Source organism: Hemitrygon akajei, unplaced genomic scaffold (assembly GCF_048418815.1).
Source record: "Hemitrygon akajei unplaced genomic scaffold, sHemAka1.3 Scf000056, whole genome shotgun sequence".
NCBI classification, from domain to species: domain Eukaryota; kingdom Metazoa; phylum Chordata; class Chondrichthyes; order Myliobatiformes; family Dasyatidae; genus Hemitrygon; species Hemitrygon akajei.
The window spans coordinates 526,365-596,590 of record NW_027331942.1 but is presented as its reverse complement, the minus strand read 5'-3'; the positions used below and the strand labels follow the sequence as shown (position 1 = coordinate 596,590).

General features: G+C 45.3%; 1 pseudogene; it reads right to left on the bottom strand.

Annotated features, from left to right (window-relative positions):
- Positions 1-19,976: 19,976 nt before the first annotated feature.
- LOC140721471 (lysozyme g-like) lies at positions 19,977-44,290 on the bottom strand (annotated as a pseudogene).
- Positions 44,291-70,226: the final 25,936 nt, after the last annotated feature.

Sequence of the window (70,226 nt, the reverse complement as noted above, 5' to 3'; positions counted from 1 at the left end):
TGCGTTTTATCAAAATGGATTTCGGAATGGTAGACTGACGATGGATTCTGCATCAGTGATAATATCTCCAGGATGGATAATAATCTGATCTGGAAGCACGTACTACGTTATGGAAAGAAGGGCGTTTGATTAAGTTAAGGACATAATGACTGAGGCAGAGATTGTGCTCTTTTTTCTGTTTTTTTAAAAAATTTGGACGGTCTATGCAAGTAACCGTGCTTTTATTTCTGTGGGATTTCTGTCAGCTTTTAATACCGTCATCCCCAGCAAGCTCATCTCCGAACTCCAGCAGCTCATCACTCTGCATCTGGGTCCTGAATTTATTGTCAGAGGGTTCGCAGGCATTGAGACGGGACGCTCGCCTGTTCTCCACTAATACCCTGAACACTGTTACACCACAGGGTTGTGGATTGAGTTACATACACTGCTCCCTTCTCACTGTACCTGCATTTAACTCCAACACCATTGTCAAATTCGCAGACGACACAATAGTAATCGGGTTGATCTCCAACAGAGACGAATTAGCGTACAGAGCGGATCTCGGACTTCCAGAATGAAGAATATCTTTTTCTGCAGACCTATAATTGCTCTGAACCAATTGATCAAGCATCATCCATAAATTAGTAATGTTCCTACTTTTAATACTGGTTTTATGGCTGTCATGCATCTGTGTTGCGCTTTTGTACTGCTGGATATTGATTGCCCTGGCTGTTTACTTGATTTTATTTATTGTTTATTTATTTTATTTGTTTATTATAGCATTGCGTACGAGTGTTGCAAACTCATTTTCTTAATACAACAAAGACTAAGGAGCGAATTATCAGCTTTGGAAAGTCACGGGATGAGAAGAACGCTCCAGTCTATGTTAACGGAGACATAGTGGAGGAAGTGCCCAGTTTCCGGTTTCTGGGAATACACATCTCAGAGGACCTTACATGGTCCACTAACACCACAACAATAGTTACGAAAGCACAGCAGCGCTTGTCTTTTCCCTCAGGACGCTGAAGAAAGCTGGTCTACCTGAACAGATGCTGGTGACCTTTTACCGCTGCACCATAGAGAGCATCTTAACGTACTGCATCTCTGTGTGGTATCTCAGTTCTACAGCAGCTGACAGGAAAGCACTTCAACGGGTCGTCTCTAGCGCACACAAGATCATCCGGGCACAGCTGCCAGCCCTGGAGGACACCTACAGCTTACGCTGCCTACGGAAAGCTACAAGCATTTGTAAGGACAATACACACTCATGCAATCATCTGTTTGAACTTCTTCAATCTGGCAGACGCTATAACAGTTTCTATGCTCGGACTTCCAGAATGAAAAATATATTTTTTTCCACAGAGCTATAATTGCACAAAACCAATTGATCAAGCATCATCCATAAATTAGTTATATTGCTACTTTTAATACTGGTTTTATGGCTGTCATGCATCTGAGTTGCGTTTTTGCACTGCTGGACATTGCTTGCACTGGCTGTTTACATGATTTTATTTATTGCTTATTTATTTTATTTGTTGTTTTATAGCATTGAGAACGAGGGTTGCAAACTCATTTCCGCTGTATCGGTGCATGACAAATTGTACTATGCAATGACAATAAAGATATTTCATTTCACCAGGAGACCTTAAGGGCAACGCAGAGATAGGGAGCCGAGTTTTCGAGATGAATCCTATTATTGTCTGCGAAAAGTGTATGGAGCAGATGAAATCCGTGTGTACAATTCACTGGGTTAATTCCGTGGCGGACAGGGATTCTCTCCCCAATAAAATTGAGCCTTTTATTTGCTCATCTTTGTTCTTCTTCTGATTTAGATGATAATAACTGTTATCGCCTTGGTAACCTTGACTTTTGCTCATCCAATCAACGTCGACTTACACTGCCGACTGTCGGAAACTGGAGGAATGTCGTGCTGAGCAGCACCCGTTCCTGTCCTTTGTCCTTCACGCCCCTGGTCTAACTTTTCTGAAGATTTTTTTTACCAGTCTGACTCTGTCACTTTCCTTTCCACTATTTCAGCTGCGGTCCATAGGTTTTCCAAGGCTTGCTTATTCATTCCACTAAACAATCTGCCATCATCCGGACAAACCGCAGAGCATCTTATGCACCGGGTTTTCCGTATCCACTTTCCTGCTGTCCAATTCAGTATCCTTAGAATTTTGACTCTTACCACAATGGTTACCTGTAGTCTTGCCACAAGTTGGGGATTTTAATTAGCTGAACACAGATTCCTTAGTACCCTGGGGGGTATTTAAAGTGGCAGTGCTGTCCCCTTGGGTCTCAGTCGACCTGGTCCTGACTAATGTCATTATGGCCAAGTTATTTCGAATTATACAAGAATGTATAATTTCTGTGTTTGTTGTTTTATTTCTGATAGTTTACTAAAATTTAAAGTTTAAAAAAAAATTCTTTCGTTGTTCAGCGTGTCAATGTCATGCATAAATTCCAAAACTCTAGCAGTTCGCATCTAAGCCTCCTCTGTTGTGATATAAGACTATTAGATCATAAGATATAGGAGCAGAAGTAAGCCATTCCGCCCGACAAGTCTGCTCCGCCATTCAATCATGGGCAGATCCACTTCATCCAGTAATCCCACTCCCCTGCTTTTAGCCCATACCCTTCAATACCCTGGCTCATCGAAAAACTACCTATCCGAACTTAAATGCACCCAATGATCAGACTGACACAGCCGTTCGTGGCAACAAATTCCACAGATTGACCACCCTCTGACTAAAGTAATTTCTCCGCATCTCAGTTCTAAAAGGACGTCCTTCAATCCTGAAGTCGTGCCCTCTTGTCCTAGAATCCCCTCGCATGGGAATTAACTTTGCCAAGTCTAATCTGTTCAGGCCTTTTAACATTTGGAATGTTTCTCTGAGATCCTCCCTCATTCTTCCGAACTCCAGGGAATGCAGCCCAAGAGCTGCCAGACGTTCCTCAAACGGTAACCCTCTCATTACTGGAATCATTCTCCTGAATCTTCTCTGAACCCTCCCCAACGTCAGTATATCGTTTATAATTTTAGGAGCCCAAAACTGCACACAATACTCCGTGTGGTCTCACGAGTGTCTTATAGATCCTCAACATCATATCACTGCACATATATTCGATATATCTAGAAATGAATGCCAACATTCGATTCGCCTTCTTCACAACCAATTCATCCCAGAGGTTAAACTTCAGTGTGTTTTATACAAGGACTCCCAAGTCTCTTTGCATCTCTGCATTGTGACTTCATTCCCCATCTAATACATTTCTCGTCTATTTCTTCCACCAAAGTGCATAACCATACACTTTCCAACATTTTATTTCATTTGCCAATTTTTTGCCCATTCTTCAAAACTATTTGTCTCTCTGCAGGCTCTCTGTTTCTTCAGCACCACCCGCTCCTCCACCTATCGTTGTTTCATCGGCATGTTCAGCTACAAATCCATTAATACCGTAGTCCAAATCATTGACATACATAATCAAAAGTAACTGTTCCAACACCGACCGTTGTGGAACACCACTGGTAACCTACAGCTAGCTAGCATAGAATCGCGTTATTCCTACTCTCTATTTTCTGCCGACCAGCCAACGCTCCATCCACGCTAATAACTTCCCTGTAAGTCATTGGGCTCTTAAACAGCTTCATGTGTGGCACCTTGACAAAGGCTTCCCGGAAATCCAAATACACCAAAATTACCGCATCTCGTTTTTCTACCCTATATGAAATTTCCTCAAAGAATTGCAGTTGGTTTTCCAGGCAGAATTTTCCTTTCGGAAAACCATGCTGGCTTCGGCCAATCTTGTCATGTGCCCCCAGGCTTTCCGTAATCTCATCCTCATCAATCAAATCCAACAACTTCCCAACTACTATTGTCAGGCTAACAGGTCTATAGTTTCCTTCCTGCTGCCTCCTTAAATAGCGGAGTAAGGCTTGCAATTTTACGGTCATCCAATATATTGCCAGAAACTATCGATTCTGTCGATAGGAAGCAGTGTCGTACGTTTAGGCCGCCAGAAAATTCACAGTCTCTATTTCAGATTTTGATTTAATGCCCTGGAACCATTTGCAAGTAATGCTTCCGTGGTGTTGATGTTGGTACCTATAATTCAGAACCTGTATAGCGATTTATCAAAGGCCCAACATCGATCATTTCGGCATATCACTGGTCACCGGCCTGCAATCCTAAATAACGGCATCCTCAGCCGTCCAGCACATTGTGTCACCGACCACGATGTCAATTTCTGGACACTATGTATTGTAACACCCTGGAGCAGGCCATCTCGCGGGAGCTTGCCAATGTTCAGGGATCCAATGCATGGCATCGTGCATTCCTCCAACTTCTTTTTGACCACCTCAAAAATTCAGATTAATTCGAGAGACATTATCGCCCAAATGCCAAGTCACCGGGTATATTTAAAGCAGAAATTGATAGGTTCCGGAGAAGTAAGGATATGAAAGGTATCAGGAGAGAAAACTCGTGATAGGGGTTAAGAGGGCTTATGACTCATCCATGGTGGGATTGTGGAGCGGACTCGATGTGGCCTGACTGGACTTCATTGTCTTATGGTCTTATGGTATGTAACAATTAGAATAAACTCAGCTCATTTTACTGCAAAGTGATCACGTTGGTCAGGATGCACCTGAACCGCAGTAATTACATGTTTGGGAGTCGAATGTTAAAGTGAAGTAATTGTTCTTGAGCCCGCTGGTGTGGGACTTCAGTTTGCTGTTGCCGGTCCTGATGAATGGCCTCGACTTGAAACATCCACTATTCACACTTTTCCATAGATGCTGCCTGTCCTGCTAAGTTACGACAGAATTTTGCGTGTGCTGCTTGGGTTTCCAGTATCTGCATATTTTCTCGTCATTGCAAATAATGTTGATTCAGGGGGGAGAAATACAATCAGAACCTTCTGACGGTGCAAAGTAATTGAGAAAAAAAAATGTTACTTGTCCCTCGCTCAATGATTAAAGGAGTAATGAAATGGAATCCTAATTTATGGAAAGCGAGCATGGTGTGATGGGGGATGATGCTGAGTTTAGATCCGAGTGTACAAGATAAAGTATAACCGGAGAATGCAATATTCTTGGTGGAGCATCACTATCCGCCATACGCTCTGTCGTGTTTCGACACCGAAATTTCCCAGGCACCTTGTTGTTTCCATGCTTTCTTGTTTTATAAGATGTGGCTTTTTATTGTGCATTTGGAAAGCTGAGGTTTTAATCCTGTCCTTGAGCATTAGAAAGTTTATCACCGATCGCTTATACAAGTGAACAACAGACCGTGTACGTAAAAAAAGAAAACCCAACAACAACAACAACAACAACTATCTAATGCGCCAGCCGTCTGGAGAAAATGTTCGGTAATAGTTTCTCTACCGCATGCTCTTGACAAATAAGTTTAATCCCCGCTCCTTACATGTTGTTCCCTCCACTCTATCCTTGCCGCTTTATTTCACTGTCAATGCAGGGGTTAACTGCACCTGTTCATCCACTGGGTTTAATTAAGCGAACACCCACGAGGTCTGATTAAGTCATTGGAGCGTGCTTCTGTATTACAAATAGGGTTTGCCTACAATGATTGTCAGTACGAGCATCGACCCCGGTAATGACATTGCTCAACAGACCTGGGAATCGGAGTTCCGACGCACAAGCTCTGGAGAGTGGAGTGGGACAGTTCCGGATTCCGTCTGAATCTGGGATCAGTTCAGTGGAAAGTTACACCAATGGATCAGAACGTTTCAATCGGGCTGTTCACTTCAAAACTCATTCGAATGAACTAACATTATCACAGAGGATCCAAATCGCGCTCTGGAACTTTGCTCCGATTTACTACCCAATTCTTGCTGTTGTTGCCATCTCTGGTAAGTCGATGTCTCATGCTTAAAATATTTCAAGCGGTAGCTATGCCATAGTCTTATTATCGCACACAACACGCATGTCACGTCCACTGCTCCCCATGTTACCCACAATTACACTCTGTCCTTTTTGATTGCTTGATAGATATTCTTAACTCCACGTTTATATTCGGTAAATGTTGAAAACGCCCGGTTAGACTGATGACTTACTCTCTTTTCCGACAGTTAGGGATGCTGTCAAATCTTTACATTAAATTTCTGTTTTATTTGCTCAAGAGCTGTGAATTTCTCAAGCTGACCCAGCATTTTATTGTCCATCCCTGCCTGTCTTTGCGAACGGATGTGTCAGTTGTCTTGTGGAACAGCTGATGTACTTGAGGACTGGGTATCCCACATAGCTGTTGGGGGACAGTACCAGGGTCTTGACTCAGAGACTGTAATGGAATTGCGATGTTCCTTTCCGCGTTACAATGGCGTATTTTAGAGGGAAATGTCCAGGCAGAGGAATCGCCATGCTTTGCTGCTCCGGAACTTCTAGATGGTTGCAGTCGTAGGTTAGGAAATTGTTCACGAGCCTTGTTGAGTTGCTCCAGTGTATCGTGCAGACGGCACCAATCACCGCGGATTCTCAAAGATATGCGCCGATATCTTTTCTGGTGTTGTTTTTTTTACCTATCGTGAATGTAAACTTAAATTTGCGCCGATTCCAAAATCTGTCCCTGCCCGCTGCACCAACCTTCCATCAATATCACACGGCAGCTGCAGTGGTCGTCTGCATCCGCCTGTTTGTTTTTGACTCTGAGCACAGTGCAAGCCTCTGTCCTCTCCATTACTCAATATTCAAAGTAAACACCACAGATCAGCGCCTCCTCTATAGAATCAAAGTTCTTCGGCTGATAAAGACTTTGACTCTCTCTGTCACCGGACATAATGTACCCGTAATTACCTGTTCAATCCTGGCTTAGTATGGGGAGAAAAGTCTCATTTACAAACCGTCCCCCTTCCGAAGCTCTAATCATTATCTGTGCTGCACCTCAGACTCTGCTGCTCACGAAGACTTGAACCATGTCTGACTTTCTCGCTAAAGGCCGGTTGGCACGCAATGTATTCAGCGCGGCCAAACAGTGATTCATGAAGAAAAAAAAAGTACCTTCTGCATTTTCCATGCACCCAAAACACTGCCCTTTCAAAGGGACCGATGTATGGTCAATTACTGATCAGATCCGTGCCTTTTTGTGAAATGTATGATTTGATAACGCAGGAGCAAAAGCAGTAGAGGATTTTAAGGCTACGGCATTTCCCCGAACCGCATCCAGCTGAAATGTTATGAGTTTTATTTAACTTAATTCCATATTGCATGCAGCCATGGTATTCGATCAGAACGGACCAGCTCGGCCTTATTGACTACGGCTCTTTGTTTCCAATGATGTACAGAGATCGGTGATACTACAGTGAACCGGGGCAAATATCAGCTTGATTTGTTCGAATGAATTTGGCTCATTGTTGAACTTAATATTTGCTGCTTCTCTCAGATTGTATTTTTATTTGGGGAGAGAAATGATGCAAACGACATTCGCTCATTTTTGTCCTCACTCGGATACAGGATTTCAAAGCGTCTTCTGTAAAGTTGGTGACGTCAGTTTCACTAATTAGCATTCGTATTGAATATTAATCCCTGACTGACCCAATATCCGTCGCCAATCAGCGAATCATTCGGCTACCTCTGAATTGTGCAATTATTTGATTTTGTCCTTAGTAAATTTTACAATGATGCTCTCAATCTGATAGATAATTTCTGTACTTCTGCTTTTCACAGTGAACGTGCTGACGATTGTCATACTATCACGGGGAAAGTGCGGACTCTCTAAAACAGTCACCCGCTATCTGATGGCCATGTCAGCGGCTGACCTAGCGGTCGTTTTCCTGGACGTTATATTGATGAAAATTCCGGTGGCTTTTCCGGATGACTTCTCCTTCCTGTTTTACGTCCGCGTGTGTAGAACCCACGTCTACTTATTGCAGGCCGCCACAGATTGCTCTGTTTGGTTCACCGTCGCCTTCACCTTTGATCGATTTGTGGCCATTTGCTTCCAGGATCTAAACGCTAAGTACTGCACTGGGAGAACGGCGGCTGTGGTTCTGAGCACAGTGACTGCACTGAGTTGTTTAAAGAACGTTTTCTGGTTCTTCATGGTCCAAGATGTATATGCTTTATCTAACCTAAAGTGGCCGTGCATGCAGAGATTCGGAGTACTAGGGTCATTCGTCTGGACAGTAATCGATGTCGCTCGTATTGCGTTTACGACTGTGATCCCGTTCCTCGTTGTTATCCTGCTCAATGCTTTCACCATCACGAACGTTTTACTGGCCAGTAGAGCCCGCGGCAGACTCCGGGCTTCCAGCCGTGGTCAGAGTTCCGGAGACACGGAGATGCAGAGCCGCAGAAAGTCCCTCGTTTTACTGCTGGTCGTCTCGGGAAATTTCATCCTGTTATGGGCGTTGTACGGGGTAATGGCAATATGGAACAGAATGATTCATGCAGTGCGCATCCCATATTGGGTTAGGATACCTACATTTGTCAACGAACTGTGCTACATGCTGCAACTTCTGAGCTGCTGCACGAACACCGCTCTTTACGCCGTCAGCCAGACTAAGTTCAGACAGCAGCTGAAACAGGTGCTGACTTCCCCTCTCACTCTCATTTGGAAACGGATCCGACACTGAGAGTCCATCTGACCGGCATACGTCTCCTCTACTTTGAAGAAGGAGGTCAGAATGTTGTCCATTGATTATCCGTGTTGCTCCAGGTTCTCCCTGGATGGACGGACACAGCTCTCTGGTTTCAACCCTTGCTGACACGCACACTGCCCTGATACAGTCTCATCTGTTCTCATCTGCAACTCTGTTCATTCGGTTTTAATACATTAAGCAGCCCAATTGTTTTAAACAGGTGCATCCTTTCCTTTCCGAGTCACAACCCGGAGCCGTAAAACTAATGTAATATTAGACACATGACCATCTCGAAATCACATAGTGAGAACAATGACAACCTGGTGTTCATAACAGTAACTAGTTCCAAATTGTTGTAGCTGCAAGAATGGGGGAAGTTCCTGTCCTCTGAAACTCATTACATGAGTGTGAATTTCCATAGTGATTAGAACCTGAACATAATAGGGAACAGCTTTTAACGCAAGTTCAACATTGAAATACAGCGAGCCATCACTGGCTCAAAAGGAACACTGCAATAACAAATTCGAATCGGAAGCTCCGGCACGATATCTCACCACCAAATATTAAAAGCAGCACACGCAAAATGCTGGAGGAACTCAGTTGTTTAGACAGTGTTCACGGAAGTAAACAAATAAAACAGTTGGTTCTTCTGTCCAATATCCTTCTTGAGAATTGTAAAGGAAGGGTGAAGCCGGCAGAATAGAAAAGCTGGTGGAGGGGAAGGAGAAGAGCAAGAAGGTGACAGGTGAAGCCAATAGGACAGGGAAGCTAAAGAGCTGGAGAGGAAGGACTCGGATGAGAGAGGAAAATGCACCATATGAGAAAGGGAAGAAGGAGGGGACCACGACGGGGTGATAGGAAAGTGAGAAGAGGACAGTGTGGGGAATAGAACAGAGCAGCAAAGGAGCATTTTTATGGGTAGGAGACTTGATATTCACGCCATTAGGTTGGAGGCTTCCCAGACAGGATTAAAAGGCGTTGCGCCTGAACCGTGCAGAAAGCGGAGAGTCGAGGGTGGGGAGAGATAAACATAAGTTTCTTGGTATGATGGTGGAATTTGCAGTGTAGAATATGTTGAACTCGGGGTGACATTGTGTGGTAGGTATGGACAAGGGGAACACTGTCGCTGTTAAGGCGGCGTGAAGAGTAGGTGAGCGCGGATAGCCCGACCATATTTTTAAAGGGATATCTCAAAGAAACAAATCACTACCTCCCATCCCCATCACTCCGCTGTCGGGAGGGATCGTTCAGGAGTGATTTCCCTTTGTCACCTCTCCCTCACGACTGATCTCTCTCACGGTACTTTTCCCTGCAAGAGGCCAGCCTACTACACCTGCCATTCACCTCCTCCTATTCAGCTCCCCCGGACAAGTCTTCAAGGTGAGGTAACAGTTCTCCTGATCTGTTGCGGCCGTCTCCACGTTGACGAGGCCCGTGATGAGCTGGGCTTCATTTCGTCGAACACCAGCGCTCCAGCGGCGAAAGGCGGAGCTTTCTGGTATCCAAACATTTGAATTTTGTTTCCCAATCCCGACCCGATATTTTCTGTCCATGGCTTTTTCTTGTGCCACGGTGAGCATAAACTCAAGACGTAGGAGCAACAACCTGATGTCTTTAATGTCAGTTAAAAACATCCCTCCACCTCTCCTCTACTTCTATTCACCGCTCTGTCCTCATGTTTATTCTCACCCGCCTATCACCTCACACGTCGTCCCCGTCCTGCTCCGTTTTCCCTGTGCTCCTCTGTCCTCTCTTAACAGAGGGCTTCCGCTTCAGCTATTTATCTTTTTACGCATTTCGCTTCTTCTTTTTCCTCCCCACGCCATTTAATCTGGCTTCTCCCCGCTTACTTGCCAGAGGTCTGTTCCTATCAAATTCTGAACGTACTTACACACTTATTTACTAAAATTAATTAATTTTAATAGTCTGTTTATTTTCATTCAACATATAAGCAGTTGTGTTGCCAAGCCATAGAAAGGTTCAGATCAGGCGCTGCTCACATGGCTCTATGTGTTTGAGCAACGAAGTCGGGCCGAATGGTCTGTTTGCCATATGACTCTATTACACAGGGCGTACGGCTCCGTAACACGTCATCATTCATAAGTGCATTGTCCATTTCACAGGTTTAACATAAACGATTTCAGAAGACGCTTGTCCTAACAAACAGTTCTGGGAATACAGAATCTATTTTACTTCTTTTTTTACTAGATTGAGTATATTTCATTGATTTGAGGAAGAGCGGGAAAGATGGAGAAAATTATCCGCCCACTCACACTGTATCAGATGTTCCCAGGTTCTGGACGGAGACTACACGCTTTCCGCTCGAGCACAGACAGAAAAACACAGAATGAAACCCACACTCTCACACTGTAGCAGAGACTGAAAGATACAGAGTGAACCTCACTCTCTCACACTGTAGCAGAGACTGACAGATACAGCATGAAACCCACACTCTTACACTGTAACAGAGGCTGACAGATAAAGAATGAAGCCCACACTCTCACACTGTAACAGAGACTGACAGATACAGAATAAAACCCACAATTTCACACTGTAACAGAGACTGACAGATAAAGAATGAACCCCACACTCTAACACTGTAACAGAGACTGACAGATACAGAATGAAACCCACACTCTCACACTGTAACAGAGGCTGACAGATAAAGAATGAAGCCCACACTCTCACACTGTAGCAGAGACTGACAGATACAGAATGAAACCCACAATCTCACACTGTAACAGAGACTGACAGATACAGAATGAAACACACACTCTCACACTGTAGCAACTGACAGACACAGAGTGAACCCCACTCTCTCACACTGCAGCAGACACTGACAGAAGCAGAATGAAACCAATACTTTCACACTGTAACAGAGACTGACAGACACAGCATGAAACCCACACTCCCACACTGTAACAGCGACTGACAGATACGGAATGAAACCCACACTCTCACACTGTAACAGAGACTTGTATTTACAGAATGAATTCACTGAACCAGAGAGTGACACCGGCAGAACCCCACACTCTCAGTTTATACCAGGGGCTGATATCTACAAAATGAACCGCACACTCTCACTTTGCACCGGAGACCGGTGGATATAGAATGAACCGCCCCTCTTAACACTCTACCCGCGACAGGCATGTGGAGAATGAAACACACACTCTCATATTATCAGACTGAAGGTCTCCCGTTTGTTGATTGTCGCTGCACTGCTGTCGTTCCCTCTCACTAATTCGTACTTCACGTGAATTGCAAATCACCCCGCTCTTCATTTCCGTATTGAAACGTACTCTCTGATCTCCCAACTCACTGTTTTCTTTCATTTATGCGGCTACCGTTGCATTCCATCTGCCACTTTTCCGCCCAGTTAACAGAAACAACTTTGACATTCGTCACAACCTCAAATCAACAGATATCCACAAATCCGTGTGCACCTACATGCACCAACAAACCCCTAAATCTGCACCTATTCCCAGTTCCACATGAACACCCGAATCCGTGTTCACCACCAAATCTTCATGCAGTATCAAATCTTCTGACACCTCTAATGCAAAATTGATTATCGCAGATCGAGAATCCTTTCAAACAGTTCAGAGCATAGTTGTCTCCACATTTAAAAGTACACGAAGAACAGAGTTCAATATTCAAAGTGTATTTATTACAAATGTATCTGTAAATAAAACATCCTTGAGTTTTCACATCTCTGAATCAACTTCCACACTGTTTTCCGTGTTCACCCATTTTCACCACAACACCCCTAAATGTGCGCACATCCCCGGATCCACACCACCCTCACATCATATGCACAACCCCTAATCCATGTGTACCACCAGTACACATTCAAACCAGAAATTAGTCTGCATCTCCTAATACAACGACACCCGCAAATCTGTGTGCACCCCCGAATTTACCGGCTTGGGCAAATCGGAGCACATCACCAAATTAATGTGCTACTTTATATTCGCCGTCATACTACAAAATCTGAACACATCTCCAAATCCGCGGGTACACCAAAATCTGCTGACACTGCGATATGCACATTATCCCAGAGCAAGAATAATTCATATATTAGCTATCTCCACTATAAACAATAGCGAGAGATATGTTCAATGTTCAAATTGCCCTGTGATTTATCACACCCGCAGATCGACCGACATCTCTAAGCCAGCCGACGCACCCCAATCTGTGTGCACCTCAATCGGAGCCCAACAAAATATTCGACAGCACGCCCCGAAGACTGTGAACGGCACAAATCCGTGTTCTCCTCCTAAATCGACACCCATCCGTCCGCCCTCTGACACCGCCCTATGCATATTACATTATCCGTGAGCAAGAATCACTTCAGACTTCTGCTTCAATGAAACAACCTCGAAATTCGTCATACGTTCAAAACTGCAGATGCCGCAAACATGTGTATACCTTGATATTCGTCACATTTCCTAATACAAAGACGCCACAAATCCGCATATACACCCAAAGTCGTATGCAATCCTAAACCCACGGAGACACCCAAAGCTGTGCACATCTACTAATCCGTGTGCCTCCCCAAATCCAAGTATACGCCCAAATCTGCGCATATCCCAAAGTAAGTGCGCACTCACAAATCCATGTACAGCACAAACACGTTGACACCCCCACTTTCGCAGTATAGTATCCCAGAGGAGGAATCTTTTCCAACTTCCCAAAATGGCTGTCTCCACAATAAAGACACAAGAGTACTGTTGAAAGTTCAAAGTGCTTTGATAATGGGAGTATCTATAAATGATACAACTTTGAAATACCTGACAACTGCAAATCCGCAGGCACCACAAATCTATGGGATCCCCGAATTCCGTAAACCTCCCTATATTGAGCTAGACACCCCTAAATCAATAGGCGTTCCCAAATTGGTGTGTACCTCTATAATAGCCGACACTGTACTAAATCTGTGCAATCCACAAATTAGTGTACACTGCAGACCCGCTGTCATCCCTCATGCAAAATAAATTATATCAGAGGAGGAATCATTTCAACAAATTTCAGAAAATGGCTGTTGCTTCATTAAAAATACGCACGCAATCCGAAATTTGATTGCAGAGGCAGATGAGCTGTCAAACCCAAATCCTGGTGTATTTCCAAATCCGTAAGCATCCAGATAAAAGACAACACTCCCTAAAACGTCGCACATCACAAAATCAAGATACACCCCCAAATCCGTATTCAACCCCGTATTCCAGTACACAGCCCTAAACATTCACGCATGCCGAAATCGATGCGCAGCCCATAATAAAGTGTGTACACGACAGGTGCCGACTTTATCTTAACTCTATGCAATTCCCAATTCAGTGCGTATCCGAAAGAAAGCTAGCATCCCCACATGCACCGTACAGTATTACAGAACAAAACATATTTTCAACCGTTCAGAAAATGTCTACCTCCACCTTATAGTAACAAGAATACTGTTGAAAGTTTTGCATTGATTCTAAAAGTATCTATAAATGAAGCAAAATTCAGATACGTCACAACGCTAAATCCGCAGGCACCAAAACTCTGTGAGAAACCTGAAATCCGTAAACAGTCACCCATTGGCCGACATGATCCTAAATAAATAAGTATTCCCAAATCAGTATGTACCTCTATAATGGCGGTTACATCACTAAATCTGTTCGCATCCTCAAACAGGAGTGCATCCCCATATTTGCTGAGAGCGCACTAAATCTGCGCAATCCCCGAATCGATGCACAAACACTCTGACACGCCAACATGCATAACAGTTTTTACTCAGAGCAGGAGTCATTTCAAGCAGTTCACATATTGCTATTTCCACATGAAAAATTCGCACACATCCCAAAATTCGTCTACAACTCCAAATCGGCCGACACGCCCAAATCTGGTGTAACCCAAAATCCGAGTGCACCTCCATATTCGAAGGCAGACGCCTAAATATGCGCGAATAACCAATTCCGTGTGCACCCCCAAATCTGGGCACATCAGCAATAAGGGCGCACCCCAAAATCCATGTGCGTCCCAAACCCGTTGACAAACCCACCTGCCCACTGGATTATTCAAAAGCAGGAGTCATTTTAAACAGTTCACATTTCTCCTTGAAAAAGGAGAACAAAGTTCAAAGTTCGGTGTACATTTATTCTCAAATTATCTATAACCGAAACAACATTGTGATTCGTCGCACACCCTAATCCATCGACACCACCAGCTCCCTGTGTATCCATACTCGCCATGCACATCCACAAATCTCTGTGTATCCCCAAATATGAGTGCGCCCCTACATGTACCATCATTTCTCCCAGAGCAAGAATCATTTCAAACTTTTCGCAAGATGGCTTAATGCACCGTAAAAATAGCAAGAACGAAGTTTAACGCTAAATTGTGTTATTTATGAGTGCATCAGTAAACGAAATAACCTTGATATATGTAATTAACCCAAACCCAGCAAATCGCACTCCACATATCAGTATGCACACTTCGACGCTGTGCACTCCCAACCTGCCAACACGTCCACATACACATTATGTTATCCCAGAGAAAGTGCCTTTATTAATAAAGCACCTATTAATGAAACAACCTTGACATTCGTCACGACCCAACATCCACCGCGTCCCCAAATCTGTGAACACTCGAAGACCGTGCACATCGACAAATCTAGTGACAACCTCATATGCACATTAGGTGTTTCCAAACGAACAATCATTTCAAAACGTGCAAAAATTGGCAGCATTCTCCTGAAAGGAATGGCGAGAACCAAGTTCTAAGTTTAAGGTACAATTACTATTAAATGTTCGATAATCGACTTCGAAATTCGTCAGAAACCCAGACCAACCGGCACCGACTAGTCCATGAGTACCCATACGCGCCGAGACACACCTAAACTTGTCCATATCCCCAAATCCTCAAGCAAACCCATGTCTGCGTGCAGCCGAAACCCTCACCGACCCTAAATCTCTGTGCACCCATATTTACGGATACGTTACTAAATCTGCACAACTCCCAAAGTCAAAACCATCAAATCCGGGTGCCTTCCCAAATCCACACGCGCCCCAAAAATCCTTGTATGCCCATACTGGCCGAAACTCTGTTAAATCTGTGCGCAACACCACAGTTCCAATGACACATCACATGAACATTAATTTATTCCAGAGCAAGGATCACTTCCAACAGTTCACAAACTAGATGGCTGATACTTAAGTAATAGCAAGAACAAAGTTCAACGTACATTTAGTTCAGGTTTCTGTAAATTTGATTTGTCATGCACCCACATCCATCGACAGCCACAAATCCGTGTGCGCCCACAAACTCGCTGACAATCCCACATGAATTTAAGATCATCTTTGAGCAAGAAAAAAATCGAACAGTTGACAAAATCAAACTTAAACAATCATCAAAGCAAAGTACAACAGTGAAAATGCTTTTATTGATAAATTGTCGCAAAAAATCCCTGACACACCAAATCGCCATGCACACCAAATTCGCGTGCAGCCCCCAACCCTTCGAGGCACTCAAATCTGCCTTCATGCACTAATCCGTGTGAAGCCCCAAATCCATGTTTACTCATAAATCGGTGTACATCCTAAGTGCGCACCCCCAAATCGATGAGCCCTCCGAACTCGCTGACACCCCCAGATGTACAGCAGAGCATTCCAGAGAATGAATTATTTCAAACAGTTCTAAAAATGGCTGCCTCCACCACAAAATAACACGAATACTGTCTAAAGTTAAAGCTGCATTTATAATGTAAGTATTTGTAAATGAAACTGCCTTCAAATACAACATAACTCCATATCCGCAGACACCACAGATCTCTAAGAATCGCTAAATCAGTAAACATCAAAATATAAGCTAACACAACTCAAATTAATTCGCATGTTGAACCCGTTCATCTCTAAATCTATTCACATCGGCAAATGAATGTGCATCGCAGTTTTACAGACACTGCCCTAAATCTGCGCAATCCCCAAAGCAGTGCGCTCCTGAAACAGTCTGACAGCACCGCTGCATAATTGATTATCTCAGAGCAGGAATCATTTTAAACAGTTCACCAATACCCGCCGACACCATAATTTAACAAGAATACTGCTGAAAGATCAATGTGTATTTATTATGAAAGTATCTGTAATTGAAGGCATTTTCAGATACGTCACAACTCCAAATCCGTAGACAAATCCGTAGAACCCGAAATCCGTAAGCATCGCCTTATTGGCTTACACACACCTAAACCAGTGTGCATCCCATGTTTGCCAAAACCACACTAAATCTGCACAATCCCCAAATATGTCCGCACCCATAACAGCCTGACAAATAAAGCAAGAATTATTTCAAACAATTTAGAAAATATCTGCATCAACATTAAAGATTAAAATACCGCATACGCCCCGAAATCGTTTTGCAGATCGGCGACATACCAAAATCTGCGTGTCACCCCAAATCGATGTGCACCACCATATTCAACAGTACATACGTTCACATCAGTAAAAGCTGTCTGTAATCCCAAATCTGCGCCATTCCCAAAAAAGAGCGCACCCCAAACCCGCTGGCAACACCACAAGCTTAGTAGCTGAATATTATACTTGAGGAATAATCATTCTAAGCACAAAATGGCTGCCTTCACATTAAAAACCCACACGCATCCTAAAGTCCGTGCGCACGTCACCAAATCCGCCGACACAGCCAGAACCCCCATATGCACCCACAGAAACGTGGCGACTCCCATATTCGCCAACACACCCCTAAATATGCTATCCCCAAATAGGTGCGCACCCCATATCCGAGCAGACCGCTAATTCCATGTGTAACCCCTAAATCGGAGCGCATCCCCAGATCCAAGACCATATGCAACCCATATCGCTCACACAACTTCAGTGAGCACCCCAAACTACTGACACCCCCTCATGCACATCAGAACATGGCAGTATCGACTCCGAACGCAATCAATCATTCGTGTGCAAATCCTGATCTGCAAATTCACACAAATCTATGTGTATCCCCACATGCCTGTCTATGCCCATGTTCGAAATTCAGTGCACATCACCCATCACTCTGCACCCTCAATCTATGCACATCAAAAATTAGTTTGCACCCCAAACACGCGAATACCCCACATACATAATAGCAGGAATCATTTCAAACCTATCAGAAACTGGTTATTTCGACATTAAAAGTTCGCACGCATCCCACATCGTTCGAGAAAGTCAAATCTGCGTGCAATCCCAATTCTCCGTACACCCCCACACCTCTAAATATCAGTGTACGCCGCAATAATTGTCAATAAAACCCTAAATCAGTGCGCATCCCCGAGAACACGTTCACTACCGTTTACACCCATATTTGCCGGCAGACTCATATTTGTTTCCACATCCCTGAAACTGCGCACATCCTCTATTCCATGTTCACCCCCGAAGCCGTGAAAATGAACATGCACACCCCCTATGTGCTGACCCCACCCTAAATTTGCGCAATCATCAATTCAGTGCGCATGCAAACCCATTGTCACCCCACATTCAAAATACACTATTCCAAAACTCTAGATGTAACCACAAATCCCTGTGCAACCCCAAATTCCATAACACATTCCCGAATTCATGTTCTCCTGCAAAGCAATGTGCACCCCAATATTAGCCGACACTACCCTAATTCTAAGGAATCCCAATCCAGTGCACAGCTCACACTCGCTGACAACCCCACATGCACTTTTGCATATCCAGGAGCAAGAATCATGTGAAACAGTTCAGAAAATAAATGTCTCGACACTAACATCCACAGGCAGCCCAAAATTCGAGTGGAACTCCAGATCCGCCGAAAACACCCAAATCGTTGACTAACCCCAATTTCGTTTACACCCCCATATCCGATAACGAATATGAGTATTCCCAAAACCATGCACATCCTCAAATATGCGCATGTCCTCAAATCAGAAGGCACCACAATATCCATGTGTGTATCAAACCCCACATGCATCCCAGTGTAAGACTCGTGCTGCGTATACCAGAAATAAAACACATAAATAGAAATCAAGTTCAAATTAAATTTATTACTAACGTTATCTATAAATGAAAGAACTTAGATTCGTCACACCTCCAAACCTGCAGACACCCTAAATACATGCGAACCCCGAAACCCTTGCACAACTCCCAATCCGTATGCACCCCCATATCTATGTACAACTTGAAAACCGCATGCACACTAGATTATCCGAAAACAAGAACTACTCCGACTGCTGCTAAAGATGACAAAATCTGTGAACACCGCAAATCTGATTACAGCCAGCAAAACACAATACTCCCCAATCCTCCAACAACCTGACATACATGTGCACCTCCAAACTTATTTAACAACTTTCTAATGGTCAGGACATATAAATATTCGGATTTCAATTATAATATGGTAAACTGAATTTACAGATGACACCTAGATTCAAAACGTGGGTGGAGAGCGAGTCAGGTTATGAAAATTTTAGCAAGAGTGAAGCACCTGGAAAAATCGGCCTAAGAATACTGTCCAGTAATCTCCTCCCCGTGAAATGTGATTGAGAAGTCAATCTTTTCCTGGATTATCCATCCCCTTTCACGAATAATAGAATATCATTTATCAATGCTTTCCTGATGCCTTCTTTGTAGCTATGGAGGACACAAATATATTGGTTCTGTCCGCAGTAATCTAATCTGCTGCCTCTCAGTAATCTGCGGTATATCACGCCTGTCTCTGGAAAATTATCCACTTTAATACACCCTCAAGAGACCAAACACTACCGCCTTAGTGTCCTGTACGTAAACAAATGTAAAAGACACTGTCGGCAAATACAGTACAGGGAAAGTTTAATCAGAGACTCATACAGAAAGGAAAAAGTTCCTTCAGACTTTGCGATTGAGATGCACATTCAGGGTAATTTCTCTGCCAGAGGAGACGGGACAAAGGCATACTTTGGTTGTTCCCTGGTCTCCATGCACGGGGTGTGCCGAAGGTACAGTGTCAATTCTGTAATGGAAGTGCCTCGTCGGCGAGGTCGACTATATTCCTCTGAATATATGCGGAAGACCCCAAGAGCGTGACCGAAAGCCGTGAATAGCATGTTGAGGTATAATGATAACGGTACTCTGTACCGAGGGATGATTTCTGAAGGTAGGTTATCAGTTGTTGTACAGCGTAGAATAGAGAGATAAAAAACTTATTGTGTAAAATAGAAGTGGAAAGATGCATGTTACTGCAGGTATCAGGTACCAATACTGCGATCGCGTGGAACACGGAGAAAGAGAAGAAATTGCACACTTTTTCATCAAGCTTCCCAGTTAGAATATAAACACCCTTTCAGTACAGGTTTAAAAACCATGCTTCTTACACCAATCGCACCAAACCTGGCTGAGAGCCTGATGCCCGCCTGCACAAAACGTTACCCACACATTTGCCTATTTTTCCTTAGCATCTATTCCCTCGTAGGTCTGTGACGCCGGAGGTAAGTGTGAGATCACTAATCCGGAGTTGCAAGTTCTTAAGCCATAAGCCTTCTTAACCACTAAATTAATTTGTTCGGAAATTTTGAGGGATCTATAGGCTTTCATAACATGACTCCCCTGTTCCTCCTCACTGCGATAAAATCTGGCATTTGTGCTCTGTAATCCAGCTTAACTTTTAATGATGTATCAGCTCATACTGATGGAACTCCGTCCGTCACATGACAGCCCAGCTCTACACCGTGTCGATGTCCCATTGTAACACATGATGGAACACCACACAGGTGTCATTTATGCATTTAGAGATGAAGCGAATAAGAATAAGCCGCAGTGCCCAGCACATCAATTTTACCCTAGCCTGATCGCTAACTGTTGTTTCTCTTTTTCTTGGTTGAACTTGGGAGAAAGCCCATTAATATCACGGGGAGGACGTACAGAATCCTTCCAGGAAACACCGGATTTGAACTCCGACTTCCATTGTTCCGAGCTTGAATGTTTTGATTCTAAACGTTACGCATTTTGGAGCTTCAAATTGCAAATTATCAACTAACTTATCCACTTCCTCTTTCAAGTCACTTAAAAATATCAAAAAAAGGACGGGGTACATAACCGATCTCTTGGAAAGTTCCCATCTCCTGCCAGTCCCATATTCACTAGGGAAGATCATTCCAAATCCCGGCAGTTGAGATTCCATCAGTCCCATGACTCCCGACGTTCTGGGTGAGTCTATTGTGGCGGCTCCTGTAAAACGCCTCACTCAATTCCATGCACTGAACGTCCACCACTCTAACCACATTAGCTTGTTTTGTCACCCTTTCACGTCAAGTTAAGTCAAGTCAAGTCAACTTTTATTGTGATTTCGTCCATAACTGCTACTACAGTGCATAGTAAAAATGAGACAACGTTTTTCAGGACCATGGTTTACATGATACAGTACACAAAACTAGACTGAACTACATAATAAAAAAAAAACAAACACAGAGAAAGCTATACTAGACTACAGACCTACACTGGACTGCATAAACTGCACAAAACAGTACCGGCATTACAATAAATAATAACAGAAAGTTATTCAGGAGCGCAATTCATGACCTTCCCCTAACAAAGTGATCTGACTGTCTCGAATGCTGCTTCTCCAAATATTTGTCAATCCTCCCGCAGGGAAACCCATTTCAATGTTTGAGCCTCCATTGATGCCAGGAGTCACTGTTTCACAATTCCCAGGATTATCCCTACTACCCTCTATCCGTCTCAACCAAGCTTATACTTAATGTTTATATTACGATATTACCCGCTCACGATTAACATTAATTAAATTCACCGACCAACTACTGAAGGACTCAAACTGATTCCTCAATTCAGCTTCATCTGGAGTATGTAATATCCGAACACAATCTACTGCTACACCCATCATCTTTCTAATTTTGTAAATAATAATATCCCTATTCGTGTTTGTTTAGAGACCCTCCAATTTCCCAGTCGCTTGAAATACAAAATTAATTGAGCCTTTGTTCCATTAATTATCAAGTGTCTGTTTCTATATCAATGTCCTTTTCAACAATTATTCGCTTGTTCTTTGTCCAGGGTCAGTTCTGTGTTGGCATAGCCGAATATCTCGTTGAAACTGACTAGTAGACCAATCATAAACAAGAGAAAATCTGCAGGTTCTGCAAATCCAAAATGCTGGAGGAGCTCTGCAGGCCAGGCAGCATCTGTGTAAAAGAGTAAACAACGGACGTTTTGCGAAGAGACACTGCAGCTGAATTGGATCTTTTTTTCTCTATCTCTCTCCAGTCCTGCTGCCTGAGCTAAAGACTTTCTCCAGCACTTTGTGTAGGATTAGACCATGTCAGTTCCCATTTCGCCTCACCTGTGTCTTTTGTTCTTGGGTTCACAACATCTACTCTTCCACCGAACCAACTCCAGACCCCCTCCCCCCAACTCTTTCAATGAAGGCTAAATTTCTGTTACTGGAAGTTATCTCAAACGGGAAAACAGAAGTAGAAGCCACAGGTAGAGACAGAGGAGAAAACGAGCGTCAAGGAAATGACGGGTAATGACGGGACCAGGAATGGTGGTGCCGACGAAAGTATACTCCATATCAGGCAGTTTTGTCAGAATCGGGAAGGAGGAGTGATAGGTTTGCCTCAAGATTCAATTTAAGCCGGGAGAAGGTGAGATGAAAAAGGGATCTTTACGTGAGGCAGCTCATCAGGACGAAATTGGAAGCATATGTTAGATATAAGAAGCAGGAAGTAGGAGGGGCTCATGAGAAATATAGGGTAGCCAGGAAGGAGCTAAAGAAAGGACTTAGGAGAGCTCGAAGGGGGCATGAGAAGGCCTTTGTTATGGTCCAGTCCGAAGTCCGTGGACTGTCCCACGGACTCCGGACTCTGGGTTCTCCGGCGGTCACTTGCTTCGGTTGGACTTAACCAGAAACACCTGAGGCTCATAGTGGAACTGGGAATATAAGTGGCCCTGGTATTGAGTGTGGTTGGGGGTCGTCCTGTCAAGATTCTCATGGCACAGATGGCTGGTGGAAGGCTAGAACGGACTCTTGCCATCCTTGGGGCTGCGTTGGAGAAACATGGCTACTGGGAATCTTGCTGGCAGTAGTCGGAGCTGCCATTGCAGTATGGATTCAGCTGCTTCCCGGGCCAGCTGGGTGGCCGTCAGCCAGTCCGAGCTAGGTAGGGATCCGGTTGCTTCCGTAGCCAGCCAGGGCTGCCGACCGTAACGGCTACTCGGAGCTACCCCGATGCAGAGATGGTACTGTCTGTCGTTCTTTCGTGTTTGAATTTTCCTGTCCTCGCCCCTTGGGGTAAGTTAGTCCGTTTTGCCATTGCCCTGCGGCTGGAATCTGTCTTGTTTTTTTCTTTGCCTCTGTCGGATAAGTCCGGCCGTTCTGCCGTTACCCGACGGACGGTCCTGCCCCACCTTGGTGTAGAGTTAAAGATGAGACCCGGTTTGTCGGAGGATAAGTCCCGGCTCTCTGTCTGCGTACTGTCCCGTCTCATGTCAGTGTCTTGCTAAAGATGAATCCCGGCTTGTTGAAGGTTAAGTCCCGGCTCCATGTTGATTTACAGTTCCTAGACTGCCCCCTAGCTGCAGCCTCCGAGTTATTCAAGCTCCAGCCGCAAGCCTCGACCTGCAGCCTCAAGATCTCCAGCCTCTAGCCAAGCCTCAAGACGCCAAGCATCTAGCCAAGTCTCTAGTCTCTAGCCAAGTCTCTAGCCAAGCCTAAACACCCCAAGCCTCTAGCCAATTCTCTAGCCAAGCCTAAACAACCCAAGCCTCTAGCCAAGCCTCAACACCCCAAGCCTCTAGCCAAGTCTCTAGCCAAGCATCGTCAAGTCCTCGCCTGGGTTTGGGGTTCCGAGCCCGAGGCAAGTCCAAGTTTCCGGGTTCTGGGTCCTTGTCCAGTCTCGGGCTTGGAATCCACCCCAGGCTTCTCGGTCCCAAACCCTCGTCCTGGCCGGAATTCCCTTGCCTAGACTGCATCCCGTCCCGTCCTTTGGTTCCGTCTCGTCTTGTTTCCCGGACTTCAGTGCATGTGTCTTGCAGTTGGGTCCCGATACAACAGCCTTGGCATATAGGATTAAGGACAACCCCAAGGCGTTCTATGCATATGTGAAGAACAGTAGGATTACGAGAACGACGGTGGGACTGTTAAAGGATAAAGAGGGCAACATGTGCCTGGAGGCGGAGGAGCTGGGGAGGTCCTAAACGAATAATTTGCTTCAGAATTCACAAGTGAAAAGGATCTTGATCAGGGTAAAGGTCGAAATAGAGCAGGCCTGTGTGCGGGACAATGTGGAGATTAAGGGAAAAAAAGGTGCTGAATCTTCTTAAACATCAAGATTGATAAATTCCCAGGGCCGGATATAACACAACAACCCCAGGTTGTTGGGGGAATAGAGAGAAGAGATTGCCGGAGGTTTAGCTGTGATCTTTGAATCCTCTTTGGCTACAGGGGAAGTGTCGGAGGACTGGAGAATGGCAAATGTATTACCCTTGTTTATAAAAAAATTTAATAGGGAGAAACCTGGGAATTATAAACCGGTGAGTATTACGTTGGTGGTATGCAAATTACTGGAAAAAAATTCTTAAGGATAGGATCTACGAGCATTTGGAGAAGTACAGTCTACTCATGAATAGTCAACATGGCTTTGTGAAGGGAAGATCGTGCTTCACGAGCCTAATTGAGTTTTTTGAAGAGGTATTAAAATAAATTGATGAGGGCCGGGCAGTGGATCTGGTCTGCATTGACTTTAGCAAGGCATTTAACAAGGTCCCTCAGGAGAGACTTATCCAGTACGTCATTAGTCATGGGATAAGCAGAACCTTGGCTGTTTGGATAAAAAAAAAGCTTGAAGGAAGAAAGCAGAGGGTAGTTGTGGAAGGAAAGTATTCTGCTTGGAGGTCGGTGACTAGTGGACTGCCGCAGGGATCTGTCCAGGGACCCGTGCTATTTGTGATTTTTATCAGTGACCTGGATGTAGATGCGGAAGGATGGGTGAGTGAGTTTGCGGATGACACGAAGATTGGAGGAGTTGTGGATGGAGCTGTAGGTGGTTGAAGGTTACAAGAGGATATAGACAGGCTGCAGAGTTGGGCTGAAAAATGGCAGATGGAGTTCAAGCTGGATAAGTGTGTGGTGATGCATTTTGGAAGGACAAACCAGAAGACTGAGCACAGGATTAATGGTCAGTTACTTAAGGGCGTGGATGAAAAAAGGGACTTTGGGGTTGAAATCCATACATCCCTCAAGGTCGCTGCGCAGGTTGATAGGGTAGTTAAGAAGGCCTATGGGATGCTAGGCTTCATTAACAGGGGGATTGAGTTCAAGAGTAGAGAGGTCATGTTGCAACTCTACAGATCTCTGGTGAGACCGCACTTAGAGTATTATGTTCAATTCTGGTCACCCCATTATAGGAAAAGACGTGGAAGCTACGGAGAGGGTGCAGGAGATTTACCAGGATGTTAACTGGTTTGGAGAAAAAGTCATATGAAGCCAGGTTAGCAGAGCTGGGACTTTTCTCTTTGGAGCGTAGAAGAATGAGAGGGCACTTGATAGAGGTCTACAAGATTATGAGAGGCATAAATAGGGTGGATATTCAGTACGTGTTTCCAAAGGCACTAACAGCAAACACCAGAGGGCATATGAACAACATTAAGGGATGGGAGTTTAGGGGTGACTTCAGGAGTAAGTTTTTTTTACACAGAGGTTTGTGAGTGCCTGGAATGACTTGCCAGGGATGGTGGTAGAGGTTAAAACATTAGGGGTAGTTAAAAGCCTCTTAGACAGGCACAGGGATGAAGGAAAAATAGAGGGTTATGCGGTTGTGTGGATTTAGTACTTTTTTAAAGGATTATATGGTTCGGCACAAAGTGGAGGGTTGAAGGGCCTGTACTGTGCTGTAGTGTTCTATGGTTCTTTGGAGTTTTCTGGAATGTTGAGGCCGGTGCTGTCGTCGGGATCGGCTGTAAATAGTTGTTTTATAACTATAAGGCAGCACGCAGAAAATGCTGGAGCAACTCAGCAGATAGAAAAGAGTAAACATTCAACTCTTCGGGCCGACAACCGTCATGATTTTGTCCGTGCTGTTCTGTATTTCCAGCATCAACAGATGCTCTCCTGCTTTGTTTGAAACTCAGTTCATCATATTGTTTCCGTTTACTCACAAGTGGGAGTACAGAATAGGGGCATGAAGGTAGCTGAATTGTACTACTGCACAGTCTTTATTTCTATCGTTTAATGAGTTTCAAAATCCGATTCAGTGGGTATTTCACCGCATTCTTGAGATCCCCTCGGAATTTGCTCTGATTTATGGCGTAAATACACGTGTTGGTGCAAGAACTGAGGATCCGCAGCATTCCCGATGTCTCTTCTATAATGTAAACGGGATTCATGACAGAATAATAAACAAAACTCTTTGAAATCCGCTGATAGATGAAAAATACCAAACGTGTTCCCCACAACAATATGAAACTACCCGTTATACTGAAGAGCAAAACGATGGATTTGCGACGGTTCTCTATCTCCCGGTCCTTGTCATTCTCTTCACTTTTTTCTCCTCGGAGCCGCCTGCGTGCTGGACTGGCCATCAGAATTCGCCTGGCTGTCAGAATATTGAGCATCAAAATCAGAAAGAATGGGACACATGGTGTTAAAATACGGTGAAACATCTCAAAACCCGCCAATGAAGGAGAGTTTTTGTAGCTCGGTGTAAGAACATAATACCAGGGATTACCATCAATTATTACAAGAGGCTCAGAGGTAAAACCCCATGGGACACTCTCCAAACACGTCAGCACATTCACTGTCCCGATAACAACAGCAGCGGTTCTCTCGGTGCAATATTTTATCTTCATCTTCTCACAGCAAATAGCTACAAATCAATCGAGGGTGAAAGCGACAGTCAGCCAGACGGAGGCCTCGGTGCTCGCAAAAATCTAGCAGTACTGCACACAGGAGTGATGAACAGGAATGATTGTGGAGAGTAAATCCAAGCAGTCCACATCGGCAGCTGTTGTGATATAACGACCAGTTGATTGGCCGCTGCCATTCCCACCAGGTAGCGAGTTACACATTTGGAGAGACCACACTTTCCCCGAGACAGGATCACAATCGCCACCAGGTTCGCTGGAAGAAAGAGGGGAAATGGCAAATTGAGAAAATACTGAACAGAACCCAGTGCAGCATTTTTCGGGAATCGTGAAATATTTCCACTGTTTTGCTGCATGTAGCGGTAGAAGGGTGAAGAGAGAGTCAAGATCTGGCTGAGTTTACGCATTAAAATAAAGTCAAATGATTTGAATTCGGATTCCCTTCTGATGACCAAAATGTCAAAAGGCAGCCACAAGATAAAACTAGGTAACCGCAGAGTCAATTAATGGTTGGAATAATTTCTGTGGGCGTCATCCGCGTCTGATATGAATGAAATGAATAAAACTCGACGCTGATTGCGGGATTCTTGCATTAAAAATCATCAACTTCCATGCGACTACCTGTCAGCGACAGAACAGCCGAAGGACACAACAGAAACAGCAAATCACGGAACCACTCATCCAGACAAAATAAAATATGTGGGGAAGATATAAACGTGTATTTTCATTGATCTGTTTCAGAGAACCCCCATGACACGACTAACTCTTTCACATTATTAGAGTCGTCATGGCCTGCTGTATAAGCATCCCACATTATGGAAGTCATGGACATTATCTGGACCCATGTTGTAAGCAGCAAGCGCACCTTTAAGCTGCTGCTCTTTGTTCCAGCTTGGAAACTTTTGTTTAATGGCTCCAAACATTCCTACCACATGTCTCTGTTCCTTGCATAAGATGTTCTCTGCTGTCATAAGATCCACGAAGTGAATGCCAGCGTTTGTCAACCTGGATGGGACCAAATGCATTCCCATGGTCACCGCAGCCATTTACCAAGGCATTGCCTACCCGAGATTCAAGGGATGCTATAGCACCAATGGGGGCTGGATCGATTTGGTGGGCATGGACAACTTGGTATATCGAAGACTTGCAACGATTTGCCCTCCGAAGGTCAGTCTCCATCATCTTTTGAGAAATGGCAACACCACTGAACCCTTGGCCGTCCTGGTTTGCAGTGTTCCGGGAAGCACCTGTTTTGTCAACTTTTGTAATGTCTCCGTACCTACAAAATCTTGACATAATTCTGTTACTGGTAGCTACAGAGGTTGAACGGAGTTCTGATAAAATGTTGGATGATGACTCCTTTACAAGCTCACACAGATGCGTGGGGTAATTATATCTGTACCTCTGCCTCTTGAGTAAAGCCTCACAAGCCAAAGTCCCAACATCTACCAGTCACACACAAGCACAACTATGCATCCAAAATGCTGGTATAACACAGCAGGCTAGGCAGATCTATCGGAGAAGCGATGTCGACGTGTCGGGCCGAGACCCTTCGTCAGGACTAACCGAAAGGAAAGATAGTAAGAAATTTGAAAGTAGTGGGGGGAGGGGGAAATGCGAAATGGTAGGAGAAGACCGGAGTGGGTGGGATGAAGCTAAGAGCTGGAAATGTGATTGGCGAAAGTGATACAGAGCTGGAGAAGGGAAAGGATCATGGGACGGGAAGCCTCAGGAGAAAGAAAGGTGGGGGCACCCGAGGGAAATGGAGAACAGGCAAACAACTAAATATGACAGGGATCGGGTAAGAAGGGGAGGAGGGGCATTAACGGAAGTTAGAGAAGTCAATGTTCACGCCATCAGGTTGGAGGCTACCCAGTCGGTATATAAGGTGTTGTTCCTGCAACTTGAGTTTGAATTCATTTTGACAATAGAGGAGGCCATGGATAGACATCAGAATGGCGATGGGACGTGTAATTAAAATGTGTGGCCACTGGGAGATCCTGCTTTTTCTGGCGGACCGAGCATAGGTGTTCCACGAAACTGGTGTTGTTGGGGTCTCTGTGCTATTGGTCTCGAAGCAGTTACACTGCATTTGCAAATATTGTGTTTATACTGCCGAGAAGATAATACTAATTGATTGTCTGCATTGGTATGTGAGCGGTTGTGTGAGGTACGAGTAAAGGGAAAGATTCAGCAACTGTGAGGAGCTTCATTTTACCAATACAACGGTTTACATTGAAACGTCAATAATTACATTGAATTCTGTACAAGTATCCAACAGGTAGCGATACAGACCAAGTCCCCAGATCCTCACCCACGGGGCTGGTAGAGTCAGTGTGGGCTCAGGACTGAACAGACAGATGGAAAATTGGGAACTGATGAATGTGGTATTGGAAGAACTTAAAATTTTTGGATAAGCACACGGGGTTCTTGATAATATGCCTGGGTGATAATTAGTCAGCAGGTCAATGTCAGATAGAGGAAATAAAAGGACCACGTTCAGACATTTAGGTGACTCAGGGATTGTGCGTGAGACCCCAGCTGTTCACAGTCTACATTGGAGTTTTCAATGTGAGGACCAACTTTATTATATCCGTGTCGCTGTTGCACAGATCTGAATGGCAGGGTTAGTGGTGAGAAGGGCGCAGCCATGGTTTGGGGATGCAGACAGAAGTGAAGGAATGAAGATGTGGCAGACGGACAGAATATGTGGGGAATGTGAGGCCATCCATTCCTAGTGGACAAACTAGAAAATCCATATTTATATGGGGACAGATTGAATGGTTCAGAGGGTCCTCACGGTCCTTGTAAACAGGTCACTAAGAGTTAACATACAGGTACCGCAAATAATTAGGAAGCAAAAAGCAGTATATTGTGCTGTGATGCAGGAGTATTGGAGAAGAGGTATAGAGATGTCTTACTGGGAGGTGTCCTACAAGGTGTGGTGAGAATTCACCTTGAATATTAGTTCCAGGTCTTGTCACATTTCCTTGGGAAAGTTCTACCGATTAAAGAGAGGGTGCGAGACTATTGCTTACACTGACAGGTCTAAGTCCTGGGATGGCCCGCTTGCTGCGTGTGGGGAGAGTGAGTCTGTATTCTCTGGAATTGTGAGGAGAAATGCTGGATTCTTTCAGACCATTCAGACTAATTGCAGGGAGGATGTCTCCCCTGAATGAGAATTCTATTACCGTGTGTTATTGTCCCAGGATGAAGGAACGGATATTCAGGAATGCGTGGGAAAGTAATGTCCTCAATCAGTGATTCCTTCTCCAGTTAAAACATACAAAACTGCAGGACAGGAGGAGGCCATTTTGTCTGCGATGGTGGGCTGACCAGATTAAGCCATTGATGCCTCATTATAGGAATCCCTCTGCCTGAATGCTATTTTAAATATTTTTTCCATTTCTAGTTACAGTTCCTCAGGAAAGTTATCCCTGCAACGGAGAGAGTGAAGGGACGTTTCCTCACACTGACTTGAATGCTTCAAGAGATGGTAGGCTGTATGTGTAAGGGGAAAGTGAATAAGCTGGAACTGTTTTCTTTAAATTATGAGAAGAATTGATCGGTTCTTTCAGGTAATTCAGACCGATTGCTGGGAGGATGTTTCCCTTGAATGAGATTCTATTACCATGGGTCACAGACTCAGAATGAACGACGTAATATTCACGATGGAGTGGAAAATAAATTTCCCTCATCAGTGATTATTTCTTCAGTTAGACCGTGTGGGGCAGGAAGAGAACATTTACTCTGTGATGTTGGGTTGATATGGTTAAGCCTGTGATACCTAGTTAAACTAATCACCCTGTCTCCGTGTTGTCTATACCCGTCCCTTCTCTGTGAATTTGTTTGCCTATCGCAGAATCTCATAAACACCATTGCCTTCACCACCACGCCTGAAATGATTTCCAGACACTCGCAACTCTCTGTTTTATTGTAAACATTTCGCCACACATCTCCTTTGAACATTTTCCGCTTTCACCTCAACTGCATGTCCTCCGTTATCTGGTACTTTAATGCTGTGAGAAAGGTAGGTTACAGTTGCCGACTGTATTTATGACTCTTATCAGCCTCTCTATGTCCTGTTGGGGGCTGCCATTCTGGAAAGGATAACAGGAGTTCGTGCAAATCTTCCTCATAGATGTCTTGCCTATAAACCTCTTCCAAACCCTTTCCGAAGCCTTGTCCTCCTTTCTATAATGGAGCGACCGAAACTAATTTTAAATTCCAGATGCAACCTAACCAGAGCTTGAAAAAGCGGCAACAACACTTACTATTTTGAGAATAATGATCCGCTCAGTTCTCACCTTGGCTTCCGCCACTCGGACCAGAACAATCCAAGTTTGTGCAACTTCTAGTTCTCCTCCTAAAGGTCCTCCTTATAACCTCGTCTATACTCTTTCCAAATCCTCGTCACCCTGAAACTAAATGCAATACTCCACATGCAACCCGACCAGAGTTGTCCGGTGAAAAGGAACCTATGGGAATAGGCTGGCTCTGCGATGTCCCGAGAAGCAGTTGGTTGGTGGCTGTTTTCTCTGCACCCGGATAGCTGGGTATCGTTATCAACAGAAAGGAACGGCCACAGCACTTCCTCCTTCTAACACAAGAAGCTGGACGCACGTCGGGGACTGAGAGGTCCTCTCCCTATTGAAGACACAAAGCCAGACGGAAGATCACCCAGTTCCACCAAATGATCATGAAGACATCTTGTGGGACCTCATCGCGATTCCGTCCCCCTATCCAGCCAGTTACATGTGGCAGTCCACACCTCTGCAGCCACGTCCACCTTGACAGAAAGCATCCTGACTGGACACATCATGGCTTGGTACCGCAAACCGCTCCTCCTGTGACCGTGAGAAACTGCAGAGGGTTCTGGACGCAGCTCAACACGTCACGGAAACCAGCCTCCCCTCCGTGGACTCTGTCGTCACTTCCAGTGCCTTGGTAGAGTAGCTAGTGTACTCCAAGTCCTACCCACCCCAGACATCCTCTCTCCCTTCCAATCGGACAGAAGATGCCAAAGTATGAAAGCACACACTGCCAGGCTCAAGGTCAGTTTCTACCCACTGTTATAAGGACAAGGAATATGTTCTATCATAGTTTTACGTGATAAGAATATCCCTAATATGAGTAGATGGACTTGACGTCAATCTAGTGGATCTTGCACCTTATTGTCTATTTGGCCGGTGATGTAGTGGCATCGACACTGGACATCGAGGCGAGTGATCCTGGATTAGAATCCAACCAGCTTCTTCCAAAACAGACAGAAATGCTAAAGAAACGCTTTCTAAGTCGACATCTCTCTAAAGGACACTAACATACATACATCTTTTAAGTCGGTTTTTTTTCGTCCATCTTTTCCGTGTTCCTGGGACAGCTAAAGGCTGCCATTTACAGCCTGGAGATGGTTTGACTGCTCCAGCGCTTTTGCGGCTCCGAGAAGATTCTGTGACAAGAGTGCATAATCAGACGACCACAATGAGAAGAAACATCGATGCGTGGCGGGAATTGCTGTTCGACACCGTTTCGCCGTTTAACGAGTCCATTAATCTGCCAAGGAAGTTCGAGATATCTTTGGTAAATGCGAAAAGCGAGCGAGAGTTCAGCGTCGGTTGCATGTCAGAGTAGGAATCTATAAGTAATCTATATAGTATGGGTCTCTGTAGGCGGCGGGTAAGCCTCTTTGATTGTGTCTTGTCTCCCTCTTTTGATGAATGTCGTTGATATCAGAGGATGAAGCTGCGATTATAGCCTCTGGACTTTCTCAGATTTATGCTATTTTTATTCTGTGCTTTTATCGTCGGTTCCTTTTCGGTTTTGTTGTGTGAGGGGAAGAAGTTTCGGGGTTACTGCTCAGTTAGTATTCTAAAAGTCTTTTTTTTTTCGTTCGGGACATGAAGCAAATGTTCCTGCTCCGTTTCGTCGTTTCGTGCGGTGGTTTGCGGGGTGGGGGGGGGGGGGGGCGGTGGACGTGCAGGGAATTAGGTGATCAGGATGCTGTTCCTTTTGAGTACGGAAGGGTTTGGGTTCTGTTTCAATGTTTTTTCCTTGAATTAATTTCATGTACTTTCTTTGACTCGTGCTTCTCTAAGAAATGTTTAAGAAATCAGATTTGCATATGGATGTATGCTTTGATAATAAAAAAAACATTTGAATCTTTCAAAGTTGCCGTGCGATGCGCCACGACATCGTTATTGTTTAACTGTACTGCACTGTATCTGCGGCAGTTATATATTCTGCATTCTGTTATTGTTTTCCCTTTTCCTACCGCAATGCACTGTGCAATGTAGTGATTGTTGTGCACGGTATTCAAGACAAGACTATCACTGTCCCTCGGTACAGGTGTCAACAATAAACCAATCCTGCGAGGTACGACAAGGCGCCAGGGCACGGATCATTGCTCTTCTTTGTCTGGCATTGCTGGTTTATTGCGAATTATTCAGGAGCTCCAGGTTCACAGATTGTTGTCCGGTGCCCTACCAGGTGCTTCAGCACTTGTATCCCCCTGCCTCACCGCCAGGGCTGTGAGCGGTGACAGGAGTGGCTGACTGAACAAAGGTCCTTCCGACAACACCTGAACCTGAACCCCACCCACACAGACAGTACACACATTTCTTCCAAATCTGCTCCTTCCCTACGCTAGCCTGCGGGTCACACTTGGACAACGAGTAGCATAAGGTTAATCTAACCCACCCCCTCCACGATGGGAGCAGTTGGTGAAAGTTCGTATGAGAAGCTGCTGCATATCACAAGTTGTGTTTCTCTGACCACTGCCGCCAGACATACAAACTCGGAGGAGTATTGATAAGGGCAGAGTTCACTATTGTAAAAACACTGCACAGGAGCATACGGCAAACTACTGCAAGGGGGGGGGGGGACGCCAATATCAATATAGTAATGATTAGACGATGATCGCCCACATCATATGACATGACACAATATAATGGCAATGATCCACTTACTCCTGACAGAGTTTCGATCCCGGTGGTTCAGGTACTCTCTCTCGACTCTCCTCCAGCTCCTCTCCCGTCTCTCCTCCTCTCTCTCTCTCTCTCTCTTCTCCTCTCTCTCTCTCGTCTCTCTCTCCTCTCTCTCTCCTCTCTCTCTCTCTCTCTCTCTCTCTCTCTCTCTCTCTCTCTCTCTCTCTCTCCTCTCTCTCCTCTCTCTCTCTCTCTCTCTCTCTCTCTCTCTCTCTCTCTCTCTCTCTCTCTCTCTCTCTCTCTCTCTCTCTCTCTTTCTCTCTCTCTCTCTCCCTCTCTCCCTCAGAGGTTACATTCTCTTACCGTTTTCCAGTCAGCAGTAACCCTGACCTCCAAGGACCGATTTTCCCTTTTCAAATAGAAGGCCCTGAACTTATGGATTGCATCACTTCGTCGCCAATTCTCTCATGTCACATAACAGATTTAATTCTAGCGTGACCCTCTCACGTAGCTCGTCACAAAGTTGGCACGTTAACTAACTCTGCTGACAGCCACGTGACTCAGCGCCTTCCATAAATATCACATCTTGGGTCGGTACAATTTGGTATCAACCAAACAAGTAAGCTTGAATGTTGAAATGAGGGAACTTTAACTCTGGTGATTGCCGGGTGAATGCTGTCCCATGCACAGTTGTCATTCACCAGGATATAACAGATCATGCATCATAAAAGAAAATAATAGTAATAAAAAACTAAAGGGCCCATTGCCGATAAACCAGTCTAAACGTGTACATAAATGTTGGAGCTCCGTTCTGTACTAGTTGACTCTATCACTTTACTCACGATGATGGATTCCAGTCACCGGCCACAGATCGAACTTCCCCGCAAAGATCGTCATGTGCTAACTGGCTAACTCAGAATTATTGGCATTTCCTCCTTGAAAATATTATTTTGAACAATGCACTCCTGGCAATAGGATCTGCTCTTCAGGTGTTTTCTCCAAGCGTCTACCCTTGTGCTCTTCTCCACACACCAAACACGGCTGCTGTCCCTCGGAAATCTGATCCCGCTCAGCTCTCTCGAAGCTTCCATTGCACCCCCGGGTGAAATGTTACGAAATGCTCCAAAACGAACTTAGTTGGCTGACACGACATTCCTAAGTTTGGCAAATGGCTCCTCAACTTTAGCCAAAGCCAAAACACTGGTCCATGAGGTTTAACAACAGAACATGCTGTTATTGTAGAAAAAAATCAAAAACTTGCTAAACTAAAAATACCTAACAACATAGCAGTATAATACAATACAACATGTACTTAACCAGAGCATTACACGTGTAACTACTATCGGGCAATTTGAACGAGGATTAGTCCGACTGTATTAACTTCACCATTGCCTCAAGAGCCAGTCCGGCATACGGACCTGAAACATTCTTATGGCTCAGCATTGCTGCGCCATCCAAGCTGTAATCGTCAGTCGGTGTCATCGCCTGCTTTGGGTCAAAACTCTTTAGACATTTTCTACCACGTACCAGACTTTCAATCGTTGTAGCTGCAGCCGAATCTATCATTTCTTCTGGCAGCATCAAGATTTAAAACTTATTAAATATTATTACAAATGAACAATTTCAAATAAAAATGAAATAGTTGTTAACCCGGATGCAGCACAGAAACATTAAGATTAAGAACAACAGATTAAATTGGCACACAGAAGGCATGACTTGCCATACATAGATATATTAATTACACTGAATAACAAGTATTTTCCTGTTTCTTAGAATTTTGTCTTTGTTTATGTTTGAACACAAGTATAATTTCTGACTACATGTATCACTTAGGAACTTGGATAAAAAAGAAATTAACTGTCATTGAAAATAATATGTTTACTTGCATAACGGTGCTGACGATTTGCAATAGCTCAAATGACCTAAAAGGTTTTGTTGATGATTTTCGTCTGCTCAGTGTTTTGGGCTTCTTGCTTAGTAACCAACAATAACCAGCCATCATTGTTGGAATCCAGTTGTCCTGCTCTCATCATGACTGCAGTGTCCTGGTCAAACCATTAACCACGTTGGTCAGCGTCAGCGCCAGGATTTACAGGAAAGAAGTCTAAATGGGAATGTATAAAATGAAGCTTCAGTGGCAGGATACACTTCATGGTTTCGTATGTTTTAAGTATGCTGTCCACTAGCTGCACGTCGTTTGGCGCCTTGCAGTTGCCAGGCTAAGTTTCACCAATGTCCATGGATGTTTCCCATGCGATATTCTTCAGACAGACCTGAAGTTCTTCGAACTGCATGTCATTGAAAACCTGTTCGATATTTGGACCAATAACAAAGACTATCCTTAATCTTGGCATCAGTTATCACCTTTACGAAATCAGTCGAATTCGTTGTCCCACGCTCATATCCCCAAAAAAGTGAGAGAGCATGATCTCGGTCGTCCACCCATTCTGATTAGGTAGTCCTCATCCAATCAGTATTCTGCTGCCCCACCTTGATTACAATTGAATCCCAGGCTTACTACCCCATTAAGCATTTAACGTCCATGCGGAAGTGAAGAGTTAAGATTGATTCTGGAACAGGTTAAATGTGCAGCAAAACATTGTGGCCGAATGGACTGCAGTGCTGTACTTCACTATGCTCTGTGCTCCGGAATGAAGGTATGCAAGCAATCAAAATGGTGAAGACCTGTTTATTGAAATGTCGTTATTGGCTGGAGAAGAGAACACAAGATCAATGGAATCCTATTGCAGCTTCATGACACATTGATGATCACACTTGGAATACAGTTGTGCAATTCCGATCTCCTTAAGGTAACTTTTCATAGTGTAGAGTTACGACTTACCAGGATGCTGCCTGTCCCAAGGTTCATGAACAGGAGTTTAGAGTTTCAACAATCATGGGCTTTTATTGGAACGTTAGGGGCTCAGGAGAAACTTGATATAACTTCATAAAAATATGGAGCAATGATAATGTAGACCAGGGTTCAAAACTTTGTTTCTGTTCTTAACGGCGAACACCGTTAACGAAGGAGTACGTGTAAATGTGGGGGGAGGGGGGGAGGTGGGAGGGAGAGTTAAAGGAGATGAGTGGGCAAGTTTTTCTGTAGATTTTCTCCGGTATTCAATATCATCCTGTAACCTAAGACTATCCCACCGATTAACAGAGCCACCTTATTCTCTCTTATCTGCAATCTGTTTAGATTGGTTTCCTTTATCATAAAGTTACCTAGAAATATCTGTGCACTATTTTGTGTCTTTAGTGCATTGATTTTCACAACGTAGGTAAATGAGCATAACTATCACAACTGAGATAAAACGATATGTTCTGTATCAACAGATACAGAAATAATTAGAGAGACACATGATAATATCATGAATGCATCTACCCTTGCTAGGATTTACCCATGCATTCATTATTGACAACTTATTGGCCTTTTCAGAATGTAAACACGAATGCACTTGAACAAAACATCCTACAAAAAGTAACTGATACAGCCCGATCCATCAGGAATGCCTCCTAACTATTCTGTACATCTACATGATGCGCTAAGGCAGGAAAGCTGCCGCCGTTAACAGGAAATCCCAATATCAAGGACATGCTGTCCTCTCGGCACTCCATCAGCGTGCTTGTACAGGGGCCTCAGGTCTCACACAAGCAGGTTCAGAAACAGTTACCACTCCTCAACCAACAGGGTTTTGCACCAAAGGGGATTACTTCACTCAACTTCACCTGCCCCGTCAGTGAAATGCTTCCCGAACTAATGGACTCAGTTTCAAGAACACTTCATCTCATTGTTTCGATATTCAGCTCATTTTTATTTATTATGATCTCTCTTCATTTGGTATTTACACAGCTTGTTGTCTTCTGCACTCTGGTGAACACCTTATTTGGGCGTTCTTTCGTTGATTCGGTTATGGTTATTATTCTATTGAAATGCAAGAAAACAAATCTCACGATTGTTTATGATGACAAAGTAGAAGTTGGAGTTCCTGTGGTGAGGGTCCCGTCTAGCCAGCTACCAAGGGCTTCCCATGCTTTAAACGTCAGAAGCATTCTGGGTGGGTTCCAGTTCCTTTCACAGTTAAATCATGTCCCAAATCTACCACGTTACCTTCTCACGTTCTACAGGTAAAGACGGTGCTGGGACCCTCCCTACTTTCCTGGATGCAGTTAGTCTATGTCTCCAACATCCAACATGTTAGCTTGGTACAGTCTACTGGTCCGAAACGTCTTGGGACCCTTTCGAATTCCCTGGGAGCAGGTAGTCTATGCCCCAACATACACCACGTTACATTTTCACTGTGTACAGTTCAGGACTGTGCTGGTACTCTCAAGACTGCGATTTCGATGACTCGCAGTGAATTTGATATCATCCAGGACAAAGCCGGTCAGCTCGCCACCAAGCCAACCACAAGCACAGTTTAAACACATCCTCTATCCACCAAGCCAACCACAAGCACAGTTTAAAACACATCCTCTCTCCAGCACTCCACACACTGACTGCAGTGACTACGGACGAAGTGGAATTTCACCAAGGCTACTCCAACGCCCATCTCACACCCACCGCCTCGCATACCGAGGGGGTGAAGGACACGTGGTGCAGGGCAACATCATCACCCACAGGTTCCACTCTCAGTCTCAAACTTGGGGACGATATCACATCTCTCCGTCTCTGGCACTGGCCGTACATCATTCCGTACACTCAGGGAATGCACCGAGAGAACATATTCACTGAAGGACGGGGGAGGCTGAAGCAGCTGTTGCGTTAATCTTTATCTGGATGTGGAGACCAGGAAAAACAAACACAACTGTTCAGCCAACTGTTCACCCAGAAGGTGAAGAGAGAGGGAAAGGAGAACCCAAGTCACGCAGCAGGTGGAGCACAGATTCAGAGGGGCCATTAGTTGTGGGGCAATATTTCACGGTTTGGTCAAAGATTGGACTGAAATTTCCGTGGTAACCTTATACCTCTCCCGATAGCTTTAGAGTTCCTCGTCCTGGGCAAAAGAGCGTTGCTGTTTATCTTACTGAGGCCCCTTGTGATCTAATAAATCTCTTTCAGACCACATGACATAGAAGGAAAATTAGGCCATTTGGCCGATCGAGTCTGCTTCGCCATTTCGTCATGGCTGATTTACTGAATGTCACAGTTAAACTTAACTAATCGAAAACCTCAAACTCCGTTTTAGATATACTCAATGTCTTGGCCTCCACAGCCGCCTGTGGCCGTGGTTTACACGGATTCATCACTATTTGACTAAAGGAATTCTGATGTTGTTGCCTCTGGTCCTAGATTTCCCAAATACAGGAAACATCTCTGCACATACTCTACCTAGGCATTGCAAAGACCAATAGTTCAGGCTCCTTCATGCTTCGAAACCACGCTCAGTACAGGCGCAGAGCCATAAAACGTTATTTATATGTTAACCTTTCATTCCGATGATTATTCTCCTGAACCTCCGCCTGACCCCTCCCAATGTCAACACATCCCTCTTAAATAAAGATTCCAAGCTGCACACAACACTCCCAAGTGCAGCCTGACGCATGCTCTGTAGAGGCTTAGCATTTCACTTCTACCTGTCAGCCTCCGTATCTCCAGGAAAAGCGGTTCTAACCTGTCCAGTCTCTCATTAAGTCCGTCAGTCTGGTGAATCTTTCTCTGGTCGATCATAACATTGTGAAACATGGTCAGACCTCAGCTGAAGTTTTTTGTGCAGCTTTTGTCGCTAGCTTAGTGGAGGGATGGCTAACTATGGGTAGGGGATTCGGTGGGTTATGGTCCGCGACGGACAGACGTAGTAATGCAGAGCATAGAGAAAGAGACTCGTGAGAGAATGAGATGGAGACAGTGTGAGACAGAGAGAAAATATAATGAGATGGAATGGGAGATGGAAACGCTATGTAGTGAGAGAGAGGAATGAGGAATGAGGTGTGTCCGAGGGAGAGAGGGAAAATGGGAGAACGTCAGGCGGAGAATGGGAGAATGTCAGGGTGAGAGATGGACAATGAGAGTGCTTCATTGTGACCGGGTGGATATGTACAGGAGTGTCCTGTGGTGTGCGAGTGTACATAGATGTCTGGGCAAGGGTGGGCAGGATACTTTCTTCAGACATCCGGAGGTCCAGAGACGTTACACACTATATCCATACCTCATGACAATTTCACGGTTTTGCTTTTTAATCAAAACGCTATTCATTACTTTACACATTATTTCAGTATAATCAAGCAGTTAACAGCAAATCATTGGCAATAAATTAAAACAATGAAGCCCGGGTGTCACGTAATTTTTCAAATTTATTGTGAGCGCAGATGTGTGTCTCACACTGATCCGATGCTTCAGTGAGGTGTGTCGGTGGTTATAGGAACAATACACTGTGGAAGTGTGTGACCTCTCACACTGACCTCATTCCTATAATGAGAGGTCCGGTGTTTATCGGGACCATACACTCTGGAAGGGTGTGACTCGAACTGACCCAGTCCTGCAGTAAGCGGTGCCGGCTGTTTACGGGATCCATGCACTGTTGAAGGTGTGTAATCTCTCACACTGACCCAGTCCTGTAGTGTGGTGAGTCGGCTTTCACAGGGATCATACTCTGTGGAAGGTGAATGACGATCCGTACTGACCCAGTGCTGTTGTGAGGGGTGTCCGTCTTTACAGGGAACGAACACGGTGGAAACTGTGTGACGCCCCCTCACTGACCCAGTTCTGTAGTGAACGGTGTCGTTCCTTACAGGGAACCATACACTGTGGAATGTAATTTGACGTCTCACACTGCAGTGAGGAGTGTCAGTGTGTACTGTGACCATACCCAGGATACTCTGTGACTCTAGGCTTCTGCTGTCACTACTCATTGGGATAATACTTCATATTTTGACCAACTAAAAACACGCAGGCTGAGATACATTGCGAATCAGGGGAATGTAGCAACATCTTGAGGCTCACTAGTATGAAGGCTCTGTGGACAGTATCTTTGGCTTAAGGCAGGATAGAGTAAGGGAGAGGGTGTGAAGCGTCAGGGAGATGGAACTGTAGACTTCTTCATTCGTTGATGGGTCGCCCCTCTCTCCTCCGGAATCTCCGACATGCACAGCACAAGTTCGAGCTGAGGATCTGGATTACCGAACATCTCCCGGAGCTGCGTAGAGGAAGGTGAATGCTTGGTGAGGTAGTTGAGGGGTTTTGACGGAACAAGAGAAGCTGAGAGAGGGAGGTAAGAGAAAAGAGGTGAATGAGAGTAGAGAGAATGGAAAGAGAGAGAGAGAGAAAAGAGTGGAAAGAGAGAAAAGAGAGAGAGTGAAAGAGAGAGAGACACGGAGGAGGGAGAGAGAAGGAGGAGACGTAATGGGAAGCGAAGGAGAGAATATGGGCCCCAACGTTCCTCCTCACCCCTACCTTACCCCCTGTCAGTTCACTCTCTCACCTTCTGCCGAGTGGGCTTCCCGCACCTCTTCGTCAGTCATGCCTCCTCGCTGCCACCAGCACTTCAATCCACGTGTGCTCTTCCTCTAAAGAAAACAGCCCAGTGTCAACATGGTTACACTGTCAGGTCAAGTGCCGCTCAGGGCACGTGTTGCGTCGTCTCTGTCCCCTCGATTGCGCAATCCCCTCCCCCTCCAGCACCGTCTGAGACATTGGATCCGCCCACCCCGACCTCATCACCTACGCTGTCAGTCGGTATTGCTCACGATAGGGGCAGGACGAGTCTGAGAAAACGGCAGGCGGGTTAGGTGGGGGTCAGGGAGAGGGGAGTAAGGCAGAGAGCATGTAGAGTTAGAAATGAGAGGCAAATAACAAGGGAGAGACAGACACTGAGCGCGATGAAAAGTGATAGCGATAGAGAGTGAATGAGAAAAAGAGACTGAATTGTGAAGAGAAAGATGTACGAATCCAGAGTGAGAGTGGAAGAAACATAGAGTGTGAGATTTCCCAGTTACCTGGATTGCAATGTGTTATGGACATGTGGAATTATGCCAGTGATATCCACATGTTGGTTTAGAGCGGTATATGTTCATTGCTGCAGAAGACTAGAGTTCCTGGTGTTTGGTATTGTGTGTTAATGAAGAGCGAAGGCTTTTGACCACATGGAGAACAGGCACATGGAGTAATACATCGTGGAATCAGGCCCTTTCACCCAATTGGCTTTAAACCACCCGCGTGCACTCAATTTATCAATCTCCGTTCAGGCCTTACCAAACATAAGGCCGTAACCCAGACCACCCCATATCTTCATCCCTCTCACTCAGCAATCATTCCCACAATCTCTTCAGAAATACAACATGACACACCACAGCCAGTGAGTCCCTCCTTCAGTGACATGACGTCTCTGTATATATATATATATATATATACAATCTGTTTCATGTCACTTCCCCAATTTCCCCATTGCTCTGATCGTCACTCTGGGTCTCCACGTTTTCCTTCTCCAGCCACGGACTGGCCACCCGCCCCTCTATCTCCCCTGGCAACATAACCCATGTTTCACTGCACATTCGGTGAGGGAGGGAGGGAGGGAGAGAGAGAGAGAGAGAGAGAGAGAGAGAGAGAGAGAGAGAGAGAGAGAGAGAGGAGAGAGAGAGAGAGAGGGGGGGGGGTGGAGTGGGAGAGGGATAGGGGAGAGTAAGCGGATAGGAAGAGGGATAGGGAGATGGAGAAGGAGAGGGAGACAGAGATGAAGAGAGGGAGAGAGGGGGAGTGGAAAGGGAAAGGGAGATGGAGGGGGAGAGGGAGAGGTAGAGAGAGAGAGGGAGAGAGAGAAAGAGAGAGCACAAAGATGCTCTCCAGCCTCCCTCCTCGCACTCTCCTTCACTCTTTCATTCTATTTCTCTTATCCTACCCCGCCTGACACTTCCTTTGGCCAGTTTTCCTATTCTTTTTTCCCTCTGCTTCCTTCAACCCTCCGTCTCTCCTGACCACTCTCTCCCTTCGATCTCTCCTTCACCACCTCTGCATTCGGTTCTTCCCTACCGCCTCTCTCCTCATTCCCCCCCCCCCCATTTGTCATCTGATTTCTGAATGAACATTGAACCAATGAACTCCACCGTTCTACTGTTTTTCTCACTCTGCAGTGTTTATTTAACTGAACATTTTTACATTAGAAATACATTTCTGTTTACTGTAATATACGGGATTTTTGGATGCTGTATCATAGAGTCCCGCTGTCACATAACGGCTAATTTCACAACGTATTGAACCTGATTCTGATTCTGGGAGGATGTTTGGAGGTAGGGGTTCAGGGCCTGAGTTGGAAGGCAGACACAAGTGTACTGCAGGGTGGGCTGGAGAAAATATGAAACAAACAATGCGCTGTGGCTAATTTATTATCCTTCTCAAAGATATTCTCCCGCAATTTCCCTGTAATCTTCGGCTCTGCTCCTAATCAAGGACCGATCAACCTCCACTGTAAATATAAGCAATTATCTGACCTAAAAGGTCACTGATTCATCACACTCCAGCTGAAGAAATTTCACCACATTGTTGCTCTAAATCAAAAGGAGAGGCCGGAAGAGGGAATGAGAGAGTGAGCGAGCCACAGAGTGACAGATATCCAATGACTGTAACAGACACAAGCCCTGGTACCTAAGGATGGCTCTTCTCTTGGGGCAGTTGACGGTTCCTGCGTGGACACTTCGGTCGAAGTTAGTTTTGCCTGTTCCGTCGTAGTCGTCTCCGGGGCTGTAATGAACGAACAGAGACAGGCAAGTGTGGAAATACCGAAAAAGGTCATCATAATGGGAAAAGAATTCAGGAGATGGGAGACGCAGTGTGTGATGAAACCAAAATCATTCCTCTCATTTTCATCTCCGATATTACCCTATCCTGGAAAACACTTTATCTAATCGCTCATCTCCTCCCTTATCACATTTCACACCATATCCAGCCGCTTCCTTCTTCACTGTCATTACTTTGCTCCATTCACACTGTCCATCCCTTCCCGTCACTCTCCGCACATCCATATCCACTGCCGCTGCTACTCTGCCCTCCGCCTTTCCCCAATATATCTGCCCTTCTTCCAACCCTGTCTTTGCCTTCTCCCCGTTGTTTATTCTATTTCCCACTGCCTCCCAGTACCCTCAATCTCTCCATACCTCTCACTCAGGGTCTCCCAACCACACCACCTTAGCGGTCTCCCCTACTGGCCCCTCCCCTTGGTCCCTCCCTTTCTTCCACCCCCTCAGCCTCTCTTGACGTCTCTCTCCCTCGGTATCTCCCTTTCTCCTTCTCCGCTCTGTCTCTCCTTACGACCCTCTCCCCTCCGTCACTGACCTCTACTATTTCCCGTCGGACTCTCCCTACTTCCTTCTCCCCTCGGCCTCTCCCTCCCTATCTCATTCTCCTCTTAGTCCCTTCCTTTCTACTCACCAACCCCACCCCACCCCCCCATCTCTCCGGACTTCCTCTCATCTCGGTCTCTCCTTACCCCATTTTCAATCGGTCTCTCCCTACCTTGCCTGTCTCTCGGTCTCTCCCTACCTGCCTGTCCCTCGGTCTCTCCCTACCTCCCTCTGGCCTCGGTCTCCCCCTACCTCCCTCTCCCCTCGGTCTCTCCCTACCTGCCTGTCCGTCGGTCTCTCTCTACCTGCCTGTTCCTCGGTCTCTCACTACCTCCCTCTCCCCTCGGTCTCTCCCTACCTGCCTGTCCGTCGGTCTCTCTCTACCTGCCTGTTCCTCGGTCTCTCCCAACCTCCCTCTGCCCTTGGTCTCTCCCTACCTGCCTGTTCCTCGGTCTCTCACTACCTGTCTGTTCCTCGGTCTCTCACTACCTGTCTGTTCCTCGGTCTCTCCCTACCTGCCTGTCTCTCGGACTCTCCCTACCTGCCTGCCCCTCGGTCTCACCCTACCTTGCCTGTCCCTCGGTCTCCCCCTACCTGCCTGTACCTCGGTCTCCCCCTACCTGCCTGTCCCTCGGTCTCCACCTACCTGCCTGTCCCTCGGTCTCTCCCTACCTGACTGTTCATCGGGCCCCCCTACCTTGCTCTGCCCTCGCTCTCTTCCTACCTGCGTCTCCCCAAGGTCTCTTCCTAAGTCCCTCTCCCCATTCCCACCTTCCCACACTCCAGGATATGGCTTGTCCACACTCCAGGCAGCTGTCTGGAAAACTCAGCCTGGTTGTGCATGCTGGTCACTTGGGACGCCCTCAGTTACGCCACAGCACCCATATTCAGTGTGACAGGGGAACAGTGACCTACCTGTACAGTACACGGCGCTGGAGCAGGGTGCCGGTTTCAGCTGATACACAAAGTAACGGCAGCAGTTTTTCACCTTGATCTCCCTTCTCCAATAACAAGTGAAATCTCTCCAGGTGAAGCAGACGGTTCTGGTCACCTCCCCCTCTTCCACACTGGGATGGGAACCTGGAATGCGGTTAATCAACACTGTAAAATGCACAAGGTCTCTCAGTCGTCAAAAATAACTGAACCCCACAGATGTAAACCCTGACCCTACCGTTCAACCAGCCCGGGATCACTCTGGAACAGCGCGCCCCTGGAAAGACTGTTTCGGAAATCATCCGTCCCCTGGAACTGAAACAGTAATCAGAGAGTCAGTCCCTGATCAGAGAGGGTGGCTTTCAGTTAGAAAGAATTGCGGAATTGGTCTCACCCTGTCTGTATCCCGACTTTAGTCAATAACCCCTTAAACCAGGGAATCCCCACCCTGTCGTACCTGCCACTGCCTCTACGCTGAAGAAAGTTTGAACCGCCTGTCCTGGTATTTACTCCCCATCTCAGTGTAATCACTGATGTTCCCGGTGTCCATGCATTTCCCATTCACCCGCACCTTGTTCCCACTATTTACATCCCCTTCTGTGATTGTTACCTCATGTTACCTGTTAAATCTGTACCATCCCACTTCAAGTTTTCCATCACCCATCCATTGTCCTCCGGTGCACTCAGTGTGGGAACAATCTGTGCTCCTCCAGAGCTGATCCAGGACGGTGTGAGTTACACACGGGTCAAAGCGTGCGGTGCCAGCAGCTGAGAGATAGAACAAAGTTCAATGTGAATCTGAATTTCGGCTCAAGTCAACGACCATCTACATCTGAACCTCCAATATCATTAACCCAGAGAACCAATCATCTCCCGTTTATCAGTAACAACATTCCTTAACTCATGGTTCAGCGCTCTCCCATCATCTACCTGTTTCAACAAAAATGGCCTTACACCCTTTAGGAAAATGGTAGCCTCGGGGGGGGGGGGGGGGGGGTGCGGAGTATGGTGTCCAGTCCAATGATACCCATCTCCCCTGCCTCTCCCGTTTTCTTCCATATATTCGCACAGTTCATCCACAAGGACACCTGGCCTTTGATTTGTCCTGACATTGATCCAAAGTTTGAAACATTTGATAGGAGCCAATTAACCGGCACGTATTTGTGTGGTGGAGGGAAGAACCCACACGGTCGCAAGAAGAACTTGAAACTCCAGACAGAGAGCACTGGTGTCAGAATTGAACATGGCTCACTGATGTTGAACCGAATACTCCAGCAGAGCACATGGTTCCCTGACAGGGACACAGGACTGGCGTGGGTAGTTGAACGGGGGGCGTGAGAGAAAGCGCAGAGGGCGGATACAGCAGTTCCAGGATGCAGAGATTCGAAAGTTCTGTTACGGGGAATATTCTAAATGGCTGCATTCCTGTCTTTTTTGGGAAGGTGGAGAGGGGTGAAACAGGCTCAAAGTATGCTGCTTTGTTATAAATTCAGTCAGCACTAGCCTCCTCAGCATCCCGGATATCTTCGAGGAGTGATGTCTCAAAAAAGGATGCATCCATCATTAAGGACCCCAATCACCCAGGACATGCTCGCCTCTCATTGCAACAGATCGGTGTGGGGATACAGGGAGTTTTCAGACACACAGGGAGCTGATTGACAGATACACAAGTGTGCCGGCGGGTGGGAGGGAAATAAGAAACAAACAATGCTCTGTTTCTGACCAGTGTAAATTGCTGATAATTTGAGACCATATGACTTGAATTAGCTCTACAAAGCCATCATGACTGATTTATTCACAAATAATTCACAAATTCATCAGCCTCATCAGCTGAAGAAATTTCACGTTATTTCTGAGAGGCACACAGAGGCAATCACCGACAGAGAGGCAGAGACAGAGACAGAGAGATAGAGGACTAGAGAGAGCTAGAGACAGAGAAAGAAGGTAACGGAGTGAGGGGAGGGTGGAGAGAGAGAGAGAGAGAGAGAGAGAGAGAGAGAGAGAGAGAGAGAGAGAGAGAGAGAGAGAGAGAGAGAGAGAGAGAGAGAGAGAGAGAGAGAGAGAGAGAGTCTTTTGTTGGGTCAGAAGTCAGTTCATGATGGATGGACCCTCCAGTCCATGATAATTTCGGCTGTTCCTTGTGGAAACTTCCAGGTCTGAAGGAAGGAACAGGGACGTGGGAAAGTTGAAAAACTGGAATAGGTCTGGGCCTCAGGGAATCAGTGACTAGGTCTGTGGTGAAACCAACGCCTGCCCTCTCCTGGAACGCAGTCCATAAGCTTTTACCTAATCTCTCAGTTCCTCCCCTGTGGCATGTGACACCACATCCAACCATTCTCTTATTCCGATCTCCGTTTTGCTCCATTCACATATTCTTTCCATTTCCCTGAATTTTCCATACCTCCTTTTCCACTGTCACACATTTCTGTTCTCTAATCACACAAAAATCTTCTTTAGCTTCCTTCATCCCATCATCCTCCATTTTATCGGTTATTCTTCTGCCCCTTCCTGCTGTCAGTCTTCCCAATCTCAATTATATCTCTCATTGCCTTCCACTCCTCTCTGGTCTCCCAACCTCTCTCCTCAACCTGTTCATACCGCCGTCTCACCTCAGTCTCTACATACACTTTGTCTCTTTTTGACATTCTCCCCACTCACACCCCACCTCCCTCTCTCTGCCAGTCTTTTCCTTTCCTCATCTTCTACCAACCTCCGCCTCCCCTCCTTCCTCCTCCCCTCTCAATGATCCACACTTCCTCCTCCCTGCTTGGTCTTTCTCAGTGTCCCTCAGTTATCTTTCTCACTCTACACCCCTCACCCCTCGGTCTCACTCTAGATCTCCCTCCTCTCCATCTTCCCCTACGTTTCTCCCCCACTTTCTGTCACTATTTCCCTCTGCTATCTTTCGTCCACTCCCTCACTTCCTTGTCGATCCCACCATCCAACCAGACGATGGTTTAACACAGTACAGCAGCTCTTCAGAAAACTTCTCTCAGCGTTCATGTTGGTAACACGGGATGTCCCAGATATTTCCCAGAACACCCATATTCCAGTGTCACGGGGGAACAGTGACCTACCTGTACAGTACACAGCTCTAGAACAGGGTGTTGGCTTCAGCTGATACACAAAGTAATCGGAGCAGTTTTTCAACTTGATCTCCCGGCTCCAGTAGCAGGTGTCTTCATTCCAGGTGAAACAGACGGTCCTGGTCACCTCCCCTTCTGTCACGTTGGGGTGGCTACCTGGAATAACGTTTATAAACATTGTGAAATGTACCCGTTCTCACAGTACGCCAGGCAGTGTGATACGGGAACCAGTGAAATAGCAGACCGCTCAACTACCTCTCCCCACCCCACCCTGCCCACAGCAGCAACGGCTCACGGCCGGAGGGTAGTCCGTGTGCCGATTCCTCTCAGGGGGTTTGGGTTCAGTGCCTGTGTTTGAAGTGATCCAAGTGTTCAGTCTGACCCTTCACAAAAACAACCAACCCCGTAGATGTAAACCTTGATCCTACCGTTTAACCAGCCCGGGATCACCCCGGAGCAGCGATCCTCTGGAAAGACTGTCTCGGGCATCGTCCATCCTCCGGAACTGGAACAGTAATCAGAAAGTCAGACCCTGATCTGAGGAAGTTTATTCAAAATTTCAACAGTTCGTTCTATGTCATAGACTCAGCCTGTCCGTTCCCCTTTTCTGGTCAATGGCCCGCCAATCCTGTGAATTCCTTCTCAATTGTACACGCCCCGTATTTCTAAGCCCGAGAGGGTGGGATCTTCCTTCCACTTGTACTTACTCCCCAACTCATTGTGGTCATTGATAATCCCGGTCTCCTTGCATTTTTCATTCACACTCCCGTTGTTCTTCTGTTTGCATTTCCCCTCAGTGTCCAGTTTCTCAGTGATAACCACCTCACAGTACCTGTGAAATCTGTACCATCCTTCTCTAAGATTTCCATCACCCATCCATTGTCCGTTGGTGCAATCGGTTTGGGAACAATTTGTGCTCCTCCACGGCTGATCCAGGACCGTGTAGTTTACACACGGATCATCGAGTGTGCAGCTAGCAGCTGAGGGATAGAATAATATTTAGTGTTAATCTGAAATTCAGCTCAGGTCCCGTTTACTCTCTGACCAATAACAACATCCCTTAACTCAGTCAACACAAAGTACACTGCAGATGTTGTGGTCAGATCAACACGTACAAACAAGCTGGAGGAACTCAGCAGGTCGGGCAGCAGGTGAAAACGAGCAGTCAACGTTTCGGGCCGAGATCTTTCGTCAGGACTGAAGGAGGGGGTAGGGGTCCTATAAACTATACTACACATTGTGCTTTCGCCATACATTCCTTCTTCACCTTTCCTGCCTAGCCCTCCCTGCTTCCCCTCCGCAACCCCTGATCTTTCCTCTGATTGTTTTTTCACCTGGCACCTACCCGCCTTCTCCTTCCCACCCACCCCACCCCTTCCCCGCACCTCTTTATAGGGCTCCAAATCCCCTCCTTCATCAGTCCTGACGAAAGGTCTCGGTGCGAAACGTTGACTGCTCGTTTCCACAGAGGCTGCTCCATTTGCTGAGTTCCTCCAGCTTGTTTGTACGTGTTGATCCCTTAACTCAATATCATTGCCCTCCCACTTGTAACAACAAAGGTGGCCTGAAACCCGTCAGGACAATGACTGTTCCAGGGGACCAGTCCCATCTCAAACCCCAAACCCCACCGCTTCAATACGATACATTTCCACAGCTTGTTTACTCTGACTCCTGTCATTGAGCCGAATGGAGCCGAACAAGCTGCACACGGTCACAGTGGGAACTCGTAAGCTCCTCACAGAGAGAGTGGGGGTCAGGATCGAACGTGAGGGGTGGAACCGAATAGAACGTGCAACACTGAGGACAACAACACAGAAACAGGCCATTCGGCCCACAATGTTAATACAAACCAGCGAGAAGCAAATCTGAAACACCCGAAGACTGATTGCCCCTACTTGCACCATGTCAACATCCCTGCACCTTCCTCACATCCATGTGCCCATTCAAACGTCCCTCATATGTTTGCCTCTCCCATCATGCCAGGCAGCATCTTCCAGCTATCCCAGGTTATCTTATCTTACCATCCCTGTCCTTCCTTCTAACAAGTACATATCTTTACCGTACTCTGTGCAACTCTACGTGTCTGATATGAATTTGTCAGATAAAAAAGGTGTTCCCAATTAACTCATCGTAGTCGTGCCTTAGCTCCTCCTATTCTGTTCTACTTCCATTTAAAACTCTCCCATAAGGAGCATGCCTCTCCTTGTCTAAAGCTATCCTGAAGGTTAAGGATTTGTGGTCACTGTTCCATAACTGTTCACCCACTGAAAGGTCTGTCAATTGGCCAGGCTCATTACCCTACAGCAGGTCCCCTTTAGCCCCTCTTCTCGATGGACCATGATTTAACAGACCCTCATACACAGACTTATCAAATTCTGCTCCATCTAATTTCCTCTGTACTAAGAATGTCCCACATATATTAGCGAAGTTGAAATGCCCCATGTCAACATCCCTATTATTTTTATACATTTCCATAATCTGGTTGAATATCCATTCCGCAATGTCCTGATGGCGATCAGGGGGTCTGTAGTACAATCCCATCAGTGTGATTGCACCTTTCCTATTCCTGACTTCGACACAGATCAACTCAGTCTGAACCCTCCCTTATGTCTCACCAGAGTGCAGTGGTGGTACTGTCCCTGATAGGTATTGCAACCGTGCCTTCCCCTTCAAACCCCTCTCCAGCCCCTTCAACACCAACTCCTTTACCCTCTCTGTTTTCTAAAAGTTGAAAACATGGTATATGAATCCCACATTATCTCAACCAAGTTTCTGTGATAGCGACACTATTGCAGATCCATGTGCTGATCTATAATCTACGTTAATTAGAACACCATTTAGTACAGTGATGTGGAAAACAACTTTTTCACCCAGAGAGTTGTGGATATGTGAAATGCTCTGCACTAGAAGGCAGTGGAGGCCATGTCTCTGGATGCGTTCAAGAGAGAGCTAGAAAGAGCTTTTATAGATAGTGGGGTCAAGGGATATGGGGAGAGGGCAGGAACGGGGTACTGATTGTGTATGATCAGGCATGATCAACAGTGAATGGCGAGGCTGGCTAGAAGGGCCGAATGACCTACTCCTGCACCTACTGTCTATTGTCTATGACCTTGACCGATCATACTCCAAGAACTAAATTATACACACTTCAAACTACCCGACCAATCATACCTGGCATTTTGAATTTTCTTTTCATTACATTCCCTGATATTTTTCTTCTGGTCCCATCGTTTCCTTACCTGACCTGGACATCCGGATCCAGGCCCCCTACAAATCTGTTTGAAAGTCACAGATAGGTTCCCGACCAGGATAGTGTTCCCATTCCAGCTGAGGAGCAATCCGTCCTTCTTCTGCAGGTCATCCCTTCCCCTGAAAAGTTTCCTAGAACAGGAAACCTGGTCCCCTGCACCATGTTCTCAGCCATTCATTCATCCGGGCGGTCACACTATTGCTAATTACCCTGGCCTGTGGCACTCTGGGAAATAAGGAGATTACTATCATGGAGGTCCTTCCCTTCAACCTCTGTACTAAATTTATATACCCACTGTGTAGGACCTCTTGCCTTTTTTCTACCTATGTCATTGGTGCCAATGTGTACCAGTACCTCTTGCTCCTAACCCTCACCCTTCGGAGTATCCTGCAGCCGCTCTGATACACCATGGACCCTCGCAATACAACAGCCTGGTGTCTAATTTACAGCCATAGAATCTCCTACCTGTCCCCTTGACTATCGAGCCCCGTGAAACACCGCATTGACATACCTTTGCCTTCCCTTCTCAGAGAGCAGAGGTCAGTCAAGATGGCGCTAAACGGCTACTCCTTTGTTTGCATCTTCGGAAACTGCTCAATTTTCATCCTCTTCATCTCTACTTTCTCCCCTTCAGGGTTTTTTAAAGATCCTGACCTGGAGTCATACGCTGACGTCGGTTCTTTCCGGGAATGGAACTGGCTCTCGGGGTATCACGACTGGCCTCCATCCCACATGCAAAGGGCGGGCCCTAAGGGTTCGGCTGGCCTTTAGAGGACTAGGATCTCGGGGCTCTGGAGGCGGTCTAATCGAAGGTCGGTGTTTCGGACCGTTGTGTTGTGAGAACTGGAGCATCTTCAGCTGTTTGCCCAGAGTCTTGATTTCTTGTGTCTCCTCTCGCTCTAAAACGGCAACATCTCTTTCTCCCTTATTTGGCAGAGAGAGAACCTGTGGCATGTCGAATACCGGGTGAACGCGCAATCTTTGGGTTCTGCAAGTCTTGTTTTTGCTGTTGCTTTTGCTGCACGCTTGACGGCTCAGTGGCATTTGCCGATGTTTTTTTCTGCTGGTGGGCGCAGAGGGGATCATTGCTTGCTGCCGCTTACGCGAGGGAAGTAGGGGAGCTGGGGGTTGGTGGTAGTTTGGGGTTCCCACACTTAACTGTCATTCATTCTTTGGGGCACTCCTCTGGTTGCGAAGAAAAGGCATTTGAAGATGTATATTGTATTTATTAAATGTACCTTTTAAATATTTTAAACGTTTTAATCTTTCTGTGTCTCATATCAAATGTTAGTCCATTTGCTGAGTCCCTCCAGCATTTTGTGCCAGTTTCCCTGAACGAAACCTGACCGTTTCTGGCATGAGAGGAAAACCAGGGAAACAGCGGGAGGCCCCGTGGTCACAGGGGGACCATATAAGCGCCATAGAGGTCAGATTTGAACTGGGTCACTAGAAATGCCTTTGATCCACCATTAAACTGTGCCCAGGAGCACTGAAACCTCAGGTCCCAGGTTTATTCATTCGCCTGGCCGAGCGCTCGATAGGTCTGTTACAGTCACTGACTGGCTCCTATCACATCTTTGCCCCACGGTGACGCTCGCCTTTGTAACATTACCCAACTCTGTCCCGATTTCAGCACATCTCTCACGGAAATCTCGGCCGCCTCCCACACCTGCCCTCTGTTCTCCACAAACACCGCGGTTGTTCCTAAAGTAGCATAAAACCCATCTTTGCTTTCACATCCCAACATCCTCAATACATCCTCCAAGTGTAATCACCTGCAACTCTTACACTCCCTCCAACCCCAAGCTCTCGGAAGGTAATCACTGCATTTCCAGCCGTGCCTTCTCCTCAGCCTTCAAGCCTGAAAATCTCTGCTGAAACCTCTGCCCCCCCGATCTCCAACCACTCCCGACTGTTGTTCTACAAAACCGGGTATCTGGATGTTTCTGATCAGCGGCTCTAATGCCGTGTATCCCGCAGTCAAATTGGATTCATAATGCCCCCGAGGTCCTTTCAATACTTTACCCCCATTAAATTCAGACCGTCTCCGTCCATCTACAGAAACAATAAATAACATCTACTTCATCTTACTGTAAACTGTACACAGATTGTCCCGACGAGACACAACTCACCCACAGAACCCAGGATCAGCAGCAGAACCGCCAGCTCAGCCAGTGACATTCTGGAAATGAAAAGTAGGAATTAACGCAGAAATGACACACTCGGGCTGAGGGCAATGTGGACATGGGGATGGGGAGTGAGGATAGAACGGTTTATCCACCTGCAGTTTGATAGATGCATTAGCCTCTCACTACAATCACGCCGACACAGGGGGAAGCTTATTTTTTTTTAACTTCACTGAAACCCATGGATACAGATGACAACTTCCTCGTTGAAACCCCATAGACAAAGGTAGGATCTCCTTTGCACCTGCATTGAGACCCCAAGGACAAAGGTGGGACCCCCTTCACTGGGAGCCCACGGACGGTGGTGAGATATCCTTTCCTGCTTCACTAGAACCCCACTGAACGTGTGAGATCTCCCTCACTAAGACCAAACAGGCAGAGGTGAGTCCTCTCACTGAGATGCCATGGACAAGAAGTAAGATCTCCAGCTTTCCATCACTGAGACAGTATAGATGGAGCTGAGATCTCCACGACTAATACCCCAGAGACAAACATGAGATATCGTTCAGGGAGACCCAACAAATGAAGGTGCGACCTCACTCTCTCCCTTACAGCGACCCCAAAGAGAGTGGGGGGAGGGGCGTTAGACACAAGATAAAAGGCCACCCACATCGATAGTGTTTCAGTAAATGCAGTAATGGGAGTGGACCGTGTGCAGGGTCCATAATTGTGAATACATTTAGAGGTAGTATTTTGAGATATGCAAGGTCGTGTATACCTAGTCAGATCTACCTTCACCGAGTCCATAGCTCTCCATACTTCACTCAGCCATGATTCGCATCGCATCCACTTGTCCAAGCCCTTCGTAAATGTCACTCTATACGCATCTACGACTTCTGTTGAAAACTTGTTGCACTCTCAAGAACCTCTGAGTGAAGTCCCCCCAATTGATTCCTTTTAACTATTTCATCTTCCCGCTAAACATACCAGTGAAGAAATTCCTAATGTATTCAAACTTTTTCTATCCTCAAGTTCCTTACTACGAATCAAATGGCAGAGGTGAGATCTTCCTCAGAGTGAACCCATAGACAGTATGATGTCCCTCTTGACCTCACAGGAGGAGATGAGATCTCACTCACTGAGATCTCTGAGAGGTCAGACCTCCCTCTCTCCCTTACTGGGATCACACATACATGAAATTTCAAAGACTGAGTCCCTGGACAGAGGAGTGAAATCACTTCCTGAAACCTCACAGGTAAATGAGGAGCTCCATCCATCTTACTTGCAGACCTTTTGTCTCTCTCTACCTCCCATGCCCATCCCTCTCGCCCAACAACACACACACACACACACACACACACACACACACACACACACACACACACACACACACACACACACACACTCACACACACACACACACACACACACACACACACACACACACACTTACTTACTGGTTAGACCAGTGGATGTCTGCTCACTTGTGACTCCCAGTGAGGTGATGGTGTGCGACCTGGAAGGAAATAGGGCCACCTACGACCTTTTGACTCTCTGCTGTAAACGGTGTTAGGTTAAGCGACACGACACTGACTACTTTGCGTATCAGCTTATCGAATCAGTGAACCTGGAGCTGGGTGGCGGAACGTTCTTGTAAAAATCATTCAATGCAAATAAACACTATTTATCCTGAGGCTCTGCAGTGAAGAGCCTTTTGTTCTCAGTCAGTGAGCTTCCTCTAACAACCATGGGTTCTGTGATGAGCAAATGAGCCAGAATTAACACAAGTTCTGGAGAGAAAATAGTCACAGGATTAGAGTTGTTAGGTTTATAATGGGTCAGAATGTTCGATTTGATGTGTATATCGTCGATGATGGAGAGCACACTTTAGCAGGAGTAGATACAACATAAACCCCTGGCCAGGTGGGCAATGCATCAGTACTGGAGTAATGGGTGTATTTCGTGTGCAGGATCGAAAATGGATAACGAATTTAGAGAAAATGTTATGAAAAATGGGAAGATGTTTGTTACACAGATGCAAACATGTAATCTGTTACGTACCCGTGACACGTGACAGTGGTACCCTTGTCACGTGACTGGGGTTGAAGTTATACTGGACATGAGGTAATGGTTTTGTGATGGTGGAGTGATGTCATTTTCCCGCCAGTAGAGGTCATGTGACAGGTTTTTTCTACAGGGTATAAAAGGAAGACCCACCCTGTCAGGTGGGGCAGTTCGTGGCGGAATTTGCTAAGATGACTTCATGTCACTGCGTGATTTAATGTGATGACGCAGTTTAGTTAAAAATGAAGTTCTATATAATGCCTAAAGTTTAAAAGGTCATTGCTAATGGTTTCTTTGCTAATGGAGAGTGAAGAAAAGTTTGGAAGGTAAAGATCGAGGAGAATCGATTTTCGAAGGTGGAAAAGTTCGACCTTGTTTGATCCTCATTCGGAAGGATTTCGTTTACTATTCTCGTGTTAGTCTCCGCTGGAAATAGCGGGAGATTGAGAATAGTGTGGAAGGAAGGTCAGTACCTTTTAAGCCGTTATATTTAATAAAATTCTTCGTAGGAAAGTTCGACGCCGGGGAATCGAAGGACATCGACGTGGAAGAGAATTTACATCGCTTTAAAAAAGTCTCTCCTTTTAAAAGTACTGTGAGCTTTTGAACTTTCGGCATATCGTTCTAAAGAACTGTTTTTTTCCAATACCGCTTTAAAGACTGTTTGGGACTGCAAAGCTATGAAGAACTGTGAATGTGTCGCACAGCAGCTGTTTTCCGGTTACGTTTGGGTTTGTTTACTTTTGAGGGGGTTTGTTTCAGTGTTTAATAAACATGTTATTTGTTGTTAAACCTTTGCCTATCTCATCTATATTTATTGTTGCCTGAATACGTAACAAATCACACTGGTCCACCACAGGGTGTTTACCTCAGACTGCAGGAAGGGACACCAGTAGTTGGGAAGGCAAATGAACGTGGACATTTATTGTATGGGGGTGCTGGTCAGAGAGTGATGGAGTACCACAGCACAGAAACAAGAACTACCACCCATCAAGTCCATGCCAGCATAGTCCCATCTCTCTGCATCCAGACCATAGTCCTCCATACCTCATGATGCATGGTCTCTTATCACATCCAGCTGTCCAAACTTTCCCTAAATTTCTCTATTGAACGTGCATCTAGGACTTCTGTTGATAGCACGTTCCAATCACAGGAACCTCTGAATGAAATTACTTCTCAGATTGCTCTTAAATATGTTATCCTTCACACTAAGCATATCAGTGAATAAATTCCTAATGTAGTCAAACTGTCTCTGCAGCTCAGATCCTGAAGTACCAACACCACCCTTGTAAATCTTGTCTGCATTCCTTCAAGTTTATTGATATCTTCTCTATCGGTACGCATTACTTTGAAATTAACTTCACTGACATTTTTTTTTTAAATTTCAACATACCTAACAACTCCTGTATTCAATGCCCTGATTTATAAAGGCCCATGTACTTAGGCTCTCCTTACAGCTGTACATCTACCGGTGATGCTGATTTCAAGGAAATATTGATCTGTATTTCCAGGTACACCGAACATTCGCTGTTGTATCGTGTGTTTGCCTCCTAAAATTGCAATATCCCACCCTCACCGGCAATGAACTGTTTGCCTCGTTTCAGTCCATTTTCTCATTTGGTCCAGCAAGCAGTAATAGACTTCTTCACTGTCCATTCCTTCCCACCCCCCCCCCCCCACCCCCCGCAATCTTGTAGTCAGTGGAAAATTTTGCTGTTCCAGTTTAACACATTCTCATTCAGATTATTGTCATGGATTCTTGTCGTTTAAGAGACTCCTGGACAGGCATATGGAGCTTAGAAAAATAGAGGACTAAGGTAGAGGACTAAGGGTAAATCTAGGTAATTTATCAGGGAAGGGTATGTTTGGCACAGTGTTGTGGGCCGAAAGGCCTGTAGTGTGCTATAGGTTTTCTATGTTTCTATGTTTCTTTTTCAAACAATTGATCTCAGCACTGAGCTCCGCTGACACCTCTAGTCACAGGCCTGTTGTTTGTGAGCCGACTACCTACTACCACTCTCAGGCCGCTGACCATGCAGAAGGTTGCCTACAGAGTTGTTAAAGTCCAGGTAAACAATGTCAAACACAATGTCGTTGTGTAATGCACCCAGTTTGGGGTGTTGTGAAGCATGAGGTAGAATATTATGAGAACCTCTCAGTGTGAAGTCTCCCTCCCCCTGCCCGCTCCGGCTTTCTTTTAAATATGCTATATATTCCCCACTAAACATAGCAGTTAATAAATTCCTGATGTTTTCAAATGTTCACTGTCCTCAAGTTCCTTACTGTGAATCCAAAGAAAGAGATGAGACCTCCCTCAGTGAGAACCCACAGGCAGTATGATAACCCTCACTGACCTCACAGAAGGAGATGATATCTCACTGACCAAGATCTGACAGAAAGCAGATCTCCCTCTCTCCCTTACTGGGATCCCACAGATAGGGAGATCTCCCTCAGTGAGATTCCACAAACATTGATGAGGTCTCCATCAATAACCCACAAACAGAAGTAAGATCTCCGTTAATGAAACTAATGGAGATAGGGCTTTACTCTCTGGAGGATGAGAGGAGACATGATAGAGGTGTACAAGATATTAAGAGGAATAGATAGAGAGGACAGCCAGCGCCTCTTCCCCAGGGCATCACTGCTCAATACAAGAGGACATGGCTTTAAGGTAAGGGGTGTAAAGTTGAAAGGGAATATTAGATTCAATAGAATGTTACCTGTGTTACAGCACCTAAGTTACAGAGTAAGGTTGAACAAGTTAAGTTTTTATTCTTTGGAGTGTAGAAGGTTGAGGGGGTTCTTGATAGAGGTATTTAAAATTATGAGTGAGATAGAGTTGACGTGGATAGGCTTTTTTCATTGAGAGTAGAGGAGATTCAAACAAGAGGACATGAGTTGAGAGTTTGGGGTCAAAGGGTTAAGGGTAACATGAGAGGGAACTTCTTTACTCAGAGAGTGGTAGCTGTGTGGAACGAGCTTACTGTAGAAGTGGTAGAGGCAGGTTCAATATTGTCATTTTTAAAAATAGATAGGCATATGGACAGGAAAGGAATAGAGAGTTATGGGCAGAGTGCAGGTCGGTTGGACTAGGTGAGAGTAAGCGTTCGGCACGGACTAGAAGGGCGGAGATGGACTGTTTCCGTGCTGTAATTGTTATATGGTTATATGGGAGTTTTTTTTTTACTCAGAGTGAGGTTTGTGTGTGGAGTGCACTGCCTGAGTCAGTGGTGGAGGCAGATACATTAGTGAAATTTAAGAAATGACGAGACAAGAATATGGAGGAACTTAAGGTGGGGAAGGTGGTTATATGGGAGGCAGGTTTTAAGAGTCGGCACAACATTGTGGGCCGAAAGGACTGTACTGTGCTCTACTGTTCGATGTTCTATGTTCTATGAAACCACACTGACAGCGTCAGTCCACAGATGGAGTGAAATCTCCTTCTCCCCTTCACTGTGATCACAACTATATGAGATTTCCTTGACTGAGACGATAGACAGAGCTGAGAAATCACTCCCTGAAACCTCACCGATTGATAGGAGTTCCATTTATTTTACTTAAAGACGGTTTGTCTGTCTCTACCTCGCACATCCATTCCCCCCCCCGCCCAGCACAGCGCGCGCACACACACACACACACACACACACACAAAACAATAACAACAACAAAACAAATGCACAGGATCAATCAGATACGTGGATGTCTACTCACTTGTGACTTCCAATGAGGTGATTGTGGACGAATTGGAAGGAGATGAGACCACCTACGACCTTTTCTCTCTCTGCTCTGAGCAGTGGTAGGTTAGGCGACACGTCCTGGACTACCTTCCGCGTCGGGATCTCGAATCAATGAATCTGAAGCTGGGTGGCGGAACAATTGATGTATTATTGTAAAAAATATGCAATGCAAATAAGCACCTTTTATCTTGAGGCTTTGTAATGAGGAGCCTATTGTTCTGAGTCAGGGAGCTTCCTCTAACAACCACGGGTTCAGTGATAAGCAAATGAACAGGAATGATCAGAGGTTCAGGGGAGCAAATAGTCACAGGACTACTGTGTCAGGTTTATAATGGGTCAGAATGGTGGAGTGGAATGTGTATATTGTCTGCGATGTACAGCACGCATTAGCAAGTTTAGACGCTGCATGAAATCCCACTCAGGTTGGCAAAGGGACTGCACTGGAATAATGGGAGTGCAAAGTGTACAGGGTCTATAATGGAGAAGGAATTCAGAGGAAATATCTTGAAATATGCAAAGATGTTTGTCCACTGATGCACGCATGCATTCTCACTGGTTCATTTAGGGTGTTTATCTCAGAATGCGGAAGGGACAGCAGTAGTTAGGGAGGCAAATGGCACATTGGTATTTATTGTATGGGAAGTGTTGGCAGAGAGTTATGGAGCACTACAGCAGACAGGAACTTCAGCCTATCTATTCCATGCCAGCCTACCTTCTGCCTTCTCCCATCTCCCTGCAACCAGACCATAGCCCTCCATACCTCATTGACCCAATATCTCTCATCTCATCCACCTGCCCAAGCTTTCCCCAATGTCATTATTGAACGTACATGTACGACTTCCGTTAGTAGCTTGCTCCACTCACAGGAAAGTCAAGTGAAGTTTCACCTCTGATTCCTCTTAATTAGTCTTATCCTTTCCACTGAACACACCAGTGAATACATTCCTAATCTGGGCAAACAGTCCCTGTAGCTCAGGTCGTCAAGTACGGAAAAGCCACTTGTATATTTTGTCTGCATTCCTCCAAGTTTATGGATATCTTCATTATCGGTAGGTGAACCAGAACTTCACGCATTACTTTCACTAACATATTTTACAATTTCAACATAACATCCCAACTCATGCACTCAATGCTTTGATTTATAAAGTACCATGTACCTAAAGTTCTCTTTACAACTTCATCTACCTGTGACGCTGATTTCAAGGAAATGTGGATCTGTATATTGCAGAAACACCTAACATTCACTGTCTTACCGTGTTTTGTCCACAAATTGCAACATCATACACTCACCGGCAATGAATTCGATCTAGCCCTTTTCAATCCATGGTGCAGGTACGACTGCCAGCATTAGTAGACCCCCTCAGTGCAGGAACCCTCATGTTACCCTTAAACGTTTCACATTAATAGACTTCCTCGCCGTCCATTCCACTCACAAACTTGTAGTCATCGGCAAATTTGCTGATCTAGTGTACTACATTATCATCCGAATTCTTGTTATAGATGACAACCAACGGACACAGCACTGATCTCCGTTGATACCACTAGCCACAGGCCTATAGTTTGTGAGCCGCCTACCTACTACCTCTCTCTGGCTTGTCCCACCCAGCCTATGTTGAATCGAATGTACTCCTTCATCCTGAATGCCTAGCGAATTAAACTTCTGACCAGTCTTCCATGTGGTAGCTTGCATAAAGACTTATGCAAGGTAAACAATGTCAAGCACAATGTGGATAACTTGATCAGCAAATTTGTGCAATAAATCCAGTTTGGTGGTTCCGTGTGTATGTGTAAGAATATCATTGTTTGCAGCGGATCTGGTACAGCTGGAAAATTGGGCTGAAAAATGTCAGATAATATTAATGCAGAGAAGTGCAAGGGTTTGCATTTCCGTAGGAACAACCAGGGTAGTTTTTACGCCGTGATGGTAGGACGCTAAGGAGTGCAATGGAACAAAGGGACCTGGGAATACAGGTCCATATTGAATGAAATTGGTGTCAGAGTTAGTCAGGGTTGTAAAGAAAACTTATGGCATATTGGCCTTCATAAATCAAACTATTTACTACAGGAAATGAGATATTATGTTGAAGCTGTACTAGTCCTTTGTGAGGCTTCATTTGCAGCGTTGTATGCAGTTTAATCACCTACTTACAGGAAAGATGTAGATAAGATTGAGAGTGCAGTGCATCTTTACAAGGATTCTGCCCGAACCGGAGAAACTGGGGTACGAGGGAACATTGAATATGGTCCGACATCTTTCCATGGAACGTAAATGAATGAGCGGGATTTTATAGAGGTATGCAGAATTATGAGGGGAATAGCTAGGATAAACACAAGCAGGCTTTTTTTCCACTCAGGTTGTGTGGGACCACTACTGGAGATCACTCATTAAGGACGAAAGGTGAAACGTTTAAGGGGAACATGAGGGTTCCGTCACTTAGAGGGTTGTGAGAGTGTGAAAGGGTTTGTCAGTGCAAGTGGTGCATGCGAGCTCAGTTCCAATTTTAAGTGGTTCGGATGTGTAAGTGAATGGTAGGGGTATGAAGGGCTATTGTCCTGATGCAGTTTGATAGAAGTAGGCAGTTAAAGTAGCTTTGGTGTGGGCTAGATCTGTTTCTGCACCGTACTTCTCTGTGACGGCAATGTTGTGGCAGTTTGCAAATATTCAGCTTGCCATCTAAAATTCTGATTTCTATATATGTGTGATGGAGAGTACACTGACTGGTTGCATCATTGCCTGGGATGGAAACAACAAGGCCTAAAATAATGCAGCCGACGCAGCCCAGTCCATTACGGGTAAGCATTGATCACGTCTCTATGGAGCATTGTCACAGGAAGCAGCATCCGTTATCAAGGACCTCCAGCATCCAGGCCATGGTTTCTGCTCACTGCTGCCATTAACAAGAAGGTACAGGATACTTAGTACTCTCCATCATGTTCAGGAACGCTTATTACCCCTCAAGTAACAGGCTCTTGACCTAGAGGCTATAAATCTACTCGACACATCACTGAACTTTTCATCTCATGATCTCAATACTGATTAATTAGTAATGTGTTTATTATTATTATTAAATATTGATTTTTCTCTTTCTCTGTGCATTTGCATGTTTTATTGTCTCTTGCACAATGGTTTTTTGTTCATCCTATTGGGTGTAGTCTTGCATTGAATTTACATAGAAACATAGAGACACAGAAAACGTAAGGCACAATACAGGCCCTTGGGCCCACAATGCCATGCTGAACATGTCCTTACTCTACAAATTGCCTAGTGTTACAAATAGCCGTCTATTTTTCTAAACTCCATACTCCTATCCAGTAGTCTTTTAAAAGACCCTATATATCTGCCTCTACCCCCATCGCCGCAGCCCATTGCACGCACACCACTCTCTCCGTAAAAAAAAAAAAATACCCCTGACATCTAGTCTGTACCTGCCCGCAAGCACCATAAAACTATGCCCTCTCGTGATTGCCATTTCACCTCTGGGGGAAAAAAATAAAAAAAATTAAAAAAAAACATCTGACTATCCCCACGATCAAAGCCTCGCATCATCTTACCTCATCATCATCTCTACCCTCCATCGCTCCAAGGAGTAAAGGTTAAATTCGCTCAACCTATTCTCGAAAGGAATGCTCCCCAATCCAGGCAACATCCTTCTAAATCGCCTTGGCACCCTTCCCTAACTTTAAGTTCCCAAGCCCCCACCGCCTTATTTTCCCCATGGTCGTCCAGTCCCTATATACCTCCACCCCTCACCTGGACGGTCTCAAAGCTCTTCGCTTCTTTTTGGATTCCAGACTTAACCAATTCCCCTCTAACACTGCTCTCCTCCGTCTAGCGGAATTAGTTCTTTCTCTCAATAATTTTTCATTTGGCTCCACCCACTTCCTCCAAACCAAGGGTGTAGCCATGGGCACCCGTATGGGTCCCAGTTATGCCTGCCTTTTTGTTGTTTTTGTGAAACAGTCCATGTTCCAAGTCTATACGGGTATTCGTCCCCTTCTTTTCCTTCGCTACATCGACGACTGCATTGGCGCTGCCTCCTGCCCGCATGCTGAGCTCGTTGACTTCATTAACTTTGCCTCCAACTTTCACCCTGCCCTCAAATTTACCTGGCCCATTTCCGACACCTCCCTCCCCCGTCTTCATCTTTCTGTCTCCATCTCTGGAGACGGCTTATCTACTGATATCTACTATAAACCTACAGACTCTCACAGCTACCTGGACAATTACTCTACCCAGCCTGTCTCTAGCAAAAATGCTATCCCCTTCTCATAGTTCCTCCGTCTTCGCCGCATCTGCACTCAGGTTGAGGCTTTTCATTCCAGGACGAAGGAGATGTCTTCTTTTTTTTAAACACATGGGCTTCCCTTCCTCTACTCTCAAACGCATCTCCCCCATTTCCCGGACTTCTGCTCTCACCCCATCCACCCGCCACCCCACAGCAGCCTCCATGTCCAACGTATAATTCTCCGTAACATCCACCACCTCCAACGGGATCCCACTACCAAGCACATCTTTCCCTCCCCTCCTCTTTCTGCTTTCTACAGGAATCGCTCCCTAAGCGACTCCCTTGTCCACTCGTCCCCCTCATCCCTTCCTACCGATCTCCTTTCTGGAACTTATCCTTGTAAACGGAACAAGTGCTACACCTGCACTTACTCTTCCTCCCTCACCACCATTCAGGGTCCCAGACAGTCCTTCCAGGTGAGGCCACACTTCACCTGTGAGTCGCTGGAGTGGTATACTGTGCCTGGTGCTCCCAGTGTGGTCTATTATATATTGGTGAGACCCGACGCAGACTGGGAGTCCGTTTCGCTGAACACCAACGCTCGGTCCGCCAGAGAAAGCAAGATCTCCCAGTGGACACACCTTTTAATTCCACGTCCCATTCCCAGTCTGATATGTCTATCCATGGCCTCCTCTACTGTCAAAATGAATCCAAACTTAGGTTGGAGGAACAACACGTTATATACCGGCTGTGTAACCTCCAACGTGATATCATGAACATTGACTTCTCTAACTTCCGTTAATGCCCCTCCTCCCCTTCCTACCCCATCCCTGATATTTTTAGATTCCCCCCCTCCTTTTTCCCTTTCTTTCTGCCCATCACTCTGCCTGTTATCCATCTCCCTCTGGTGCTTTTACCCCCTTTCTTTCTCCCGAGGCCTCCCGTCCCATTATCCTTTCTCTTCTCCAGCTCTGTATCTGTTTCGCCAATCATCTTTCGCGCTCTCAGCTTCACACCACCCCCTCCGGTCTTCTCCTATCATTTCGCTTTTACCCCTCCCCCTACTACTTTCAAATCTCTTACTATCTTTCCTTTCAGTTAGTCCTGACGAAGGGTCTCGGGCCGAAACGTCGACAGTGCTTCTCCTTATAGATGCTGCCTGGCCTGCTGTGTTCCACCAGCACATTGTGTGTGTGTTGTCTGCACCCTCCCTATCGGTTCTACATCCTTCCTGTAGTGAGGTGACCAGAACTGAGCACAATATTCCAAGTAGGGTCTCACCATGGTCCTATATAGCATTAACATTACCTCTCGGCCCTTAAATTCAATCCCAGGATTGATGAAGGCCAATGCCTTCTTAAACACTGAGTCAAGCTGAACAACAGCTTTGACTGTCCTATGAATTCCAACCTCAAGATCCCTCTGATTCTCCACAGTGCCAAGAGCCTCATCATTAATACTATAATCTGCGATCATATTTGACCTACAAAAGTCAGCCACCTCATACTTATCTGGTTGGAATTCCATCTACCACTTTTCAGCCTAGTGTTGCATCTTATTGATTTACCGCTGTAACCTCTGACAGGCCTCCACACCATCCAAAACACTCACAACCTTTGTGTCATCAGCCAATTTATTAACCTATCCCTCCTCTTCCTCATCCAGATCATTTATGAAAACACAAAGAGTAGGGTTCCTAGAATAGATCGCTGAGGCACACCACTGGTGATCGACCACCATATAGAATATGACCCGTCTACAACCACACTTTGCCTTCTGAATCCACAAAACAAATTTCCCCTTGGAAACCATGCCTCCTTAATTTTTCAATAAGCTTTGTATGGGGTACCTTATGAAAGACTCTGCTGAAATCCAGACACTACATCTCCTGATCTACCTCTCTGAATGTGTTTATTCACATCCACAAAATAATCAATCAGGATACTATTGTGCTTTTTTTTCTATTTACTGTGTGAGTCCACAAGAAAATAAATCTCTTTGTTTTATATGGTGACATGCAAGATATTTATAATGATCTTTGAATTTTGAACTCCAAATTGCTTAGAATCGACCTGCTTAGACCTGACTTGTGTCTTCCTTTTCTTTACCAGGTCCTGAGTATCTCTCGATACAAAAGTTCCCTGAACCTGTTAGCTTTCCCTATTATTCTCAGATGAACATACACTCAATATTCCACTTCTGATATCCTCCCATTGCCAAGTGTCTCTTACTTATCCAAATCCACATCCAGCAGATCCCTTCTGATTCCATCAAATGTATATTTTCTCCAGTTTAGAAATTCAATCTGAGGACAAGTCTTATCTTCCTACGTTGCTGTCTTGAAACTAATGGAAGAATGATAACTGGATTCACCCAGAGACATAGTTCTGCCATCTGGTCGGTCTCATTCCCAAAGAGGAAATCAAGTATCACGCTCTGTCGAGTTGGAAGTTCTTCATATTGATGAAGAAAACTTTCCTGACCACATTGGATAAACAATATCCAAACCCTCCCAACCCATAGTTGGGAGTCTCAATAATCAGGTCCTTTCACTTTGTTAACATCGATGACATGTTCATCTATGAGAGTTTCACGCTGCATGCACAGATTGACACCTCTCTAATGGACACTCTGCTGTCGCTGACTACAACCTTCCCCAAATCTGCTTTGAAAACACCCTTGGTTTTACCTTCACCAATTCTAACAGTGATATTTCATGACATCCATCCTTGCCATTCAAATGTCCTTGTTAACCATTCTGACACTTTTCATACTTACTGTATTTATCTCACTCTGCCTGTGAAATATCTCCTTTCTTCATTTTACCCAACCCTCAAAATTTCCCTCAACATCTCGTGTTCCTTGACCTTGTTACCTTTGGCTCTTACACTAATGGGGACATGACAGTTATGGCTTGTGTTATTTTTCGGTAAAACATAGTGGCTGAATTAGACCAGTCGGGCCATCGAGTCTGCTCTGCCATAATGCATGCCTTCTCCCGGTAACCTTCAATACCCTTACAAATCAATAACCTATTAATCTGTGCTGTAAATATACCCAATTATTTAGCCTTCATAGCTACAAAGGGCAACGAGTTCCACATATTCACCACTCTCTGGCTAAAGAAATTTCTGATCACTGTTCTAAAGGGATATTCTTCTATTCTGACGACCATCTGGTGCTAATGACCCCCATTATATGATACATCGTCTCCACATCCACTCCGTCTCTGTTTTAATATGCAACTGGCTTTAATGATATCCCCAATCATTTTTACAAACTCCAGTGAGGACAGATCCAGAGATATCAAAAGCTTCTCCCTTTCATTAACGAAATCATTCTCATGAACCTTCTCTGGACCCTTTCCCATATCAGCAGATCCTTTCTCAGATCAGGGTCCCCAAACTACCTGCAATATTGCGAATGTAATCGAACAAATGTCACATAAAGCCTCAGCATTACATCCTTCCTTTGATATTCTACCTCCTCTCGAATTAAATGCAAATATTGCATTTGCTTTCCTTACAACTTTTTTAACTGGCAAATGAATCATGAGGAATCCAGCTTCCTTTGCGGCTCTGAACAAATCTGCTCGCCACAGTTCCCGAAGAGACATTGGATTGCAGAGTAGGAGAGGGATATGTAAAGAAGCAAGTGGAGGCGGTCGGGACGTTCCGCATGCCATAGTTCCTGAGGAGATTTTGGATTGTGCATAAATAGGCACTTGCAAAAGATATATAACATTATGTTAAAGCGAACTCGCCATTCTGTCTGTGGCCCAGTGCTGGAGTTAGCAGAGAAGGGGTGAAGATTTGGTCATCCACAGATTTGCCAACACAGATGCCTTGTGCAGGAAGGCACAGGTCGACTGTACTTCCTAAGAAGGTTGGCGTCATTCAATGTCTGTAGTGAGATGCTGAAGATGTTCTATAGGTCAGTTGTGGAGAGCGCCCTCTTCTTTGTGGTGGCGTGTTGGGGAGGAAGCATTAAGAAGAGGGACGCCTCACGTCTTAATAAGCTGGTAAGGAAGGCGGGCTCTGTCGTGGGCAAAGTACTGGAGAGTTTAACATCGGTAGCTGAGCGAAGGGCGCTGAGTAGGCTACGGTCAATTATGGATAACTCTGAACATCCTCTACATAGAACCATCCAGAGACAGAGAAGCAGTTTCAGCGACAGGTTACTATCGATGCAATGCTCCTCAGACAGGATGAAGAGGTCAATACTCCCCAATGCCATTAGGCTTTACAATTCTACCGCCAGGACTTAAGAACTTTTTAAAAGCTATTATTAATGCTTTTTGAGATAGTGATTTAGATGCATATCATATTTTTTTACTGAGTTAAGTATTGTATGTAATTAGTTTTGCTACAACAAGTGTATGGGACATTGGAAAAAAAGTTGAATTTCCCCATGGGGATGAATAAAGTATCTATCTATCTATCTATCTATCTATCTATCTATCTATCTATCTATCTATCTATCTATCTATCTATCTATCTATCTATCTATCTATCTATCTATCTATCTATCTATCTATCTATCCCGCTGCAAGGGAGGCTTGATTTTAAACTGGAGTTGCGGGTGTGAGTTGTAAACAGGAGTGACAGAACAGATCGTAGAGCGGTTGAGGGAAATGATGTTATGATGCCTGCATACAGAGTCAGAACTGAAAAGTTGAGCCCAGCGAGACTAATATTCTGAGTTGTGTATGTTTCAATGTGTATTTCAATGCAAGGACTATTGGCAGAGAGACTGGTGTGCTCACCACGTGGAATCATGACCCTATTGGGACATGGTTGCAGGAGGAAAATAATGCTCCACTATCGGCTCAGTGTTCCAGGGATACACTGTTTTCGATATGACAGAGCAAGTGTGTGCGATACTTGATCTGCTGTTGGGGAATGAGACGCAGCAGGTCATGTTTGTTTACGGGAAGGAGTTTGCTAGTTCGAAGCTCTACCCACAGCAGAAAGTTTGCCAAGAACTAGCTGGATTCTAACCCAGACCACTCGCCTCGAAGTTCGAGTGTTCAGTTTAAAGGCAATTAAGGTGCACATTGTTCTGCTCCTCGGTTGACGTTCAAAATTGCAGAAAGGCTAGTCTTCACTTTATCAGAAAGTGATGTGGCAAGTGCCGATTGGTACAGGTTGTTTTCTGGGGAAAAGTATAATTTGTATGTGGAGGCTTTCAAAGATGAAATTTGAGAGAACAGAGTGTGTGTGATACTGTCAGAATAAAAACAGCAAACATAATAGATTTTGGAAACATTGGTTTACAAGAGATATTCAGCTCCTCGATACGAAGAGGAAAGGGATGCACAACAAGTAGGGGATGGAAGGAACTTTAGGTACCTGAATATAGGAAATGCCAGAGAACACTTAAGGAGGAAATCAAAAGTGCTAAAAGAAGGCATGAGTTTGCTCTGGTAGACGAGGAGAAAATATAACCCCGAAGAAAACTGGCCCTCCTGAAGATCTTCCGTGCATAGAGAAAAAAAGATGGGGAAAACCGAAATGCCCATACTCCTAATATTTTTAAGTTTTTATAAGATACATAACTTCCCCACAACTACCAACTCCTCCACTTATCATCCCACACACTTGGCACAAAACTGTCCAATTCTGCCTTGTAAATCATTGACAGAATATAATGTGAAAAGAAGAGGTCCCAACCAACAGCAACTGCTGAAGGAACAACACTAGTCACCGGTAGCCAACCAGGAAAGTCCACTTTGTACCTACTCGTTGTTTCTTTCCAATCAGCCAATCCCCTGTCACGCTTGTACCATTTCTAGCGTCATCTGCGGAATCATTTAGAAGACCTACTAAAGGTCCCTTGTAATTAACCATTTACTGACTGTCCTTTCCTGCCTGTTATTTCCGCAAAATAATTCTAAACAATTTTATCAAGAATGATTTCCCCTCATGCGGACTACGGTCTATTTTATCATGTGCCTTCGAGCTCCCCAAAACCTCATTGTTAATAATAAATTCCAATGTCTTACCTACAGCTGACGTCATGCTACCTGCGTGTGTTCTGCCACTCTCCCTTCTTAAAGAGTGGAGCGTTGTTTACAATTTTCATACCTCCAGAATCATTCCAGAATCCAATAACTGTTGACTGATCAATACCAATCCTTTATAATTCAGTAATGCCTGATGGTGGTGGGCGGTGAGGAAGAAGCTGTTGCTGAGACAATGATGTGCGTGGCCTTCAAGCTACTGTACATCCTCCTTGACGGTAGCAATGAGAAGCGGGCATGCTCTGGGCGATGGGTCTTTAATGCTCCATGCTGCCTTCCTAAACATCGCCTATTTGAGATGTCGTTGCTGTTGAGGAGGCTGGAAGCTGGATGAGTCTGCCACTTTCCGTGGCTTTTTGTGATCCTGAACAGTGGGTACCTTCACCCAATAGCAGAGAGTGATGCAACCAGTTAGAATGCTCCCTGCGGTACAGCTATCCGAATTTGCAAAAGTCCCTTTGTGACATATCCAGACTGCTCGGACTCCGAATGAAATATAGTAACTGCCTGCCTTCTTCGGAATTAATGATGGGTAGGTCTTCACAGATGTTGACACCCAGGTACTTGAAACTGTTCACCATTTCCTCTGCTGATCCCTTAACGAAGACTGGTATGAATTCCCCGGACCTCTCCTTCCTGAAGTCTACAGTCAATACCTTGGTCTTACTGACGTTAAGTACAAACTTTTTGTTTTGACTCTACACAACAAGCTGATTTATCTCACTCCTGTACACCTCCTCATCACCATCTGAACTTCTGCTAACAATAGTAGTGAAATCGGGTTTCAGAGAAAGGTTGAACAAGTTAGGTCTTTATTCTTTGGAGCGTAGAAGGTTGAGGGGGGGACTTGGTAGAGGTATTTATAATTATGATGAGGGATAGATAGAGTTGATGTGGATAGGCTTTTTTTTCCATTGAGAGTAGCAGAGATTCAAACAAGAAGACATGAGTTGAGAGTTAGGAGGCAAAAGTTTAGGAGTAACACGGAGGGGGAATTTCTTTATACAGAGAATGGGAGCTGTGTGGAACGAGCTTACGGTAGAAGTTGTAGATCTAGTTTCGATATTCATTTAAAGTAAAATTGGATAGGTATGGTGCACAGGAAAGGAATTGAGGGTTATGGGCTGAGTACAGGTCGGTGGGGCTAGGTGAGAATAAGCGTTCGGCACGGACTAG